The sequence below is a fragment of the Coptis chinensis genome, chromosome 8 (assembly GCF_015680905.1).
Source record: "Coptis chinensis isolate HL-2020 chromosome 8, ASM1568090v1, whole genome shotgun sequence".
In the NCBI taxonomy this organism is placed as follows: Eukaryota; Viridiplantae; Streptophyta; class Magnoliopsida; order Ranunculales; family Ranunculaceae; genus Coptis; species Coptis chinensis.
Genome location: NC_141463.1, coordinates 19,600,340 through 19,672,428, shown reverse-complemented (window position 1 = coordinate 19,672,428; position 72,089 = coordinate 19,600,340). Strand labels below are relative to the sequence as shown.

General features: G+C 36.2%; 5 protein-coding genes across 7 annotated transcripts in view; 3 read left to right on the top strand and 2 right to left on the bottom strand.

Moving 5' to 3' along the window:
• Window positions 1-4,775: 4,775 nt before the first annotated feature.
• On the top strand, window positions 4,776-10,637 carry LOC147480396 (uncharacterized). Its single transcript, XM_086580484.1, has 5 exons — window positions 4,776-5,068; window positions 5,229-5,259; window positions 9,376-9,746; window positions 9,823-9,958; window positions 10,045-10,637. The coding sequence occupies exons 3-5, from the start codon at window positions 9,378-9,380 to the stop codon at window positions 10,473-10,475; spliced, it is 936 nt and encodes a 311-aa protein (XP_086436610.1). The 5' UTR covers window positions 4,776-5,068; window positions 5,229-5,259; window positions 9,376-9,377; the 3' UTR covers window positions 10,476-10,637.
• Window positions 7,876-9,126, top strand: LOC147480397 (uncharacterized). Its single transcript, XM_086578643.1, has 3 exons — window positions 7,876-8,355; window positions 8,593-8,620; window positions 8,711-9,126. The coding sequence occupies exons 1-3, from the start codon at window positions 7,876-7,878 to the stop codon at window positions 9,124-9,126; spliced, it is 924 nt and encodes a 307-aa protein (XP_086434769.1).
• A 17,334-nt stretch (window positions 10,638-27,971) lies between the features above and the next one.
• LOC147480395 (thyroid adenoma-associated-like protein) lies at window positions 27,972-36,644 on the bottom strand. Its single transcript, XM_086577148.1, has 4 exons — window positions 33,128-36,644; window positions 32,519-32,790; window positions 31,701-32,297; window positions 27,972-30,518 (listed from the first exon to the last, which is right to left on the bottom strand). Exons 1-4 carry the CDS (start codon window positions 36,494-36,496, stop codon window positions 28,076-28,078), a joined length of 6,681 nt encoding a protein of 2,226 aa, XP_086433274.1. The 5' UTR covers window positions 36,497-36,644; the 3' UTR covers window positions 27,972-28,075.
• A 10,225-nt stretch (window positions 36,645-46,869) lies between these two features.
• LOC147480394 (uncharacterized) lies at window positions 46,870-48,408 on the top strand. Its single transcript, XM_086581168.1, has 4 exons — window positions 46,870-47,003; window positions 47,480-47,516; window positions 47,700-48,116; window positions 48,326-48,408. Exons 3-4 carry the CDS (start codon window positions 47,711-47,713, stop codon window positions 48,355-48,357), a joined length of 438 nt encoding a protein of 145 aa, XP_086437294.1. The 5' UTR covers window positions 46,870-47,003; window positions 47,480-47,516; window positions 47,700-47,710; the 3' UTR covers window positions 48,358-48,408.
• An 18,734-nt stretch (window positions 48,409-67,142) lies between these two features.
• LOC147480393 (DExH-box ATP-dependent RNA helicase DExH18, mitochondrial-like) overlaps window positions 67,143-72,089 on the bottom strand; it is a 5,419-nt gene continuing 472 nt past the window's right edge. The window contains exons 1-3 of one of the 3 annotated variants that reach the window (XM_086578147.1): window positions 69,954-72,089; window positions 67,996-69,408; window positions 67,143-67,520 (exon numbers count right to left, since the gene is read on the bottom strand). The exon at window positions 69,954-72,089 is cut by the window's right edge and continues 472 nt beyond it. In XM_086578147.1, coding sequence (XP_086434273.1) covers window positions 69,987-72,089 — 2,103 coding nt within the window. In that variant the 3' untranslated portion in view covers window positions 67,143-67,520; window positions 67,996-69,408; window positions 69,954-69,986. The remainder of the gene's footprint in view (window positions 67,521-67,995; window positions 69,409-69,953) is intronic. The other 2 variants (XM_086578148.1, XM_086578150.1) reach the window with 2 other exon arrangements.

The following is a 72,089-nucleotide window of genomic DNA, read 5'->3' as shown; positions in this document are numbered from 1 at the left end:
ACAATATTATCTAGTGTTCAAATTGAATGCAAGCTATGGTTATAAACTTATAACGGTGCTTAAATCAGTTTCTTGACCAATTCCCTTTCATTCAATCTCAAATTTATTGATCAAAGTTTACGGTTTCGTTTTTTATCAAAATTCACGTTTTGTTTCCTGTATAGACTCAAAGATTCGACAACAACAAATATAGAGTGCTATAATAGACTCAAAAACAAAACTTTGATCAGATTAATTTTCAATAGCATCCAAAACATAGACAATTAAATAAAAACGAAAAAATAATATTACCTTTATTTTCTTGCTCGCGAGAGAGAGAGAGCTGGAAAGTTTAACCGGAGAGAACACACGGGCGAGAGAGATGGGTGAAGTGTGGTGCAATAAAACGCCGGTGAGAAGTTGGGAGGAAGAACGCGCGGTTACGAGACAGAGTTTTTCTTTTCTGTTTTTTTTCTTCTGGTTTTTTTCTTTTTTAACCTAAGTGATGAGTACGAAGGATTTAAACGACTTTCAGTTTCTATTTCTACTCTCTTTCTATTCCTGTTCATTCTAGGTTTAGTAAGTTAGTTGTTTTTGGGAGAGGGAACTTAAAAATACAGCTGCACGCCCAAAATCATGACTTTGAGATTCATTGCATACGAAGTAATTATTCGTACTCGTACTCGTGTGATCGTGTCGCTTATTTATTTCGATATTTTTACACCCAGAAGTGACACATCAAGGCAAACCGCTAGTGTCACTTCCAAATAATGGGACACAAAAAATAAAATTACTTGTGTCACTTTTCCTAGAAGTAGCACATCAGCCCTCGTTCTATAAAAAAGTGACACATCAAAACTCTATGTGTCACTTTTTTCTAGTAAGTGACACAAGACAAAAAAAATAAGTGACACAAAAAGCCCTTATTTTAGTAGTGAGAAATATGTCACCTTGTTTGGAATGTTGCATCATACTTGATTGTAGATTGATCGATTGATTGATTATCTGGATTGATTGTTTGATGAATAATGATGATAAACTTGATCTTGAATTAACAACTGTGATTTTTGGATTGAAACAGGTGATTTGAGAAAAAAACAACTTTTGGTGAAAAAAAACTTCTACTCAAGATCGAAAGAGGGGAAAAATAGACTAAAGACGAAGAACACGAAGAACTTCATTAAAAAAACCTTGAAGTCGAAATTTTACCTTCAACTCAAGATTAAACTAAAGAAATTCTACCCTAAAATGATGAACTAGAAAAGAAAAAAGAATAACACTCAAGAAAAGAATACTACTAGGCTATTAGCTCTGAATAACTAGTTCTAGATTATTAACTCCAAATCACTAGCTCCAGATCCTTTTTGTGGGTGAAAGAGACCCATATTTATAGCTTTTTGGGATGGATTTCAATATGGTAATAAGTTTGATCCAATGGCTGAGTATTGATTAAGAAAAATCCAATGGCTTGATATCTTTTTGGTTACACTTCCTAAATCTGGCCCTTGATTCAAGAGGTGGGATAAGGGGTGCAATTTTGGCCCTTGATTTAAGGATCTTTTAGATGGATTAGGGCAAAAAAAGCAAACCCTATACGTCGTCAATGAGCCCACAATCTAGAGTTTCCAAACTTGGCTCCAAAATGGCATATTCTCTAGAATATTCTTGATTTTAGGGATCAAATCAAATCAAACAATTAAGGAAGGTTCTCTAGGTTTTTGGAGGCTTGAAAATGGTCTAGAAAACCTAATGAAAAGGTCCAACTCGAGCTGGATCCACAGCCCACGAGCATGGGTCCAAAATCTACAAAAAAACCCATTTTGACCATTTTCTTAACACTGCAAATTCCCTTTGACTGGGTCAAAATTAGGCAAGCTCTTCTTCACAAAAATTGTTAATTAATCCATTAGTAAGGTCCATGAACTCTTAAAAATACCCTTGGGTCGAAATCTTACTCCAATTAAATATTGCACTGAACAGCGCACACAATGGGTTGGAATGGGATAGGGTAAGATTAGGATTTCTGAAATCCAAAAGGAACCTAGGCAAGTTTTTACTCATTTCGAAGGATTTTTCAAGGGAAATTCAAATATGAAATAATATCATCCAAAGAAAGAGTGGAAAAAACGAGATTTGGGCTCCAAAGGGTTATAGGGGCATTTTGGTCATTTTTCAGCTCAAAACTCAGAAAGCAACGAAACTTCAACCATAGCTAGAACATGATGAGGAGTGTCTAAAGACGCTAAAAGAAGATAAAAAGAAAAAAATTTGATGTAGAAATGAAGACTCTAAAAAACAAATCACCTTATATGATCAAATTTAATTCAAGGCAAAATCGTGAATGAATTATGCCTGGGGTGCAAAAATGGGGTGTCTACAGATGGCGTCACAGTAGCGTCCATGGGTTTCGAATTAGTCGCCTAAAGTTGAGATGATGTCTCAGGCACTGATGTCTCAACTGATATCTTGGAGAGAAAAGTATCATCGCAAACCATATCTTCCATGTCCTCAGGCAAATACAATGCATCTGCAGAAACCACCCAAAGTGCTAAAGAGGTTATCCGTTTAACCAGCTCTAGGAGCTTCTCTAAAGCATTCCTCATCTCAAACTGCTCGAAAAGATTATATCAGAGTTCCACTCCAACTCCTCAAATGTGCATTCCTCAAACTCTTTTTTTTCAAGGATATGAGGAAAGTGATGTTATTGGATGTTATATTAGTTTGCCTGATGAGAATTTGTATGTGTCGAGCCAGATATGGTGATGTATAAGGGGCAGAGGTTCGAGTTTGCTGCTGAGCAAAAGGAAGAATCAAGCAAAGTTGTACCAAGTATGTCATTATTTAACATAATAATTTTAATTTGAAGAATGTAGGTAGACTAAGCTACTACATTATTGCTTAACATGCTTAAGTGTATTATTTATCGCTCAATGTTCCTTGAGCTATTATGCTCCAATAGACTTATGTTTGTTGTGTTTGAGTTGTAATGGTAAATGCAGTAGCCAAGTAGGCACACATTGGGTGAGATGGTTCGTTGGTGGATCCCTCAAACAAAGGATATAAATTATTTTAACAACTTTCGTTCACACAAATAACTCAAAATTTTAATTTATATTAAGGATTTATTCAGATATAAGTATATTAGGAACAGCCAACAGGATACAACTGTATGTGAGATTAACAAATAACAAAATCATTTTAATATGTGATCATATGTGGGTCAAACAGTTCTTTCGGTGGAAGGAGACAAAATCATAAGTTGGGGAAGACAGTAAGGATGGAGATGATGGACAGGAGTCAAGATTGCAATGAAGAAACTCAAATGTGTACTAATAGACCATACCTTCAAGAGGGGGACATGTGGAAGTGGTGACATGGTGACCCATCTAAAGCTAAACTTGGATCTTAAGTTTTAGTGGCGAAAAGATGAAAACTAAAAAAGTATGCATAGATTGCTCAAAAGATCAGATGTCCTCATTTAAACCATTTGGCAGTTGTTTTTGACACGGTATAAGTGATTAATAAATTTCAGTTCCCATCTAGACACCTATATACATAATATAGCTCAAAGAGTTGGAGCTCTCTGAGGGTGTCTACATCATAGGACGAGAAATCAAGGGCAATCTCCAACTTATAATGGGAAGCTAAACTGCTAAACCCACCGAAAACCCACTACTATTCACCAAAAAAAGAAAAAACAAAAACAAAATCCCACGAAAAATTAAAAACCCTAGATATTCACGTTAATCTATTGTCTCTCTTCTCTATAATCTTTTCAATTCTTACATTTACTTGCCTTTGAAAATATAGTTTTAGCTACATGTCCCTACTACAAGAATGCAACTTTAACTCATTATATATAATGGTTTGAGTTGTTATTTCTTCCAATTCTAAAAGTGTGTGTGTGTGCAATAATTCTACACTGACACAGAGAATTTGACACAATTGACCGACACAGTGACGTAGCACTACAACATCAATGTTGCAATATGAAAAACCACCACTGCAACATCAATGTTGCATCGAGAAGTACCACTGTAACATTAATGTTGCCCCATGAAAACTACTGCAACGTCAATGTTACACAAAGAAATATCACTACAACATCAATGTTGCACCATGAAAACCACTGCAACATTAATGTTGCACCGAAAAATAACACTTCAACATCAATGTTGCATCATGCAAACCACTGCAACATCAATGTTGCACTATTAAAAATCAATGTAATGGATGGTTTGCTATGAAGAAAAGATGAGAATGGAAAAATAAAAATGGAAAGAGAAGAAGTGTTTGAGTGAGAGAAAAGAGATTTTTGGCTCTTATTTTCACCACTGCAACATTGATGTTACAACATATATGCCACGTCATTGTGTCTTGACTGTGTCATTTTTCCTGTATCAGTGTAGTATTACTCGTGTGTGTATGTTTGTGTGTGTTTTGTTAATAGATATCTATGTTGGGTAAATGGGTCTTACTGAAGGCTACAATAATCAATGAATGCTTTGAAAGAAAAGCCATCTCCTTTTGATACAGCCAATAATTATGAGACAACGCCAATGAAGTCATGGTTGGAAAGGTATGCTTCTGCTCATAATCCATACTTCATGTTATTCTCATGTTATTAACGTTGAACTATTTTGAATTCTTCCCATTACTTTTATGTTCTTTCAATAACTACAATTTTAACATTCCAAAGCTCTTATAGGCGAGCTAAACATGTTTGCAATACTTTAGCTATTTAATGTTTGTTATTAGATTCATCAATTCATCACTTTGGGCTAAATGTGGCTGTCACTTAGGGTGTGTTTGTTTAGTGGCAAATGGGGGTGGCAAATAAAATTTTCCCACTAGATGCACCATTTGCCAGTGTTTGGCTGCATTTAAGGGTAGTGGCAAACACTATTTGTTATTTGCCGGCAAATGAAATTTTCCCACTAGAAGTGGGAAAATAGAATCCAGCTCCCCCCCTAAACTCTTTTGCCACCCCTTATTTTCCCACTAGGGCTTTAAAAATTTGCCACCATCTCTTCTCTCTCTCTTTCACAGCCGCACTTCGCTCTCCATCTCTCAAGCTCGAACTCAAAAGGTAATTTGTCGCTCTCCTCTCATCTCTCTCTCTTCTCTCTTCATCTCACTTCTCTCTTCATCTCACTGCTCTCCTCTCTCACTTCTCTCTTCATCTCTCTATCTCTCCTTCATTAAAATTTTCTGTCCTCTCACGTTTTTTTTTTATTGGTAACTTTCAGAAATTGAAGAAGATTGAAGAAATTGCGTCAGGTACAAATTTGATGCTTTAGAATTTGATTTCTACAAATTTGATTGCTAGGAATCTGGTAGTTTTATGATTGCTACAAATTTAATTTGATTTCTAAATGTGTGGAGTTCAGTGTACTATGTTTTTAGTTTTATGAAAAGTGGAGTTCAGTGTACTATGTTTTTAGTTTTATGAAAAGTGGAGTTCAGTGTACTATGTTACACCGAAAGGTTTCTTGAACAGAAACTTGAAAGTTTCTTGATCCATTCATACACAAAGCAAGCCTGTGTGTGTCAGACTTAGTAATCTACAAAACTATTACAGAAGGCGAATTATCATTAGGTTCCCGAGAGATATATCAGCTAGCTTTTGGGGCTAATAGGGTGTCTTTAAAAGATAAATCAATGATCTAAAGTCTAAACATGCTTGATCATTGGAGTAGTTGGTTTTAGGTTTTGCTAATAATTTGTTATGGAGATACCCTTGAGAGTAGTTTGGATAAAAACAATATGGCTTTTAGGTGTCTTTGGTAATTTGTTAAAAACAATCGCATATGTGAGTTACAAGAGATAAGAAAATTCGAAAGTGTACCAACTACCAAGGCTCGTGTGTGGGGGAAGAGATAAAAAAAAGTGCACCAACGCTTTCAGGGGTATGGTCATTATGAATGCCCATTCCACATACTTCTAGACATGGTGCACTAACCGACTAACTCAGAACTATTCATTCCAACGCCTAACCCTTCATTTTGAGAGTGTGTGTCGACTATTTAATCAATACATCCGGTTTTCAATTTGCCTCCCTTACCTGACTTATGATAACTACCAGAGTGTACTTATTACAATAGTTAGTTTTAACTCTTTACAAATATGACTAACCCGCAACATATATTCTAAGAAAATATTCTACTCTGTCAGAGTATATATTATACACATTCAAGATGTAATCAGTAATTCAGTATAACGTGCTCTGAAACTTAACTGTTATTTATGGCTCTGTTATCATTGTTGTTAGTAATGGCTCATTTGAGTCATTTCCCAAACTAGCTATAACTAGAATCATTAAGCTTGAAAGTATATTGTCATTGGTCCAAATTATATTCTCAATCATCTCAACATCAACAGTGAAAATAAATTCTGAATTAGAAACACTATCACATCAGCAGTGAAGTATGTAAACTTTGAACACAACATCTTCCTTCTCAATCATCTCAAACACACTTTTATAGTTGATCATTGCATTTAATAAAACTAAATATAAAAAACCTAGTTGATCATTGCGTTATATTTTAGTTTATTTATTTCCTAACGGATATTTTAGTTTGACTTTACTGATTGGATGATGATTGAGTATGCTTTAGTTGATCATCATATGGTATGTTTACTTTTTTTTATTGTTATTATAATTTTGAGTACCGTTCAGTTATTGTTAGTAGATAAGAATGCTTATGATTCAAAGTTTCTGATGTCGCGTGGAGGGTTTAACTTATAGGGCCTATGTTTATAAATCTTGCAATTAATTATGTTGCTTTAGATATGTTGGTTTTATTGATTTAAATTATGAACTTCGATAGTTGAAATTATGAACTTGGGTATTTGTATTTACCCATTGATGGCCTATCAACACCATAATCCGCCAAACACTTTTCAGCCGCTTCAACAAACTTCTTTAGCGACCCCGAGTTTATACCTTCATATCTGATGAGGGTCCATTACCTTTTCAAGCATGCCTTTCCTATGCCACTGTAATGCATGAAAATTAGATTTTTAGTTCAATTATGCATGAAAATTACCAAATATTAAGAACACAAATGCTTCGAATACTAGATTTGTTTTAGAGGGTTTTATGTGTCATTCACCGCATAAATGCCTCGAATATTATTTGTTTTAAACTAGGTATGGCAAGTGGTGGTGTTAATTCAATGCGTGGTAATTCCCGAGTTACATGGAATGCCAATATGGAAGCGATCTTGATTGAGGTGTTGTTGGAGGAGGCTTCTAGTGGGAGAAGGAACAGTTATATTGCCATTAATGGGTGGACGACAGCAATGCAAGTTTGAATCGAATTGCTAATGAAATAAATCGACGACTAAATATGACTCTTGTATCTGCCAATGTCCGATCAAAGTTAAAAATAATGAAGAAAGATGGGACACTTGACCAAGCAGGGTTGTGAGGCTTTGGTCTATTTTGGGGTGGTCATGTTTTGAAAATAAAACTTATTTGTGCTAATTTATTTTAGATATTACTATCTTGGGTGCAGTTGATGGTACTGTGTTATGAACTTATGAACTTATGAACTTATGAACTCTGTCTCTTGTGTTTTGGGACTGTGTTCATTATGAACTCGTTACTTCTATCTCTTTTGAAATTATTTTGAATTTGTTTGTGTGTGCTAGTGGAGGTGCTGAGTGTGCTGAAATTAATATGTCTTTAATTGTTAATAATCATGCCAAATATTTTTATAGATCATCTTGTGAAATCTATATAACTTTAAGAACATTGATATATGATTTTGTATATGTGGATATTGGACACACAATTAATAATTTGTATACCTTATTAATTTTTTATTTTTTGAGGTATTGTAGAATGATGACCGAACGTGAGCGTAGGTTAGTGGCATTTCTAATTATAATTATGGGTGCCCATATGATGATGACATGGTGGTATAGGAGAAGGTATATGGGGCGGTATAGGCCTAGGCGTAGGGCTCCACCAACTCTTACAAGAGCTCCTCGTACGAATTATGATCAAGTGCGGAGAATTGTTTTGCGTAGGATGTATACAACCACTGACCGATTCTGCCATGAGCAGTTGAGGATGAGACGGTCAGTGTTTTGTCGATTGTGCAATCGTTTGCGTGGTCATGGCCTAGCCAATAGCAGACATGTTACGGTGGAAGAGCAAGTGGCCCTATTTCTTAACACAGTTGGGCATGATATGCGCAATCGGAATGAAACATTTCAATTCTTCCGTTCGGGAGAAACAGTACACCGCTATTTCCATGTTGTGTTGGCTGCAATCCTTCGTCTATTCAGAGAGTTAGTAACAAATGCTACCGCTGAGAACTCTCCTCGCGAGTGTTCCAACACGCATCATTGGCATTGCTATTTTAAGGTGAGTCAACTTTTGGAAAATTTGTTAGGATCATTTTGATTACAAGGTTTCGTAGTTTAGTCAATATTAATCAAGTTTTTTTATGTTAGGATGCGGTGGGTGCGGTTGATGGTACACACTTTCAAATTAATTTGCCATTGGCGCAACAGGCTAGGTATCGTAATAGGAAAGGTCAAGTCACCCAAAATGTGTTGGTAGCTTGCACATTTGACATGAGATTCACATACGTGCTTGCAGGGTGGGAGGGATCCTGCCACGATGGAAGGTTATTAAAGGAGTGCAAATGTCTCGTCGGGGCATAAACTTACTATTCCAAATGGTAAGTACTATCTTGCGGATGCTGGGTTCGCTTTAGTGCCAGGGTTTCTCACGCCTTACCGTGGTGTGCGGTATCATCTTAGAGAGATAGGTGAAGTTCAACCTGAAAATCATAAAGAACAATATAACTTTCGTCATTCGTCCTTGCGAACTGTTGTTGAAAGGACAATCGGTATCTTGAAGAAGCGATTTGCTTATCTAAGGCATCCAGCTTTCCACGACCCCACGACACACACAAAGGTAATCCTTTCATGTTGTGCATTGCACAATTTTTTGCGAGAAGAAGATCCTAGCAGTACTTTGAGTGATGAGGAGCTCAGTGATGAGGAGGAAGAGGATGACAACACTCTTAATGATCCAAATATGAATATTGATATGCAACCAACCACTGGGTGGACTAATTTTAGGGATGAGTTGTCAATTGCAATGTGGGAAGATAACGATGTGGAGTAATCGTAGTTAAGATTGTGTAATAAACATTATGATTTTAGTAGGGTGTTTTTGTAATAGACATTATGACTTTATTATGGTGTTCTTGTTTTGTTGGATAATGGTTTAACTACTTATAATATTTTATTGTCTCGGCCTTCTTCTACGGCTTTGTACTTTGATTGATATGTAATATTGTTTATTGGTTATGTTTATTTGCTATTTGATATGTTTGTTTGCTATGTTCATCGTTGGTTCATTGCTTCAAACTAGGTATGGTAGGTGGTGTGAGTACTTCTTTGAATGGTGTTGACAATAGAAAACGGAAGAGATCATCCCAAATTAGATGGTTTCCCAACATGGAAACCATTTTGGTAGAGGTATTGTTAGAGGAGTTAGCTAATGGGGGCAGGAGGGCTGATAATGGGTGGAGGAAAGAAAGCTTGAAGCGTACTGCTGATGAAATCAATTCACGACTTGGCATGAATCTTGTATCTGACAATGTAAGATCAAGGTTGAAAACAATGAAGGCTGCTTGGTTAGTTGCCAAACATGCAGTCGATGCTAGTGGGTTTGGTTTAGCTTTCAACAAAGAGACCAAGAGAATTGATGCGGATGATAATGCATGGGAGAGTTACATAAAGGTAAAAAAATATTCTATATATATTTTCTTTGTAAATTTTTGGGGTGTCATATTGATTGATATATTGTGGGATATAGGCTCATCCTGGGGCAAGTAGTCTTAAGCAGAAGATGTTTCCTTTCTATGATGAATGTTGTATTCTTTTTGGGAATGACCATGCAACTGGAGAAGGGGGTAATACTGGGTTCGATGATATGGAAACAGATTCGGGAGGTTAGCTGATTTTGAAGTAAATAGAGTTGATTTTTGTGCATCTAACTTGTTATGAAATTAACTTTATGTTTCTATAACTTGTTTAGATAATATTGAGGAAACCCAAGGAGGTGGGGGTGATGCACCCGAAGTTGCTGAGAGCGAAGCTGATGGTGCTGCTACTTCTCAAACTGAGAGTGCTCAGAATACCACTACACCTACTGCCAAGAAATATAGGAAGTCTCGGTTCTTTGAGGATATACCCGAACCCCCTTCGTTTAAGGTGTTCACTGATGCGGTAGTTGAATTAGCCAAGGCCTTGAAACCACCAGAACCTGTACCAATAGTAGTTGCCCCAAAGCCAATAGAATTGTTGAAGGATGCTTTGCATTCTCTTCCGGATATGAATCCGGAACTTTACCTAAGGTCACTTGACTTGCTGGCAGTTGATTTGCCACTAATGGAGGTATTCTTGGGCCTTGAAGAGGATATCAAGGCTGCTTGGTTGTTTAGGAAGCTACACCAAGCAGGTCTTTGAGCAGAAGATGTTTCTAAGGTTTTATGTTGGCAAGTTGCAACTTTAATAAGTTTTTATTTATGTCCTACATGCATCTATTTGATTTGTAAGGCCAAGTGTGAGTTTAGCTGGATATTTTGTATTGAGGTACAAGTGTTGGATTATTGGATTTAATTCTCCTTACTGTTAGTGGTATGATTATATATGACATCTATTTTGGCACTTTCTCTTATTTTGCGGCTTTACATTTCTGGATTTTGTTTCTAGTTCTTGTTTTCGACAACTACTTTATTTCACTTGAATTTAGCGTGTCAGTTTAGTAGTTGTCAATTGATGCTGGTCTGGTGCTGGCGGTGGTGGCTGAGTGTTGAGTGTTAAGTGTTGAGTGTTGAGTGTTGAGTGTGATGTGTGCAGAGTGCTGAGTGCATAGTGTTGAGTGCAGAGTGTGCTGTGGTGGCAGTGGTGGTGGCTGTGTGCAGAGTGTGCTGTGTGTTGAGTGCAGAGTGTGTTGTGTGCTGTGGGGGTGGCTGTGTGCAGAGTGTGCTGTGTGTTGAGTGCAGAGTGTGTTGTGTGCTGTGGGGGCTGTGGTGGTGGCTGTGTGCAGAGTGTGCTGTGTGTTGAGTGCAGAGTGTGTTGTGTGCTGTGGGGGCTGTGGTGGTGGCTGTGTGCAGAGTGTGCTGTGTGTTGAGTGCAGAGTGTGTTGTGTGCTGTGGGGGCTGTGGTGGTGGCTGTGTGCAGAGTGTGCTGTGTGTTGAGTGCAGAGTGTGTTGTGTGCTGTGGGGGCTGTGGTGGTGGCTGTGTGCAGAGTGCTGATTGTTGAGACTGCAGAGTGCTGTGTGCAGAGTGTGTTTCCTTGACATTGTAGTTTGTTTAGATGTTTGACTTCTTTTGGTTGGTAAATTTTTTAGCCCCCAAGTGCCTGCGGCTATATCGACAAAGAGTGCTTCAGCACTTGGTATAATTGAAGGTAACTTTGATGCTAATGGTTAGTTTTTAAGGGAGTAAATCTTGATAGGATTCCAGTTGAAACATTAATACTAGCAATGAACACATAGAAGGGTTCATTTCGTATGAACTCCGATGTCAATTCAAGGTAATATTGATGTCATTGATTCTTGTCAAGTGGTCTCACTTGGATTTCTTCATGTATTTTGTTGAAAGCTTCCTTTGCTTGCTTGGTTCTATAACTGGTATTTAAGAATCATGGGGATGCAAGGGACAATAGTTCTCCATACTTCTTTAACCATGATGAACGTTTTGAGTCCATTTCCTATAATTACCCTCATAATGAGTTTGAGCCTGTTTGCTAGTACTCCATAATTCTTATCAATCTAAGTACCCTCTTAATGAGCTTGAGTTTGTTTTTTTTAATGTTGTAACTATTGTTATTGTCGATTTTGAGTTTAATGTCCCTGCACGCACTCTCGCCACTGTGCCTGATGCCATATTGGAAGCTGATCAAATTTAGTATTGATGATGGGGGTGGCAGATTAAATAGCAATTCATAAGAAGTTTTCTATGAGGCTCGATTATTGGAAGCAAAAGGAAAGACTGACTTGGTGGGTTGGGAAAGGTGTACTCGTCTCCAAAATAAGATGCTAGGCTGCTTAGGATTAGAAGACTTGTAGACATGAATAAAGCGCTACTTGGTGAATCACGTTGCTGGTATGGCAAGGAATCATGCAGCTTCTTGTGCATAGCACAAAATTGAAAACATCAAATTTAACCAATGTTCAGAATCAGATTTAAACCCGTCTTAAGGTTCCATCGATGTGTTGCCTCCTACCTTTTACAACCCATGCTAATAACGTTATGAATTAGCATTCATTTCCTTATTTAGATGTCACAAAGAAGGGCCTCATGAGTAGCAAGTTGTAAAATGTTAGCTCATCGGGAAATGTAGGAACAATTTAGATATGTAGTAAAAGTGTGATCTATTACTTAAAAAGATTTCCAAGTCGAGTTAATTGATTACGCTAATAAAAAATGGATATGTATGTGTTTTTTTTTTTTTTTTTTTTTTTTGCTAAGTGAGCTGCTGTGTGCGTGTGTGTGTGTGTGTTGCAGTGTGTGTGTGGTGTGTGTTGCAGTGTGTGTGGTGTTCAATGGACAAAAGTTGAAGGAAAACATTGGCTGATAGATAGAGCACAAATAAAAGTCATTAATGCAACTTAGAAATAAATAAACTTGAACTTAAGTGTGTAGATATATAATTGTTGCTGCCTATGCATGTGGCCTGCATTATTATATATATATAATTGTTTTCTATGGCCATTTTGTATGTTGTAAAATTAATTGTATGTTTTATGGCCATTTTGTATGTCGTAAAAATAATTGTATGTTCTATGGCCATTTTCTAATATGATGACAGGAATGGGAAAACCTGTGTGTTACGTAGTACTCGAGGGAAAGAATCGCGGAGTGTACACAAATTGGGATGACTGTAAAGCCCAGGTGAATGGTCATAGTAACGCAGATTACTATGGATGTAAGTCCATAGAAGAAGCTGAACATAGATTGGTCACTCACCTTCAGCGTAAGAGGTCTTCGGAATCCATTATTCGTAGGTGCACACGACCTCCCCAAGTGCTAGCTTCTCACGTTCCACATGCACCTCACATAGAAGTTCCATATGCACCCATCGAAGAGACCAATTTGACAAATTCACTACCTCCCCAAGTGCTAGCTTCTCACGTTCCGCATGCACCTCACATAGAAGTTCCATATGCACCTCACATAGAAAATATGAGAGGTCATGTAGCTGAGCAACGCGACGATTGGGTCTACATCCGCTACTTGGTCATGGTGTTTTTAGTTATTTTAATTGCTGTAATGATCAAATTACTATTCGTCTTGTAGTTGTACTAATCTGATATGTCTGTGGAATCTTCTAATTAAATTTATGTTTATGTGGTTGTAACGACATTTGGACCAACTTTGTTTTATTAATTATCCAAATGCACTTTCTTAACTTGTCATTGTTTTAAGTATATTAACTAAATTTGTATCCTTATTAATTAGATATGGCAATGCGATGGACAACTGAGATGGACAATGTTCTTATCGGTATATTCCATAACGAGCTACTTCTAGGTCATAAGAATGAGAACGGATTTCTTCCAATATCAAAAGAGCGTGCAAGAGAAACACTCCAAAACACATTTACATTTGGTATCGACTTGACTATTAGTCATGTAACTCAGCGAGTGAAGACCTTACGATGGATAGCACGCGATATTGCTAGTGTAACAATGCAACAGGGGTTTGAATGGAGTTATGAAGAACAGAAGATCATAGCTAGCAACGAGGTTTGGGATCAAGCCATAGCACGTGATCCGAGTATGAGAAAGTATAGAAATAAAATTTATCCAAGGCACAATGACATTTTATATGTGTTTGGATAACAATGGTTGTTAAAGGGTATTGCACTTTGACTTTATTTTATGGTTGTTTCAAAGACACTATTACTATTAATGTTGAGTTGTATTGTTTTTAATTATCTTTATTTTGTATTTTATTTTTAGTTTTTTTTTAGACTATTGAGTTTGAAAACAAAAAAATATATATTTCCAAAAAGTTGAAAAATTATTTGCCATAAGAAAAAAACCATGTAAACAAACACTGGCAAAACTGGCAAATCCCATATTTTCCCACTAGAAATTTTTTAGCAAACTGAAATTTTCCCACTACAAATTAGCCTGGCAAAACTCTAGTGGGAAAATGCTGGCAAATCTAATATTTTCCCACTACAGATTTGCCACTAAACAAACACACCCTTATTTCTTATGTGTGTATATACTTTAATTTTTATTTATTTTTTATTTTTAACAAAACAAAATATACTCCTCCACGTTACAAAGCTGTAATGTATATACTTTAATGGTTTGTTTGTTTCCTTCCTGGTGAATTTTCTTTTCCCATTGACATCATATCCCTTAAGCCTACATAGTGATCGACCAACCCAAGTATACCCTCTACGAACAATCCCACCTTTACCATGGTTTACAGAGCCTTTGTTGCCGAGTACTGCTTTTCCATATTCACTTACGTTGACATTACCTCTGATCCTTCGCATGTTTATATGCATTTTTTTAGCAAATAAATTACCTATTTCCCACAACAAATATGTAGACCCACTTAAATGCTGGTCAACATATCTATAAATAGGGCATTTATTTTTTCATATGGGTTTGTCCTATTAGTTTTCTTCCAATTTTGAGCATAATAGATTTTGTTTGCTATTTAGTTGTTAGAAATATTGTAAGTGATAATTAGTAGATATCTAGGCTTTAAATATTTTTCAGGAAGCATCCAAAATCCTTCTTCAAACGTGGGCAAAAGTTTGAGGCCAAAGTGGCGTGTAGTTCTCCTTTGAGGTTTTTGGAAAAGCGCCCAAGTGCCTTAGCTAATCATCACCAAGAGTAGAAATCTCACACCAGGTCTGTCCTACCATGATTCCATGAATATTACATTTTTTATTTTTTTTGTTTTATATTTTTTTTATAACAAAGAATGGGGTTTCCTACAATTTAAATTTGGGGTCTGGATTGGACCCCACTCAGTTGAAAAAAGTGATCCAAAACCATAGTTATAATGAAAATTCATCTAAACACATAGACCAAGCCATGTTATAATTAATTATGGTCAAACATAAATTCCACCATGTACTTTCTATTCTACTTTAATTTCCAAAACAAGAATTGACACATTGGTCTAGGATGTAGTTTTCTCCTTTAGGTAGACCTAAGGAAAAAACTCCAATGTTTTGACTTACTTTTTCTTCATTTTCATTTTTTTTAAAGTTAAAGTTACATTTTCCCTACATTTTCTTCTCCTACAACATTGGTACTTAGGGATGTCTGCATAAAACGACAAAAAACAGTTAACCAATAGTTGAGAACTATGTTACATGGATACGCCATATTTGAAATATTATCCGTACGTCGGAATCGTATTCATGTCGTACTCGACCATGCACATATTGTACATGATACACTTTATTTTTGGTATTTTGCCATGTCGGACACTTCATATCTGTGTCGGATGTGGACACACGTATCCGTATCAATGTAACTTAGGTTCAGAGTGTTACATCTTTAGTTTTTGGCTAAGATGTTCTTCAATTCATCATTTTTCTACATATTTAATTAGATGGAATTTTTATCATGCTTTGTCGTGTCGTCAAGTGAAATGGTACCGTATGCTAGCTAGAGAAGTTGGCAAACATGTTTGGGGAAGATCGAAGCACGTACCGGTATGTACACCTCTCTCTTTTTTGTGTTTATATTTATTAGTGCTCATTTTGGCACCAGCATTGTTAAGTTGTTAAGAGGTAATGCAAGTAACATCAGCCATCTCCCATACATAGTCACTAGATATATCATTTATTTTATATATATATATATATATATATATATATATATATATATATATATATATATATATATATATATATATATATATATATATATATATATATATAATATTTGAACATACAAATGTTTTGCTATAAACCTTATTTCTTTATGGTTAATTAATGACGAATAAAAAGATGGGTTAAATTATTGCATGTGGGGTTAATCTTGATCAGGGTGCTAACGACTATAAGGTGATAGTAAGAATGATATTAGATCTTATGCAGGAGGATCTGAGTCAGATGATGCTGAGTTGCCAGATTGCACATTGATAGTACTAAAGTATCATGAGTTGGCGGATCAACGCAAAGATGGCAAGTAATCGTGATATTTTCCTAATTGGGGTAAGTTGGGATGTGTTTTGGTATTTTGGCCATAACTTTGGCTATGGTTGTCCGAATCATGCATGTGACCCCAATTCGAAAAGCTCTCGGCGGCACGCACACTGTCACATTTGAGCAAAACTCTGTGGTATACGTTTTCCAGGTCAAAATCCACTATTTTCCCTTCCAAATTCATCATTTTAGATTTTCTTTACTTTTTACTGTTTTGGAAGTAAATCTGAGTCCTATTTGGGGTAGAATTTTGGTAGATTATACTTCTGTTATTATCTAGTTAATTTAGTAGGATTAATATTCAAATTTATAATGTTTTACAGCTATAAAGTCCGGCTTGTGGGCTAATATTGGATTATTCTTGATTTTATTAAACTTTACAGACATTAGAGACGTTTTTCTCTGTGTTTAGTGCAAATCTCTTGTGCTCTTCTCTGTTTATTATTATCTGTTATTACTAGTCTATAGGATAATCGCTATTATGTTTAGCTTCAGGATCCCATGGGTTATCCCCAATTAGAGGCTCAAGTATATATATACAATTAGTTTAGGAAATTGGAGGAGCTAGCCTTGGAAAGTTTCCTTACCCATGTCCTAGGATATCAACTCGGGTCTTTGCCGAAGGAACTCTTCATTGGATTGCAACTGAATACGATGAGCCAAACATGTTATTGTTTTTTATGTGGGAAAAGAGGAGTTCCAAATCATCCAACTCCCTCCTGATTACAACCCATATAGCTAGTTAGAGTTGTGAGGAATGTGAGCTGCATTTAGGGGGATTGCAAGGATATTTGTGTTTGTTTTCTCATTTGTCTGATAATCACTGCGAAGTTTGGGTGACGAAGCGATATGTGGTAAAGGACCTTTAGACGAAAGAAAATGTCATTTCATGGAAAGTGTCAGTTAAGTGAAGTGTGAAGTTCAAGCTTTAGTAGTGGTGACCGAAAGTATACTTCAAAATAGTTTAGATAGAAGTTGAGGTTCATCCTAAATTGTTTAGAGTTTGAGTGAGGGAGATAGAAGAAGAAAGTTAGACTCTTGAATATTAGAATAGTTCTAAGCTAATTAACTTGAAAGCTTTGATTGTTGATTAAAATGACTTGAAAACATGAAAGGAAGATTGATTAAAATATTGAAATGAAATAAGCAAACAAGATGAAGATTGAAACAATGAACAACAATAAGTTGATTGAAATAAATAAAATGAAATGACAAGAAATTAAATAAAGGAAATGAAATAACAAGAAATTAAAAATAGAAATTGAAAAGCAAGACAAGAAAATAAACAAACCAAATGGTTTGGATCCTAAGACAATGGATGAGTTCTCTCTCCTTTGCTTTTTGATTATATACCCCTACTTTTGTCATTTATAGATTTGCCCTCATCCATTCTAAACTAGACACCTCACCCCTTTCACTTTTGCTTTTGCTTTTTGGTGCCTTCTTGACCAAGGTAGGTTTAGAGATAAGTCTTTATAATTTGAAATGAGGGCCTCCATCTTTAGTCTTCTAAATTGAGTATTTTGCCTGTTGACTTTGACTGTTGATTTGACTTTTTCAGCACTTTTCTATAGCAGCTACTGGTCTTCATAATATACTTGATTAATGCTCTTTTGGTGCTAAGACACAGCTTTTATGATAAGTGGTCTGAAATACTCCTTAACCTAAAAAAGGCAGTAAAAGTTATGAGTTATCTTTTCGTTAAGCGTAAGAGAGACTATAATGTAGCAATATACGGGTAATAAAAAGTACATTTGGGAGGTGATCACCACCCCCAAATAGCATCTTGCTTGTCCTCAAGCAAGAATGAGAGAAAAACTAAGATCACAAATGAGTGATTTATTATACGTTATACTAATCTCGTTTCACAGAGTGTGATTGCATTGACCATATGCAACAAGGCCTTAAACCACTAGAAATTCCCTAATGGACGAACTTTAAGCCTCGTGAGAGTTTTCCAGTGAAGGTACTCACAAACTTCTTCTATTTAGTACAAAGGGTCTTATTTCCTTATTTATTCTCAGAAGTTCATACATCTCATTAGCGGTAAATAAGGGCAAGCTCCTTTGAACTCAGAATAACATATGTACAGTAATTTATGCATCTAAAGATAATTGTACAAAACATGAGTAATGAAATGCAAAAGCAGAGTTGTTTCTGAGGCTTTTGGAAAGCTTCTTTAAGGTGGGTTCTCACAGGGGTGTATTGCAATCACAACTCTCTGATAGATTCACTCAAGGTTCGTTCTCTCAAGTGCAGCGGGCACTTAAATTCCTTGCATACTCAAATGACGTCCAAAGGAACTGGGGTATTGATCACGCTTGCCACTTACTATCACACCATCATATTCCTAATCGAGCTAGAGGTTTTTTATTAGGAGTTACGGGGCTAGGGTGATAGTTTAGAAAGAAAAAGGAAGGAAAAAACAAAATCTGATAAGATGAGAAACTGGGTCTTCATGATACTTGTAACCAGAGAAGAACCTTGTTTTGTTCTTTTACTTTTGAATTGTGATACATTCTTTTAACCTTTTTGGCTTTGTGACTCTATATGATTTTGAATTTTGGGAGTTCTAACTTTGCTTTTGATTTTTTTTGTTTTTGATATCGTCTCCTTCTGATTTTGAACTTTTGGGAGATTCGATTTTTTACTCTTTTGGATTTTTAGAATTTTGGTTTTGGATGGGTCTTTCTTTTCTTTTCTTTCTAAAGCAAATAACTCTTCTAGTTTTGTACAAGGTCTTCTCTTCTCTTTTTCTGATAACCATCCAGTTCTCAACTTATTAGCTGGGTAAGCTTTTTATTGTGTGTTGTAACGGGTTAGGAATTATTGGTGAAGAATAAAAATGGCTTTTAGAAAGGGTGAAGGCTCAAGCGGGGTAACTAGAGGAAGACTATCTTTTTTTGGTTTTTAACATTTATTTGGGTATATCAATCCAAAAAGGGCCTAAATTCCCTCATAGGATGTGGCGTTGTGATCAAGCAAGTGGACGTGTGGTCTTTCTATCCGGACATCTTTTGTGTCATCACTCAATAATCATTCAAATGAGGCTTTTGGCTAGATTCTCACAAGATATGAAACTTAATTGTTCTAACCTTGGCTTCGGAAACTCACTGCTACATACACACAAATGCTGATGCATGCCTTTCATGAAAAGATGTAGAAACTATTGTACGAATATTAGTCTAAGTACGAAGAACAAGTCTTTACTCTATTGCTATAATAAGACTTCTAAACTTTTTATTCATCATAGAAAAAGGAAACAAGACTTTTAAATACTAAATGGAAAAATATTTTTGGTCTTTTTCGAAAAATATTTAGAAAGGAAGAAATATACAATTATATATACTATATAGAAAATGTCTAGTTTTTGCAAAATGTTATTATACCAACTCTATGATAGAACTATGTTTGTCCTCAAAGTATAAAGATATAAAGAAAGAGATTACCATAGAAACATAAGCAAAAACGGCAATACACCTGTATTCTGTTCTTCATGATGAAAATACGCCACCCCCAAATAAGTTTATTATCTTTATTATACTAGTTTGATATAGAACGAGAAATACTAGTTTATTATACTAGGGATATTTATTCTACTATAAAATCTTTTTGGGTTTTTGTATTTTTGAAAACATATATGAAATGCAGAAGATCTAACATGTATGAATGATTATGATTAGACTACGATTTAAGAAGTATGTAAACAATTACCTATATAGACACATATGAAAAGTGTGTGTGTGTGTTTTTTTTTAATAATTGTTTTTCTCAATCTAAAAGTATCTCTAACCATATAGAGATTTTGACAAGAAGATAAAATTATACGTTGATCCGATATCATTTTGGTTACTCCGGGGCGTATAATTTTCATGTTTATATCCTCAGGTTTTGAAAATTATGGAGAGATGTTTTAAGACACTCATACTCAAAAGTCGTGATTCTTAACGCTAATTTTTTGAAAACAAACCATAACTGGTGATCTCAGGCAACTTTCGTGTCGGCTCTTTATTGAACCCAATACAGTCAAACTGTGGCTTTAGTTATGTGAGTTGGGGGATTTACTGAGCAAGACATGGAATGTCCTGACTCGGGCGAATAGCTCGGTGATATAAACAACCCTTAGTAACACATAACTGATCCTCAAACCACCCTTAGAAGAATGGAGATTGCGTACTTCTAAGGGTTTGGTCTATGTAGAATCCATTGCCCGTTTTGAAAAATCACTTGACTATTGATGTATCGAGAATCATTTATTACAAGCGCGGTGAAAACAACAATTTTATTAAAGAAATAAAGAAACATTTGTTTTTGGCTTTTTGGTTTTTATGTTCCTAATTACAATGACAGAAAAATAAATAAACTATAAAACTACTAAGAAAAATCACTATGACGAAAGTGATCCTCCCAATAGAAGGTGCTTAAAATTAAGTGATTCTAATTGCGAACCATCCCATGGTTTGGCCACTCTAGATCTTCCACCTCTTGTTTTGCAAGTAGGCAAATCTAGTGAAGTGGACTAGCTCTATTTCTAAATAATCTAGTCTCTCCTCTCTTACTCTCTAGTTAGCCCTAGTTAAATCCATTCCAACCAGAGAAACAGACGAAGCTCGAAAGAATTAGAAATCACCCATAGAAGGAAAAAGTTTTCGAAATCAAGGGCTCCAGCTGCTAACCATCCCACGGTATTGCATGCCTATGGAATATGAGACATGCTAAACAACCATGAGAGACAATCGTAAGACACCTTCACTTAATCCCCATCGCCCTCTACTTTATTTCACATCTCTTCTTTATGGAGGAAAGACTACTCAGCGTCAAAGGTGAGATTGAAAGAAAAATGCTTATGTAACACAGAAAACGTAAAAACAGAAAGCAGGGAAATGAAAATAAAGACAGGAATTGTAAAGTTATTCTAAAAAGAAGTGTAAAATAAAGAAAAGAAAATTTGTATACTCGCTCTACAGGTTCACACTTACTCCAACGATGAGTAAACAATGTTTTACAAAGAATATGCGAGATATACTGTGGACTAAGGCTCCGGCACTTACAACCACACCCTCCAAGTGGAGAGGTGCGGTTATCTTAAAGATGCACTCTCATGGAATGCATCGAGAAAACACGAAGTGTCTTTTATAGTCAAGATTATATGTGGGGTCGTTTTAAGTCAGATTCTCCAAGACTATATGCATATGATGAATGATATGTTATTAGCTATATACTAATAATCTAAACAGTTGGGGATCTTTATAGAAAAACATGTAAAAGCATACACCCCCAAATAGAATGAAATGATGCATTTGGAGTGTAAAATGCAGAATGATAAGAGAAAGTTTATGCAACCCATCATGGAACTTATGCAATAACCCGTCATGTTTGAATTGCCTAAAAGAGTGTGAGGTTGGTAGTGGATGTTCCTCAGGAAGCTCAGAAGATGCGGAATATGATATATTAGGCTTTCGAACCACTTGAATGATGGGTTCATCATCGCATGCTTTCAAGAACTCCAAGAACTCTTCATCTAGATTGGGTGTATCTACAAAATCAGGGTCAGTGTCGGCATCTTTAAGAAAATCATCAATTTTGTCCATCGTTAAGTCCACAACGACCACGCTAGATTGGGATCCACATTCCACCATAGATTTTGTTTCCTCTTTTTTCTGGCACTTCAATCAAAGCGGGGTTCTCATCAACGGGAATGATAAGCTCGTGAGTATGTATGTTGGGCAAAGTCTCTTTATTTGGAAGGTTTAGAAAATTATGAAGGATCTCAAAGGTACGGTAATTGGCTTAAGTGTGAATTTGAGGTTTCTTTGAAATGGTTTAGTGGTGCAATCCTCATAAATGGGTGGACTTTTGATGAATGGAGGTTGGATTTCAAGAGGTGTTAAATTGGGATGGTGATGGTTAGATGGTAGTTCTTCACATGATCTCGAGGACTCAGAAAATTCTTCATCTAGTTTTGGCGTTTCCACAAGATTGTGGTTCATATCTGCAATAGTAAGGATGTCACAAATTTGTTCCATCGATAAGTCTTTAACGGCCAAACTAAATTGAAATCCACTTTCCACCATAGTATTTACTACCTCTTTTCCAAGCACTTCATTTTCTTTATCCTCTCTGCCTAGATCTTCATAAATTTTCTCAATGTCATTTTCCAAATGTGTCGAGTCAAATAAATGCTCTTGAATTTCTTCTGCTGGAGTTTTCTCATTTGTGGGTGATGATGCGTTAAGGCATATGAGGGAAACTGTGACTTTAGGCAGATAGTCATCGTCATAAGATCTGGAATTCACACGATAGTCAAGTGGATGGTGATGAGATTTTAATTGGTAATTAATATCAGGATGGGCTTTAGCAATGGGCGTTGCTATAGTAATACCTTGTTTATCTTGTTGGATGGGTTCTGGCCTGGGTGGAAGGATATTAGTCTTAGATGTGGACTCTTTTGAATTAGATTAGAGAAAACATAAGGTAGTTGCTATTTGCTGAGTTAGTATTGTTTGCTTGGCCATTTCCTGGTAGAGTTGGTCTGTGATGGATAGTGGAGTGGAATATGACTTTAATATGGATGGTGATGTGAATGGTAATATGGGTTTTGGGTGAAACCACACTTTGACTGACCATATGGATATATGAATGGTGGTTGACTATTTGTGGTGGAACTCCATGAATTGTCGGCATGGCTAGAAAACTCTTGAGTGTATGGGGTACTAGGAAAGTTTGAAAATTGAGGTTCGTAAACGTAAGGATTTCTTGTTGTAGACTCGAATTCGGTATATGATGGGCAATGGGATAACCAGTGATAAAGACTACTGCAAAAAGAACAAGGTTTTTCTGGGTTTTTTCCTCGCCATTTGGAAGTTTGGAGTTATTTCCAAGAACAAGAGGTGCAAGAAGGTTCATCATAACCTTTATCCTTGCATAACCAATGCAAGCTTGGTAGGTTTCATGGAGGATTTGTCCAGCTTTGGCAGCGATTGCAGTGACCATTTTTTTACTCCTAACAAGAGTTGGGGGAAGTTTATGGAGTTGGACCCAAACTGTCGCAGTATCGAATTTGATCTTCTCTACATCAGTGAGATGATCAAAATTCTTTAATAGAAGGAGTTGACCCATAACCGTCCAAGTTTGTTTTTTGACGACTCAGAGAGTGTTGCTTCATCTTGGAATTGTGCGAGAAAGAGAAGATCTTTTTTGTCATAATGACCTAAAAACCGCAACCTCAAACCTTTTGGGATTTCACAGAAATTTCTTATGAGCTCCATAACCTTCTTTGGTTGTGCCTTGCTATTTCCTAGTAGTCTAACAGCCATGGTGTTTCTCCCATGCTCTACTAGCTCTTCCCAAACATCTTTTGGGAACTCAATTTCGGCAACTTTTGCTCCTGGAAGAGAGAGCACTCTCTTAAAATATTCTTCAAGATTGACAAGTTGATCATGGTGTTGTGCCATGGCTTGAGTTGGAGGGATTTTTAGAAAGAAGAAAAGATGGAGAAGACTAGGAAGAAGATGGTAGCAAGAAGAAAATAAAATATAAAAACTTGTAGAAAAGAACTTGGAGGGACGGTGAGTTTTGAGATAAAAGGGACAAGTATGTCTCCTGTTTAGGTGATGTTTAGAAAATAGATGAGTTTTACTCTAATTTTGTAACATTTTAGTTGAGATTCCACAATATGAAATGAGTTGTTGGTTTGATTACATAATCTGACGTGGCAGAGAAGAGACTTTGTCATTTCAATGAGATTTTCTCTTTTATCATTTCAATTAATGTGTTCCTTCCTTTAACCACTAATGAAGAAATTCATGTAAGCGACGGCAGTGATGGATTTGATTATAAAGCTAATAGGGCAGACAAGGAAGACGACAAGCATCCCTTGGTGGTCGGTGGCCGGGGTTCCTTCCCTTGCAAAATTTTCATTTTTTGGGTCATTAATCAAGTCTCCTAGTGGCCAACCTAGCTCTTTTGCTCCATGGAGAAGAAGAGGGATGAAGGAAAGAGTTGGAAAGAAGTGGGAGAGAGAATACCCAAGAGAAAATCATTGAGTAAATTTTTATTTCCTTATTGGTTTTATTTAATTAATTAGGAAAATGAAATTAAAAAGTTTTGTTAGCACACGTGGGGCACTAGGAGCGCTGGCGGATTTTACCAGCAAACCAGCAAATATGTTGGTGCATAGTACAAAATATTAGGATATGAGTATTTATCAATACTCAATTTCTCAATATGTATCGTAGATATATCCTCCTCTTTGAGAATATTTGACATTGTTTCACATGCAAATATCGTAGATATATCCAAAATATCGACAAATATCATGGATATTGTTGATATTTATTGATATATAATGATATGTCATTTATATTTATTTGAAATATAATAGTAAATATTAAATAAATTTGTTACCTATACAAAATATCGTCAAATATCTCCAAATATCACTAAATATCCTCAAATATTACAAATATCGTCAAAATATCATCGATATTTGCGGTCTTATATATTTCTAAACATATCGCAATATTTATGTATCTTTTCTTTGAAATCTCGCGATATTTTGTACTAGGTAGTAGGTACTAGTGAACAAATTCGGACTCATTACATTGGTGTGAGTGTGTGACTAGAAAGACGTAAACAAATTCGGACTCCTTACATTGGTGTGACTGGAAAGATAGACGTCTCCAAATCTTATAAAGTAGTTACGTACAAAGAGAGTTGAATCTTAGTTACGTACTCCATTTCTGAGTGATTTTTTGCTCCCAGCGGGATTTGCTCCAAGAGCTCCAAGGGAAACAAAAACCAACCAAGTGTCTACTGAAAAGGGGTCAACAGTTATCAAATTTCCACTTTAATATATGCTTCCTGATTTATCCCCAACCTTAAAAAAATAAAAGAAAAAAACTTAACCAGTTACAAAATCTAGTTTTTGGTCTTAATTGTTGAAAAAAAAAAAAGGAATAAAAAACTTGAAGTGCTGAACTAGTGACACTTCTTTCAAACTAAAAAAGATAAAAAAAAAAAAATCTTTAGCTAAGGATGGGAAGAACTCCTATATATTTTACAATGACATTTTTTTAATTCTTTTTCTTTTTATTTATTTTTATTTTTAGTGGGGGCAAATCAGGAAGTTTGTTCTAAGGAAGGAATTTGATAACTGTCAATCTCTTTTTAGTGGACATGTGGTTGGTTCCTGTTTCGCTTGGAGCTCTTGGAGCAAATCCTGTTGGGAGCAAAATATCACTCTCCATATCTTAACAGCCCAGTACAAATAGAGGTGAATTATTCTGAAACGGTCACAGATGGATTAGGACTCTTTCTATGTAAACCCAAAAATTGAAACAAAATCTCCAGTTTATTGAACTCCATCATTTTCCCAATGCTTGTCTCTTGTTCTCTTTAGTGATGAGTGGCATTATTAATGAAACAGTCGAAGAAAGTAGCGCTACTTTCTTTAAGACTTGTTTTAATGGGCTCAATGCTTTATCGAACAACATTTTTTGTTCTTATAATCTAAGCCTACTCCTCGTTTCTATTATATTGTCATCATTTTGCTTTACATGCTAATCTATTCAGAAATGAAAACAATGTTCTTTTTCCAATTGTAACTGGAGTAACTTTGTTTCCGCAGTACTTGGAATAATATCACTTCCATATGCATGCAGGCTGATAATCCATGGTCTGCTTTCAGTTCACCAAAACAATGTACTTTATGCTTCCATGGACCATGTTTGAGCTTTAAGCTTCAATTTTTTTTTTATGTTCGGCCACAACTTTGCACTTTGCGGTTGTATTCCTATTCTTTAAATTTGAAACTCTGTTTCAACTAACAGATCGGATTGTAGAGCTTTGAACTGAAATTAGTAAAAAAAATGACTTCATTTTTGTGTATGGTGCTTACTACTTGTGCTGGACCTAGTCTCCCCCTCCCCCTTTAACAGACACATCTTTATGATTCATTTAGACTGTATGTAAATTATTTTTACTACTTTGTTATTGTTAGATTGATGGTAAGACTCCCTGCCCACTAAAACTCTGATGCTGGCTCCCTCCCTGCTAGAATCTATAGTAGAATTTGCAGAAGTTCGGATATTTTTTGTTACAAACACACCTTTATATAAATTCATCTAACAAAGTGGAGATTTCTTATACCCGAATATATGTTCCTGACAATGTGATGGAAGGACACCTTGCCACGGGGTGAAGATTTCGCAGAGAGTTTAAGTTGTGCATCTGTTAGGATGCATGCAGAGGATATATTATGGGGATCTCGAGGCTAACATGTTTCATTGCACTTAACGAGTGTAGTAATACAGGTTCGCGGCTGAAGGTGGTGTTTCCCCGGGGCTTCTTAGATAGTAATATTCAGGTTAGAGTTTGATGTTTAATGCAGCACGCGAGTTGGTTCATCTACTTTCATTTTCAAAGTTTTGGAACCGATTGACACCCCTTGGTTGGACATTGCCTATGCTCTAAACTCAAAACGTAGAGTTATTAAAGTATTACTTGTTTAATCAATAATGGAAAAACATTGCAAACATGCAAACTAGAAAAAGTGTAAAGGGAAGAAATTTGAGAAAGGAATACGATCTATTTCGCGTTCATTCATAATAGAGATGAAATAAACATGAGAAACATACTACTAGAACTATGAAGAAACGAGCACGATGGCATCTAGCTCTTGTTTCCAACTAACAAAAAGTTTAGCTTCATGATTTATGATGTGAATGTTAAATGGTAGTGATGACTTAGAGAAATTGACTGGTCTAGGATTTGATATCAGTTGGTGCAGATGCAACAGTTAAAGGCTTGACACTTGATTCACCTGCTTTGGTAGTTGTACCTTTGGGTATAGGTGTAGTGGAAGGTGCAGCTCCTAGAACCTTAGCACAATTGCCCATGAGCAAAGGTGGAAAGAAAGGGTTAAAGGGGAATAGTTTTGGCCAACAACTGGTATTGATATCTGTGATGGCTTTGCAACAAGCGGGACCAAGTTGGCCAGCTCTGCCACTAGTAAAAGATGCAAAGATTTCTGCCAAACATCCATTTACGTTTTGAAGAGATGACAAACATTGTTGGATATCTTGTCCTGGAAGTGGTGGAAATGGCAAACCCCCAAAGAAAGGGGGTAAAGGTAGTTGGGCTACTGTAGGGGAAATCATCGAGACTGCCAAACATGCCGCGACAAATAAAACCTTCGACAACATCTTTCAATATGCTTACTTTGCTTTGGAGACCTGAAAGAAATAGTTGATGGGGTGTTGAATTTATACTAATTTGAGAGTAACATAATTTACTTATTATTTCAAAACGGTTGTTTTTATACTCTTCCACATATTGACCCCCGTCCTATTTATTTTCTTTCAACATGAAGTATGTATTCAGTGCAAAGAAATATAAATGGCAACTGCATCTACTGACTACTGTAACAGTAGACAGTCTTTAAGACTTTAACATTTACTAGAGGGAAAATTTAGTTTTTGCGTTGTGTTATGCTGAGTCTTTGGTGCACTAGAAAGTCAAATTGTTTTATATGTGGTACACTTGGGGGTTATATCCAGCTCTTGATGTAAAGCAGTTAAGCAGTGAGGGTAAAGCCTCTCGAAACTTCAGCCTATTGACAGTGTAGCTGCTGGTCTTCCCATTGCTCTTTAAATCATTGGTGCGGCTTATGATGAGGTATTGTGGCTGTTTTACCTTCGTAATCTGATATGAGAGTTGCTTAGAGAGGCATTGCTGGAAGAAAAATGTAAGAGACACATCTGAATATCTGATACTGAAACGACCATTGTATTACCAAGGGATAAAATCATTTAATAACTACAGCTCATACAAACATCCTGTATGGCACAACATACCAAAAATACAATACATCCTACCTGAGAAGAAAATAAGGATCAAAACCCTCCCAAATACAGGAACCTTCACTGGTTTTGGGGACTAAAGGATCTAGAGCAACACCATGTTTTTTCTCATGGGATTGGATTACCAACAGATACAGGTTAGAAATTAAGGGATTCCTAAGAAATGGTCTAATAATCCCTTCAAGTTCAACAAGGTCTAATAAATTAGGGTTACAAATCACAGTTTCTCTGTCAAAGAGGCACACTGAAAGCGCATACAAACCAAGAAGATTGGCATATAACGATATGAAAACGTCCTTGTGGTTACCTGGACCACCGATCCAATCAACTCCGACCTCAGCCCTTAGATAATCAGTGGCAAATGATATTAACTGGTCGTAAAATCTTGTTCTCCATTTCTGTAAGAAGATAGAGACTTCTTGCCCATCGCAAAGGCCGATTCCCCAGGACACTGATATTGACAGCCTTTCCATATAAAAGCAACATATTTGACAAATCAACAATTTTTCTTCATGGAAATTATCAATCTCCTTGTCAAAAACTCGTCGAACAAGGTCACCTTGAACTACATTATATGTTGCAGTATTCAGTACACATTGTGCAAGGTAATCAAAATACATTAGCCAATGACCAAAGACCGAGGATAAGAACTCGAAGCTCAACTCTATTACTTTCTCCACTTGGGTAGGAACCACACCCAGATGATGACTTCTACTGGATCGATCGGAAGTAAAACACCTCTGAACATCCTCAGCAAGGCTTTCTCTGAGTCCAACATCTTCATCCTCCAACAACGATATACATGTAAACCACAGATCTAGTATTTTACATGCATACAGGTTTGCAGCTTCAGATGGCAAAAAAGAATTCTGGTCACCAGAGGGAACTTGGGAATTAGATACAAATGAACAAACTTGCCCAGCTTCTTCAAGTAATCCTGAGGCTACCATGGAATCGGCAGCCGCCTTGCGCATGTTCACAAGCTCGGATGAGTTGCTATATCGTTTAATTAAATTAATAAAAGAGCATATGCATTCATAGATGTGGCTCCATATTTCTGATTGGTCAAGTTCACTAGAATTAATGGTTTTCTTTCCCTCTCCGTCAAGAAGACGAGAATTTTTAAACAACCTTGCAAACCTCTTAATGCATACACCCATGCAGCATATTAGTGTTTCTCTAATCTTTGTATGTCTGACAACCTTGTTGAGGGACATCAACTGATCCCAAAACAGCAATAAGGAATCACAATCCATAGAACCAATATAGACCGTCTCCAGGGACAGTTGAATGTTTGGCTTATGGAACTGCAGCAAGTTCCAAGTGAATAGATTCCGCAAGATGTAACAAGTACATCTAGGATTGTTCTCCTTACTTAAGAGCTGAATTAGCGTTGGCTGCAAATTAGTAATAGCCCACTGGTGAATACTGCCAATGTCACTGCTGGATTGGACATAGGCTCCACCAACACTCCATTTAAGAAACCGAAGAAGCCACTTTAGAGTTGCAAGTCGAACTTCATAGGATGCATCAGATATGGAGAGAATTAGCCTTTTCTGAAGTCCAGTAACTTCATTCTCAATTTCAGATACCTCTGAAGAATTCAAAACAGGCAAACACATTCGCCGCAGCATCTGATAGCCTTCTTCGGCTCCTTCAGTATTTGCTTGAAAAACACAATTAAAATAGGAAACAGCTGCCACCCTGCGCAGTTCCACTTTAGTTGGATCATGAACTGTAGACTCACTAGAAGCATCAATGTCTAAACATTCTGAAGATAATTCCAAAAGAAGGCTTCTGATGGTGTTAACATGTCTGCTTATCTTACACGTTCTAGCAATACCAAGAATGTAATCCAACATTTGTAAGTATGAAGTACTGAGGATAGAGCAAGCGCACGTGTTGGGGCAGCCAATCCATGAAGACATCCTAAGCACCTGAATCAAGTCACCAATGATCTGATCTTTCTTAGATACATCAGCCAAGTTCCTGCAGTTAACATCCAGAAGAGAGCATAACTGCAACAGCATCCCATGAATAGAATTAAAGGACAACAGCGTCCCATTGTTTGCGTTGATTGATCCCGATGATAAATAATTAATTGTTTGATTCCTCACATGAGGCAACCCAGACGCAATATCGAGCAGAACGATCGGCAGTTTCTCATTGGATACCAAGCCCAGCAAAGCTCTTGATGCAAGAACACGGACACGGAGATTGCTTTGAGTTGAACATTTCCTGATAAATGGCATAAACAGAAAGGGATCCAAAGGGTCATCAGTCTCGCAACTGATCATAGAAGGCTTAAGTCGGGATAATATAATAAGAACAGGACACAAGCTCGGGTGTACAACTTTTGACATATTAGATTCCAGATTCCTTGAGGATCCATCACTGAGTAACTTGGTCGCAACTTTTAATTCATTGAATAGGAAGGGATGCAATGTAGGGTACCTTCATGCAAGAAAAATTCAATTAGAAACAAACTACACCAATCACCAACAAATACTCAGCCGGATAAAACATAGAAGTAGAAACACATAATTATAAAACATCGATTAAATAACATTCCATCAACCATCAGGGAGCACAAGGGTATATTAATTTGAAATGCAGACAATTACAGCATACTATGGACAAGTCGTGCTGTGATTGGTCCAGACCATAATGGGCATTGAAGTTTTGTTTCTTATAAAACAATTTTGTTTCGTACTTTCAAAGCATCTACTTATGATTATCGTTGCATGGAATATTGGAACTTCTAAAGAACCCCACCTAAAGAGAAGAGGTGGCGTGGTGATTTGGTAACTTCATGGAAGGAAAAAGTCGAACCATTCACTGACAAACAGTAATGCTACGATGTTTACAAAAAAAGCAGAGTATAACATCTCTTTAGCTTAAAATTTGGATTAACATGCTGACTGGACTGCACAGAAATTCCCACTTCTACTTTCAACTATTTGTAGTTCCACAGACACCTCCCTTCTTTCTTTCTTTCTTTCTTTTCTTTTTTTTCTCACTCTGGTTTCCAGTTGAGAAATTATTATGTGAAGAGGAGGTGCTACAATAGGCAATAGCATATAAGAATCTCAACCAATATAACCAAGATAGAATATGATATATTTAGTACATACCAATACCCTACAACAAAAGAAGAACTTCAGTGCTTAGATTTTAAATAAAACAACAGATTAAGGAGGTCAATTGACTAGGACAAGTAGACAACTGCAAAAGGAAAAAACTAAATTATCAAAAATAGAATAACAGAACATTGGTACTTTCAAACAAAACAAAACAAATGTGACATTAACTATTTATGTTCTTGAATAGATTAGGTTATGGGACCTGTACCTGCAATAGGCATTAATGTAATTATACAAGTTTCACTCAGAAAACTCTATTTTCACGTGATTTCCAGTTTCTCAAACAATGCGATGATTTAAAGAAGGATACACATAGAAAAGGTACATGGCATGTAAGGAAGCATAGATTACTCTCATGATATAAAAATGAAGGCAAGCAATATTTCACAAAAAAGCTCTTCATCTTCCTCTTATTGAAGTATTACTATTACAAATTCCAGATCAAAAAAAAGATAATGAACCATATCAACAGAGAATTGGACAAATAGCATACCTATGGAAAAACTCTACCGCAGTTAATGCCCGGCGAGAAGATTCACGTTTCTGCACATTAAGAAATCCGATCATACGACGGACCAAGGCTGTGTAAGCTAGACAAGCACTGTTTCGAACCTCCCAATACGGTGATGAGAACGAACAAATTGATATGATCAAAGCCTCGGCACAGAAACCTGATGTATCTGTTGCTAAATTGGTATCATTGAAAGTAGCTCTGAGGACATTAAATGCGTGTACTGTGGGTATAACACCTTCATGCCGTAGTTTAGAGGTCTTTTCACTTATAGTCATCTCTACTGGATTGACACAAAAACCTGTATTATTTGCATTTATTGATAAATTTTCACCGGAACTACCATTCTGACAAGGAGCTTCCATTAGTTTAGGCATAGACGTGTTAGCAACATCTATAAGCCACCGTAGAGCCCTTGGGAGAAGCTTTTTTGGTGTTCCCTCTGGCTCTGAAAGAAAGAGAGCAATAAATCCTGCAGGTATCCCAGCACTTCTTCGTAACAAGTCATCTACCGTCTGTCCCTTGGCAACTGTTCTTTCCATAAGTTGTTCCATCCAAGACTCGGTCATCTCACAGAGTCTAACAAGTGAGAAGTGACAGATAGTTTAGAAAGTGATTACATAATGTGGCTAGATTTTTTTGAAAATCATGCTGGAAACCCCCAATATTTGGGTATAGAGCAAGTAATAATGGAAGCATTGACGATTAAACAAACAATTAGTGATGACTATTATATTCATCTCAAATTAAGCATGCCAAAAACAGAGAGAGAATTAAAAAAAAATGAAGCAAGAAAGTACCTCGGATCATTTGAACATAGAAGGCGATTGCAAAGAGCTGTAAATCCAGCCCTAGTCTTATCAATGGCTCCATTATGTTTCATTTTCAAAAGGACTTCAAGGAAATGCTCCCCAATCAACTCAAGTTGTTTAAGGACAAGTATTTCATTAGATCCCATCACCGGAAAATTATCAGAAGTTTCAGATACGTGATGTCCAGTCTTAAAGGAGCCTGAATTAGTGCAAGTTGGAAGAGGTATTTTCCTTGTAATGGTTCCAAGAAGAAGACTCACCTGAACGAGAAAAGGTTCCACTATAGTTAAGATAAATATGGAAATCCATCTTCTCATGCTTTACACATTCAACATACTAAATATCTATGTTACATTTCTTCTTATTTTAACTTCAGAATCTTGATGTACAATTACAACTAATATTTGGCTGAGCACTACATAACTAACAATGTTCCTTAGCAACATGTAAATATAACTGTCAGTGCATGGACACAACAATAACGAAAGAAAGTAAAATAAATGTCAACATTCCATAATAACATATGGAGTTATGACGCTGTCAAATGCATTAAGAAAGAACAAAAGAGCTAGTGCACGTGGAAAATCAGCTTGATACCTCTTTCATAGCAAGCCAGCAACCAACCATTACTACTTGTTCTGATGGCGTCACAGTAGCGTCCACGGGTTTCAAATTAGTCACCTGAAGTTGAGATGAAGTCTCAAGCACCGATGTCTCAACTGGTATCTCGGAGAGAAAAGTATCATCGCAAACCATATCATCCATGTCCTCAGGCAGATACAATGCATCTGCAGAAACCACCCAAAGTGCTAAAGAGGTTATCCGTTTAACCAGCTCTAGGAGCTTCTCTAAAGCATTCCTCATCTCAGAACTGCTCGAAAAGATTACATCAGAGTTCCACTCCAACTCCTCAAATGTGTATCTTAGTGTAAGCAATACACCATGAACAAAACTATTCTTGCATGCTTCAGAAAGATCCTTTTCTCCTTCACGCACAACAACATGCAACCAATCAATCAGGGAGAGTATATAATCTATTACAGGAAACCTAGATTTTTGAATTAAAGAAGAACCATTAGGCAACTCAGACTGTGATTGACAACAAACAGCATTGACTGAAGCTCCTACAAACCATCCAAAATCCAAGACGTACTTCCTGAAGATGAGCCTTAAACTCATGGCTCCAGCGTCACTTTCCCTAACACGTGGACTGCATACCAACTTTTTAGCCCAGACTATTACTTCTCTGACCCCATTTTCACTGGCAATGCCAGGAAGTGGGGTAGGAAAATGTAGAAGTATGCGAAATGAACTCTGCCTCAGCCTGTCCCAACTATCGACAATTGACCCAACCAGTAACAGCGTCGAATCAGGTAATGTGAATCCTTCATTGTAAGGATAGAGGCAGCTTGCAGGAGTGGAAATACCGTTACTTTGTGATGGTTGAATGACGGGCCAGACATTGATCAATATTAGAATGAGTTCCATGGCCATGATTTTCCTCTCATATGGAGCAGAGGGATAACATGAGAAGAAAAGAAAGGAGCTAAACCACCTCATAAATTGAAAAAGATCTTCTGCTCTGAGGGCAACAGTTCCCTTGGTTTTCTTATCAAAATCCACTTCATCATTTTTGGAACTTATCAACGGTTTCCAAGAGCCTTGCTTAAACTGCCGCTCCAATGCCGTGCGAACACGAGAAAAGAATTTTCTAAACAAGCTGGTCCACTTCATTTGGAAAGCTGTTGAGCAACACCGCATGTTCAATGGAACTGCCTCTTTAAGCAAACTGAGTTCCAAATGTGAAGGCATACTAGATGTCTTTGGGTTCAAAAACAGTGACTCCGCAGCATCTACTCGAAGTGTCTCATCAACATGTGTAAGTGCAAGTACAAGCCACTTCACAAGCACTTTAACCTTTATCCCCTTCACGCATAGAAGAGCAAAACGATCCAAAGATTCTATTCTCAGATCAATCTCATGAAGACTTAAGGATTCATCGTACTCAATGTCACCTTCAATTAAAGCAAGGGAGCGAGACACCTTGAGCAATGAAACCAGAGCTGCCACCTGCTGATCGACTGATAAAGCCATCCTGGCACCAGCAAGCTCAGGACAACTGAGCTCAGTATTTTCTCCGTATTTTCCAACTGAGATAAAATCAAGCATGGGAAATACACTGTCAACATCCACCTCAAGCACAACAGATAGAGCATATGTGTTCAAATTGGAGCGGAGCTTCGGAACTCCTGAAACAAGCCCATACATAATAGGAGGCAAACAAAGCCCTCTAAAATTCATATACCCTCTCTCAACACCATCACTGCTCCAACAATCATCACGCAAGCACTCAAGGAAACACTTCAAGAAGGTTGTAGCAGCACAGCAAACATCATCATCAATGAAGGCATATATTGTTTGGAAGAGTAGATCTGGACTCATTTTCAGTACAGTCTTTGCCCCCAACCTCTTTGTAAGAGAGGCTAGAGGAACATATCTTCCCTTGCAGCGTGGTCCTAAGCACAGAAGATCTGACGTGGTCTTCTTCAAGAAAGACTCCATCCTTTCATTATACTCTGCTGAATTAAGGGTGAACTGGATGTCTACGAAGAGATCAAATATCAGATGGACTTGCTTGACTGTTTGATTAAGAGGGTCTTCCAAGTTATTCCATATTATTCTCAATATTCGGGACCCCATCTCTTCAGATAGGGGATTGTAATTGTTTGATAGATTCGCAAGGTTAGCTGATACTAAGGTTTTTATCTGTTGGAAACAGATCTGCATCACAGTTAATACATGGAAGTTGAAATGACTATCAACAGGATTTTCACAGTAGTTACACAGTTCAGGCAGAATCCCATCAAAGAGTATAGTCCAAACTGTGTTGCTACAAGACCCATCAACTCCCAAACGGTTTGACCCATCCCCAGATAACTCAAAATGGTTATTGAGTACTGTTCTTGGAACTGTTGTAAGAATCCCTCTCATCAAGCAGAGCCTGCTCAATACTGAAAACTTTCCAATATCCATATACAAGTCCCCCTTATATGGCACTTTCACTACAATGTCCCCAGACTCACTCTTGGCGCATGTGATAGAATTGACGCTTGTATGACAAAACAAGCTTCTAACAATCAAGTAACCAAGTTCTTCAGGAGTCAAACACAGCTGCAGTGCAGCACAAAAGGCAACACCAGCAGCGACCAAGCTATCCCTTGAAAAGGAAGCCGACTTCAAAATGCTTATAATCGCCTCTATAATTATTTCAGTAATAGTTGAGTCTTTGGGAATCAGACTGCCATGGATATCCTTCGAATCGGTAAACTTGGAAGGAAAACGCTGAAGCAAATAATATAAACAGGACAACGCCTCTTGGCACTGTTCCATTGCTACCGGTGATGGCCGAGACCCATTGTTTACCTCCAGAGCAACAACATTCAAACCAGAAGCTACATCCAGAGCAACTGAAATCAAACACTCCTCCACAATTTCCACCAGAAACCCCAACTTAGGATAACTCATCATCGACAATGCCACACGACATAATGAAAATCTCCTCCCTTTCACACCCAATACACCATAATCATTACACAGTGACCGAAAACAACTAGCAACTACAGATTGGAACTTACGGCTTTTAGCAAGAACAGAAATTAATGTCCTATGCAATGTAAGAGAATTTTCAATAAACAGAATCTCTAAATAAAACCAAGAAGCCTCGGAAACCACAGTGTCTCCACTCTTATCAAGTAACTCCCCAAAAGCCGTGGCAACTTTCTTAACCTGATTAACTTGAGCATATATTGAATTCAAAGATATCAACGCCTTCAATTCAGTGAAGAACCTCAGAGAAACAACATCTAAAGGCAAATTATTCAACTTTTCAATGTAATATTGTGGAAAAATAATTGCAGTGTACGTATACTGATGCCGGTGTTGTAAAGCTCGCCATTTAGCAGACATTATTTTTCCACTTCTCTGATCTTCAAGAACTGAAATATCTAAATTGTATACCTTTTCTTCTTTGATTTCTACCTCATACTTTTGTGTAAACTTAAGCTAGAATTACAGCAGTAAATATATAAATAAAATGTGTTTTTTTCTCGAAAACTAGTAAAAAACTAATAATTAGGGTTTTAGGAAATGTTTGAAAGATTAATATGGTGAGTTATGTCAAGTAATGAGATTGAAATGATCACCTGAAGAAAAAGCTCAAAACTTCATCCAAAAGAGAGGCTGGAAAAGTTTAAGTAGAGAAGACGAGGGCAGTTTAGTATATTCGCTAACATGATGAAATGGGTTTTTTGTTATGGGTCAGACCTATCCAGAAAAGGCCCAAACATCTTCCATCCATAAAACCCATGTTCCATGGTACAAAAATATAACAAAATGTTAATGAGCTCGCTATTGTAAGAGCCAAGAGGACATAAAATTAGGTGTGAAAACGGCAAGAGCCATTCCCAATGCAAAAATGCGAAATACATTATCATCTTCGGAAAGATCTCGGCGGCAGAGAGTGACTATCCGAACGGACCGCATAGAGAAGTCAAAAGTGATACTTTTGCTAAGAATCAGATGCACCTAAAAATACTGAGCCCTCGCTTTGCTTTGGAATAGTATTGAAAGACGAATTTTCATTTCTAAATGTTACTAAGTATCAATTGATACTAATAGCCACGGTCATTAACCGTTTTAGACACATATTTTAGATCTTCTGATGTGTAATATTTTTGAAGTAGTGCACAATGGTTTGGAATCAGCGGCATGTGACGTGCAAAAAAATCACTTTGAAGGGAAATAACAACTTGTCACCCTTTTTATGAACCAAAAACAATGACCCAATGTAAAGGTGATAATGAGAGGGTAGTTTTTCACAAAGTAACAATGAGAGTAGCACTTACTACAGAGATAGCAGCTGAGTTATGAACTTCGGACGGAACCTTTTATTCCGTCTCGTATGTTTTTTTGTTTTTTTTTTGTTATTTTTAAACAGAATATTTTATTCCGTTTCATGAGTTTTGTTTTTTTATATATTTTTACATTCAGAGATTGATATTTTTATATTGATACTGGATGTGATGATTGATATTTTTATATTGATACTGGATGAGCAAATGACTATGTGACAGTTACTATACTTATGTAGAATGGGAGGAACTATATTCTTCTATGAATTCTCTTTATTTACTTATTATCTAATATAAAATTGTATTTTATTCTTTAAACTAGAAACTGTAAAGATTTATGAATGCTAGAAAATTGAATATTTTTCTTCATTTTTTTTTAAAAGATGGGTGCATTAATGGTGATTTCTATTCTTAATTTCAAAGTAATGTGATTTTATTTTCTTTCTTTCTCGGCAGCACTACAATAATTCGAACAAGTTGGCAATCATCCACATAATTAATTAGTAATGTCACATTTAATTGGAAACTCTTCTTTTTTTATATGAGAGAGGAACAGAACTTGAAATACATAACATAAATAGACTCTTAAAAAAACAAGCTCTTAGGCCAAGTCCAATAGTTTTGTGTGTTATCCCACTATAGCACAATAGCACAGGGATAGTGTTAGTGAGATGGTGTAAGTCGCACCCAATAGTTTCTAAACCATCTGCTAGTGCCAATCAAAGGCGTGAAGAAAATATTCGAATTTCTAGCTGCCTCAACTCTCCTAATGGCTTGTAGCCAAAATTAAGCAAGTATTGCTAAACACCACTCCTAGTGACGCAAACACTTTCTACCCGCCATTTATAGTGGCATGCCAGCAAAATATATTCTACCTACCTTTCAAAGTGGCGTGTAGACCATACGCCATTCGACTAAAACTCGCACTATGTATAGGTAAATTAATAGTGATAGTGTTAACGGGTTGGTGTTTTGACGCACCATTGGATCACGATTTTCTCCATATTTGGTGGGATGGCGCACCATTAGACTTAACCTTAAAGTACCAAGAAAAACAGACTCTTTAATATTAGGACTATACAACAACTAACTAAACTTGCTCCTCCTCCACCTCATCTTCATCATCGTTTCTTTCCACCTCAGCGTCACTTTCCTCCTCATCATCAGTATCACTTCCTTGCATCACTTTCCTCATCATTAGCATCATCACTTACTTCCATCTTTTTCTCCAGCTCTTTATGAAGGTTTTTAATCTCCAAATCTTTTTCAGCCGAATCTTCTTGTACCTTAGTCCAATATTTCAGCCTATTCATGAGCATATCGATTCTGTCCTCAATTTCAACATTCCCTATCGGTTAGAATTACTAGTACTTGTTGCTAGATTTATATCAATTGAGATTTAGTACTTGTTGCTAGGTCTCAAATTTATTAAGGGAAGGTGTTGGAATTAGTAATTTTAGATATAGATATTTTGGTTAAATTAGAGTTGCAGGTTAATTAATTAAAAAGTAGTGTGATTAGCCAAAAAAATAAAAAATGAGAGAATAATAAGAGAGATGCATGCATTGTTGAAAATAGATGTATCATTATGAAGTGGTAAGTTATTTTGTTCATGAAGTTTAATATAAGTGGTCGAATTGATATAATAAAGTTTATTTAGTTCAAGTTTGTCTTCTATGTGTATTATTCGATTTTGTATATTTGAATCAAAGTTTAGATTCTATATATGGTATCGGATTTTTACGGTTAAATATCCAAAATTAATCAATGGAAGATGGTATGTGGATTGTTCCAAAGTGGGAAGAGATCATGAATTTTGGGCATTGGAGTTTTCAGATGGAGATTGTGTTTAAGTATCTAAATATATGGAAAGTCTGATCAAGGAATTGAAGAACTTGAAAATGAAGCATTATTGAGCAAAGAAGAAAAAGATACAATAGAAGAAAACAAAATAAGAGATGGTCTAGCATTATGTTGTATTCGTAGAGGACTAGGTATTTCAAATTATATATAAGAAAATTCTTGCTTCCGCTCAAACTTCAAAAGATGCATGAGAGATTTTACATGATTGTTTTGATAGTGATATTGGTGAAAATTAAAGGATTGACAAATCTAAAGTTCGGTGTTACAAGTGTGAAGAAGAAGAGTTGGTTTCAGAAAAAGAAATTGAAAAAAACACAGAAGTATTAGACTCAAAAGAAGTGATTGTTAGTCTTGATTTTGATGTTGAAGAGCCTGAAGTACGTGATAAGGTTTATTGGGAATGTGATATAAAAAATTTACTTGTTAATGATTTAGAGTTTTTGTTGCAACTAAAAAGGAAAAATTTGTGTATGCACCAATATTATCAGGAGAAAAAGAAAAAGTGCCAACGACGGAAGAAAAAGAAGAAAGTATTGAAATAGTACATGAAGAAGAAAATATGATCATAGATATGATGGAGAAATCCATGGAGATGAGAAAATTAAGACAATAAAATTTACTGAGTTTCTTTGTGACAAAACGATATTTGATGTCAAACAAGTGCAAAAAGAAAAATACAAGCAAAAGAGGATGGTGAATGATTTGAAATCAAGAGTGGTAGAAGAACTACATAAACAACATTATTACAAGCCAGAAAAGGGGGATAGCTGTTTAAGAGGTAAATTGGTACAAAAGACATATAAACAAAATAGAAAAAAATACGTATAGGATCAAAGAGGGGGAAAGTTTTGTGAAAATTTTAATGGTACCAAGAGTATGCAAACAAGATATATAGTAAAAGATCCAAGCGAAACTTGAGAATATACAAAAAAGGTTCGGTATTTCGTGGGAAGAGTAAGAGTGTAGAAGGGGAGAACTCATCAAGATCTAGATTGGTTCCAAGTGTTTGCAAGAAAAATAAAAAACGGTACAAGCCAATATTAAAGCGGTACAAGTCTAAACCAGGATAAGGTTTTGATATTTCATGGGAGGAGTAAACACACGGAAGTCAAGTGTAAGTACAACATTAACATTAATGTAATGTTAATGTTAATGTTGTAATGAAATTTCATCAACTAGGATGTCAAGTAGCAAATATCATCATGGAGCCGTTGAAAGTTGAAGAATTTATCAAGCTGAAGACATTCTTGGGAATGACCGTGTTCCAAAATCCCAATTTAAGGGAGATTGTTAGAATTACTAAATTGAGATTTAGTACTTGTTGCTAGATCTCAAATTAAGGGAAGCTGTTGAAATTAGTAATTTTAGATTTAGCTATTTTGGTTAAATTACAGTTGCATGTTAATTAATTAAAAAGTGATGTGATTAGCAATATATATGAACATATATTGTTCATATTAGCAATTTTATATATACGGGTTGGCTATGTCGACATACAGAAATGACATACGGAATTGACATACGCAATCCTACCTACTTATATAATGAACTAAAAGTTTATTTTATAGAGATGTGATCTCCACAACATGGAGATCATCTCCACAAAAAATCAGCTCCTTTGAACATGTCTAATCCTACCAAAAATTGAGTTCAAATTAGAAATTTATCTGACGGTCCATAATTTTAACACTCTTTTGACACTCTTTTGACAAAACTAGACACATCCGATTGAGCTAATTTTTTGTGGAGATACTATCCATGGTAGAGAGATAATATCTACCAAAAATCAGCCCTTAGAACAATGTACAAGTCCGCTTTTGGATTGTGTATGTCAATTCCGTATGTCATATCGGGCTGGCAATATATATATATATATGAGAGAATAATGAGAGAGATATATATGCATTGTTGAAAAGAGATGTATTAGTGTGAAGTCGTAAGTTCTTTTGTTAATGAAGTTTAATATATATAAGTGGTTGAATTAATATAATAAAATTTATTTAGTTCAAGTTTGTTTTCTACACGTATTATTCGATTTTGTGTGTTTGAATCAAAATTTAGATTCTACACTATCTTGTAAGCTCTGCATGCATCTCGAAGGTTCTCTACTTCATCGATAAGATTGATCATCTCCGAGTCCCCAGTATCAGCATCATGGAGAATTCTAACGCCCGTATTTAAAATACGTATTTTTCTATTTATTAATTAATTAAATTATTTATTTAAAAATCGGCTGGATTGGATTTGGGATATATATGTGGGCCTGGTTTCTGGGCCCGAGTCTGTGTTGGGCTTAGGTTTCAAACCCAAGTATATAATCACATTGTTCTAGAGAATAGGGTTCTTAGAGAATAAAAAATAATAAAAATGGAGGCAGAGCTAGAAACTCGTGCATTTATGGAATTTTCTTTGGAGGGTGGAGCAAAATGACGATTCGAACGAAGAGGGATTCGTCGAGTTGAGTTTTAATACAGGTGAGTAGATATTTTATGGATTTTACTTTTATAAAATCCTCGTTACTGTCGATTTCTTTTCGGTTGAAATTTGTTGTGTTGTTAAAACTTAAAACTCTAAAATTTGATTTGAACCGCCGGCTCGGAGAAGCCGTTAACGGGCGGCGAAGCCAAAACAAACCGTTGGTCTGTATACGGGTTGGAACTGTTGTAGATTAGTGAACACTGTTTACATATTAAATCTCGTTGGTTGATGTCGGGTTTAGAATCGGTTGTGAGGAGTCGTTTCAAGCTCGACGGCAAGGCCAATGGCGTCGTCCATTTTTATGTTGAACTATAGTTTATTAGTATTTGATGTTCAATTGGTTGTAGTGATGGGTTGGAAATGGGAGTTTGGGTATTGACAAAATGGGGATTTGGAGGTTGGAATGAAGTTTTCGAATGGGTCTTTGGAAAGGGCGGTTGAAGCTCGAAGCTCCATTAATGGCTGCCAAAAGATACGCGCCTAGACGTCCTTTAAAGAAATTAATTCTAACTGTTTTGGTTGATTTTGGTTGGTGGATTGATAATGGGTTGAAAGGGGTGTGTTTGAAAGTGGGTGTGTTGTCGATCGGCAATATAGGTTAAGGACGAATTGGAGGGAGGAATCGAAAAATTATTTGCAGGCCCACCTGTTTTTTTGGAGTAAGGGTTTTCAATTAGGTTTAATGGCGGTGGGAATTTATCTAGATCTAGTTTGGAGGTAGGAGATGGAGTTAATAAATCGAGTTGGGGCTTTAATTAAAGTTTAAGGGGTTTTATAGGGATTAAAACCGATTGGGTTAAGGGGAAAACGTTAAAAGTGGTGGCGGACTTGGCGGTGGTGGTGGTGGTGGTGGTAAAGTTAAAGGGGGTGATAGGGAAGAAGACCGATGGTCGGTTTGGGCTTTGGGCCTAATTCCTTAGTTGGTTTTGGTTGGGCCGACCTTGTTTTGTTTTGGTTGGGCCGATTGTAGTTTGTATTGCTTGGGCCAGTCCATGTTAGGTTAAACTGTTTTGGGCCAGTTCTATTTGTTTTGTTTGGGCCAGTTTGGTTTAAAGTTTTTGGGCCGGTTTCAGTTCAAAGTTTTTGGGCCGGTTTAGTTTAAGTTGTTTGGGCCAAAACTAATTAGTTTTCTTTGGGCCGGTTTCTAATTTTATGTGGGTTGGTCCTTATGACCCCAATTGGGTCAGGTTGAATAATAAGTTGGTTTAGACTTTTGGGGTCGGGTTTTAAAGTTTGGGCTTGGCCAGTTGGGTCCGAACCATTACCTTAGCCATGACATGAACTTTGACCTTAGCCATGAACCATGGCTATGACCATGAACCTGTTGAACATAGAAATGATAGTTTGACTTTGACCATGACGTGTCGACTTTGACTTTGATCGTTGACCGTTGACTGTGGAATGTTGACTTTTTCCAGTTTTTCTCATATTTAAGAATATGGACAAATATAGTAATAAAATATTGTCGAAAATTATATAACGTTGTTTGTCATTATCTAATTAAGATTTGACGTGAGTAGTGTGTAAAGCATATATATATTGGGCTTTGATTGTGGACTGTGGACTGTTTAATTGTGTTGCATTTTATGTTGTAAATTGTATGGACAAATCAAATGCTAAAATGCTGTGGAAGCTTGTATAAATTTGGCTGTCATTATCTAATTAAAATTTGACGTTGATATTGTGACATTATATAATATGTTGGGATATATATATTAAATGCAATAGTTTTGGAGAAATAAATGTATAAACGCTCCATTATTTTATCTGTGAGATGCTACTAGGAGGTAGTAAAGTATTTGTGGATATTTCCCACGGGAGTGTGGCGTAGTGCAATAATATATTGGCATGTGAAAGAATAAAAGTTGTTATGAGATGTATTGAGATAATTCTAAATATATTTGGCTTAGTGCAATAATGTATTTGACATGCACGTGATATAGTGAAATGATTATGAGATAGTTATGTATGACACCTGAATAAATTACGTAAAGAAAATCCTAGAACCTGACTACCACAACTCATGTGATTTGCCCTATGTGGGCGTATGTGATATGATTGGCCCTTGTGTAGGGTGTATATATAAGATGTTGATTGACCCATGTGTTGGGCAATTGTAGCCGAATGGTGGCTTGATTATTCCGTTCGCAATATTAGAACGAGACGCGCGATATTTTATGCCGAATAGTGGCAGTACTTACATAATGGCTTCCGTGTGAGGGTTACCTGGTGTGCGGCATCCCGCTCAGGGTAGTTACGCACGGAGTGGTTCATTATGTAAGGGGAGGCATGTGGATGTACATGTTCGGCGTTGGGAAGCAATTGTGGTAGCCAGGGAAACTGGGTAAGACATAAATACGACGTGATTTTAGGGACACGCAAAGAAAGCCTTAATTAATATAATTATGGTAATATGTTGGTTAATGATGTATCTTTAGATAGATGATTATATATGGTTTTGCAGAAGACTGGGTCAAACTAATTACTTGGGCAGAGACGACCCACTCAGTAATTGAGCATGAAATGCGGTACATATATAATATGCTAATTGGTTGGTTTTTGTTTAGTTAGAACCTAAGGCGCCTCGATGGAGGAACTACCTGCCTTATTTATTATGCGTATAGTTTGTTGTGTGGTTATTGGAAGCTAAGGCGCCTTAATGGAGGAACTACCTGCCTTAATTATGATACTTAAGGATGTTATATTAGTCGTTGGAAGTTAAGGCGCCTCGGTGGAGGAAATAACTGCCTTATTTATTGGGTACATATATGTATTAGTATGATTTGTATTGTAGGGCTACTCACACCAACATTTTTATAATGCTGACCCGATTTGCATGTTTGCTTATCGGGTGTGTTCATTAAATGAACATAGTTGATAAGTCTTGATAGGTTTAGTGTTGAAGAAGATTGGTTGCTGCTTGTGGTTTGCGTTAGCGTCGCATTTTAAGATAGGTTTTGTTTTCCTTTGAGGTGATATAGATTTTCAGTTGAGATAAGGTTATTTGCATTTTCATTTGTTAATTTTTGTAATGAAGAGGACTTTGGTTTAAGTTTAAAATTTTTATTGGTTTAAGTTTAAAAATTTTATTGGTTTTTAAATTATCCGCATATTTAAACTGTTTATGGGTTTTTTTGGGAGTTGAGAGTGCGTCACACCTCGAATATCAAAGAGTCGGGAACAAATAATGTTTTTCCGAATTCTGTCGAAATTCGGGGTGTGACAAGAATGGTCACCATTTCTTCAAGTTCATAAATCAGCCAACTATTTTGGTTTAGAACATTTTTCAACAATGTTCTTGCTACCGCGAGTTTCACACAGAGACTGTGATTAAAACAAAGAGGGATGTCATCTATGATTTCAGCGTCTATGTCCATTTCTTTCTAAAAAGATCGAAGTTGAGAAATTGGGTACGACAAAAACTATCAACAGTAAGCTTATATAGTGGGATTGGGAGGGGAAGAATCATCATAACTGATCTCTAAAGATTTACAGAAAGAGACGGTGACGATGACTATTAGGCGAAGTGCAGTGAATAATGATCGTATGCGCAGTAAAATTATTATTCGCTTTTAAAATTTGATGGGGATTTCGACGCTACCCATGAGGCATCTTTTTGTCAACATCTCTCCATAGTCTGCAATCCTAGTTTCCATGCCTCGTTGCATAACCTATATATATTTCAATAAAAAGGAGATCTTGTTATGGTCCTCACCATATCTAGAACGGTATGGTGGCATTGAAATGGTGTAGTGTTGGACGACCCTATGGAATCGTTTGTGAGGAGCTTGACCGACCTCATGACATCGTTTGAAGCTAATACTTCTGGAATTGAGTTTTGAATGATTTGATCACATCGAACTGAAAGGAAGCAGCTCGACGCCATCGCGTGGAAAATGATAACCCAAACAGTTATTAGTGAAAAAACGTTTTTTGAAAAAATAAACATATTTGGTCTCTATTTTTGTAGAAAATAGTTTTTCATCTAAAAAACATTTATTGGTCCAAAAAACATATTTTATGATAAATAACAAAAACTTGTTTTTCAAGTTAAAAAATAGTTTTTTCTTCTCACTTTATCATCAAGCTCCAAAGGCATATGGATTGCCCATTAATGAAAAATTCCAAGATATGCAAAGATATTTTGAAAAATATCACAAAATTTACTAGTTTGATAAAATCGTTTTTAAGAAAAAATTCTCAACCAAACATGTTTATTCAAAAATTGTTTTTAGAATAAATATTTTTTCAGAAAAATACTTTTTGAGAAAAACTGATTTTGAAAAAAAAAAATGATATCCAAACACCCACTAAGTCTTTGAGATAAACCAATTTTGAGAGCAGCCAAAATTGAGAGAAAACATTTGCAAAGAGATCAAATTTGTAAGGAGATATTACTGGAGAGAGATCTAGTAAGTTTGGAAAGACTTGAGATGAGTAATTGTAATATTCATTCCCACACTCGTGGAAGTAGACATCATTAGCCGAACCACATTACATTTTGTGTCTAATTGTGATAAGTTATTTAACATTGTTATTGCTTGTTTGTGATAGTTAATTTTATAACTTAAGTTTGTGGTTGTTAGTTATAATAAAAGTTTAGATTTTTCGATTGGAATTTAGAGTGTTCATATTCAAACTATTTTAGTGGGGATCAATTAGTATAGTTTTCCCAACAAATCTCTCAATAAAGAGTACTCATCCTTCAGTAAATCATTATGGATTACTTGTGTCCTACACTTACAGTTTTCTTGGTTCAATTTAATTTCGTTATCAACTGAATTAATTAGTTGCCTTTCCAGTCTGGCAGCGAATTGTATAAAAGCTAGCACATTTTATTTATTTTTTAACTAAGATAATACTATTATTAAAGGTAGTCCCTGCCCAAATGCCTTAAGGTAGCCCTGTCCAACAGCCAATCGCATTATTCACATCCGCAAATAAAATTCTTCTTCTTTTTTCTAGGAGGGCTAATAAACCATCTAATTTTTTTCTAATTTAAAAAGGGTCCTGTTAAATACACGCCCCGGTCCTAAGAGGGCACTCTCCAACTCGAAACCGGTTCCTGTTACCAGAAAATATATCCGATTCACTAAAAAATTAGAGGGCACGCTCCTTGTAACTGGGCGACTTCTTTCCTCGGTTACCAACAGTTGTAACTCATCTAGAGCAACGCGAAGAAAAAAAAAACAGTCGTAACTCGCAAACAAACTCGCAAACAGGTAATCTCTCTCTCTCAAAAAAAGGCGCTACTTTCTTCTCTTTCACATCACCAATCACCAAACCCGTCTTCTCAAGTAATTTGTTTGCTAATGGTTCGAACTTCATTCCCATTAAAATTTCGAACTTGATATAAAAAAAACCAGTTAATTAACTTGATTAATGGTTTGGAATTTAGGGTTTCAGTTGTTTAACTTGTTTCCGCGTGAATCCTAACTTTGCACAATTAATTGCTTGTGCATTCTCATATGTTTTTCATTTCTATATGCTGGATACATTTTGACTTGGCTAATTATAGACAAAAGAAAAGGAGGGATGGATACATTTCTATATGTTAGTCTCGTACATTTCAAATTTTGAGTTGGTGCTCACTATTTTAACTTGTTGTAAGAAGTACTGAAACAAGAGTACTTTGTTTTTTTTTGCAATTCTTGTTTTTTTGGGTGTTTGATCACTCACTTGTTTCATTTCGTTTCAGGGAAGTTATTTGTCGAGGAAAAAGGAACTCTGTCAAGGTATGTACATTTCTTCTTAGTCCACTAATAGTGTGAGCTAAATTTTGTATTTGGTCCTGCTAAATTACGATTTTGCATAAGAGCGCTTATGTTAATCTCAATGTGTGGAAATGTGGTTCTGACTTTTGAAGTCATATGAATAGTTTTTTTACCATGCTGCTAATTTTTAGTGCTATTTTATAGAATTGGTAGCAATGGCAAGGACAAAGATAACCAGCAGACAGGATAATGATCAGATGAAATTAAAATTGGTTAGTAATGATGAGCTTTTAAAAAATAAAAGAAAGCCCCCGACTGCTTCAAACCGAAGGAAGAACAAAAAAGTAGCAATGGATTTTGAAAAAACCCATTGTGACGAGGTCGAAGCGGAAAATAGTGAAATTCGTATGGATGTCAATGAGACTGAAAATGTAGATGGTGGTAATAGTTCTCATCTTGTGGCTAGGGATGGTAGTGGTGACAATAATTATGGTGAAGGTATGGAAGAAGCTGTCGATGGTGAGGGTATAGAAGAAGATGTCGACAATGATGGTGAAAATGAAAGTGATGGTGATCAGTCTAAGGAAATGGAGGAGGTCGAAGCGAATAAAAAAAGAAAAGGTAAAGCCCAAACTAAAGACTTGGAGGCTAATGAAGGCAAGTTTTGAAGTCTATTTGCAACTATTAGTTCATTTATCTGTGATCAGATTCAATTATATGATTTATTATTAAATATTATATGATTTTGTGTTTTAGACTCAAAAGCAAACTACCCGGTGCTGTTTTTTTGTATGGCAACTTGCTTGTACCTATGTTTTTTTTTTTTTCAGGTAATCACCAGAGAATCTCTTATTGCTTTTGAGTTGTCATACTAATGCTGAGACTATGTATTTTATTGCTGATTCTGAGAAGGAGAAAGAATAATGGATTAATTCTATTGGTAGATCAATTGTTCAGCATTCTAGATCTGTTACGTATTTAGAAGTTGTTGATTATGATAATTTTAAATGGTAGAAAAAAAACAAAGATTCTTGAGTATGGAATATGGATCTAGTTTTGGGTTTTTGGATGGTGGGATTGTTTACTGGTAATTTAATTTTATATTGTTGTGTTTGGAGGTTTTAAACTTGAGATCTATGTATATAACTCTGTTTATTTATGCGCCAAAATGCTACTCTGAGTTTTGCACTATCTGTAAGATTGCAACTATGACTTGCAAAGGCACCACCGCACCATATGGGATTATAAATTGAAGACATTGTATTTACTGTTCAAAGCTTAGTAAAGTGGTATTTAGTTGCTGACAATTACTCAAAATGTTGGTATTTAGTTGCTGAAAATTGTTGGTATCTAGTTGCTGAAACTTGTAAGTAAAGTGGTAACTAGTTACCGAAATTAAAACTCAATTTCGGTATCCAGTTGCTAATTTGATAAATGGTATCTAGTTGTTAAAAATTTCTCAAAATTTTGGTGTTCAGTTGCTGAAAATTATATTTGTAGAACGGTAACCAATTACTAAAACTCAATTTCAGTCTCCCTAATTTGAGAAAATTGCTCAAAAGTTTGGTGTTCAATTGCTGAAAATTGTAATAGTAAAATGGTAACCAGTTACCGAAATTAAAACTCAATTTCGGTATCCAGTTGCTAATTTGACAAATGGTATCTAGTTGCTGAAAATTGCTCAAAAGTTTGGTGTTCAATTGCTGAAAAATGTAATAGTAAAATGGTAACCAGTTACCGAAATTAAAACTCAATTTCGGTATCCAGTTGCTAATTTGACAAATGGTATCTAGTTGCTGAAAATTGCTCAAAATTTTGGTGTTCAGTTGCTGAAAATTGTATTTGTAAAACGGTAACCAGTTACTAAAACTCAATTTTGGTATCCCTAATTTGAAAAAATTGCTCAAAATTTTAGTGTTCAATTGTTGAAACTTGTAATAGTGAAGTGGTAACCAGTTACCGAAATTAAAACTCAATTTCGGTATCGAGTTGGTAATTTGATAAATGGTATCTAGTTGCTGAAAATTACTCAAACTTTTGGTGTTCAGTTGCTGAAAATTATATTTATAAAGTAGTAACCAGTTACCGAAATTAACATAAGATTGAGAAGATTACAACATTCTACATTCTACAATTCTTCTTTTTTTCCCTTCCCTTTCACAATAACTTTTGTCCCAAACCCATGACATATGTTGTCAACTTCCACTTCCACTTCCAATTCCAATGTAAGCTTTCAATGTGCTTAAATTAGACTTAAATTCAACAAAAAGGAAATAGTTAGACATATACCTAACTTAAAGAAAATAATTGAAGTGGAGAAGAGAAGTCCTTGTAAGTGTGTGGATTGGGTGAGTTTTCTCCTATAGTTTTGAATTTTTGTAAGTTTCTATATTAGGAATGGAGAAGAAGTGTTTAAAGAGAAATAGATTTGAGGGTGGGGAAAGAAATAGAGTAGAAAAAAGGCTAAAATTTGGGTTTGAATTTCAGTTTGAATTTGAGGGGGGAGCAAAAAAGTTGAAAATGAATTTTGAGTTTGATTTTGAGAGGGAAATTCAAATCAACCTAAAAAGAGAATAAATTGATTTCGAAATTTCATAAAAATAATTGGGCAAAATATTGAAATAGTATTGAATTATTGAATAATTGGTCGAAATATCAAAATTGTTTTGAAATATTGAAATAATTGGTCGAAATGAAAACTCAATTTCAGATGTTGAGATATCGAAATAATTGAAATATTAAAATATCGAAATGTCTAACCTTAAACCCTAAACCCTAAACTCTAAATTGGGAATATCGAGGAATCTCAAATTTTGATACCATTACAAATTGAAAAAATAATAATAAAATAGGTGTTAGATTAGATAATGAATATTAACTTCCAAATGTATTAGATGTTAGATACTAGATTCAAAATATAGTTAGAACTGTATTGATTTTTTTTTTTTTCGAAATATAGTTCTATTATTGTTAGAACTGTATTGGCTAAACCACAAACATATGTACAGTTGCTACATATCAATTCTGAAATCATAAATAATAACCAAAATGTTTTATTATGGAATGGAAAATGGGTTTAAATTATATCATTTAATCAAACTTTAATTTGTTGGTAAAAATTTAGATGTTAAATCGATTCAAATAAAGTCTAGTTAGAACTAGGGGTGATAGTTTTGTACACGACCTGCTAACCCGACACGAATCTGACACGAAATTAGTGGGTTTCGATTAGGAAAAAAGGCTTTTGGGTCATTTAAGGGTTGAACCGCCTAACCCGTCAAATAAATGGGTTGGGGGGTCACATATGTTAACCCGAGTTACCCGTTGGTAGACCCGATTAGTTCTCGGGTCTAATGGGTGGGGTCATCAACCCGTGATATGTATAACCTGTTTTAAGATAAGTGAATTATTTTTTAAAATCTCACTATCCCAACAACTTAAAATAAACGACTAAAATGATAAGGATTAGCTGTCATATTGATTCATTCGATAAATACATATTTCATTATTCAATTTTCATTGATATGTAATTGAATTATGAATGATTCTTGATATATATATATATATATATTATATATATATATATATATATATATATATATATATATATATATATATATATATATATATATATATATATAAATATATATAAAAAAACTGAAATACTAAATATTTTGCATATAGGTTGTCTGTGAATCCGATCCGAAAATGATTTGAAATTGACCCGTTGGCTTAGCGGGTCACCTGTTGAGTAACCCATTATATAGGCGGGTTGGGTTTGGATTTAACAAACTCGACACGATTAATAATTGGGTGATTTGGGTTTGCTCTTCTAACACGTGACCCAAATATGACACAATACGAACCCGACCCAACACGTACGACCCATTGCCACCCCTAGTTAGAACTGTACTGTTTCAAACCTTAAATCCTAAACATAAGTAAAGTTGCTACTAATTCTGAAATAAAAAATTACAACCCAAACGTTTTATTATAGATTGGATAACGGGTTAATTTAAATAATTATATCGTCTAATCCAATTTTAATATGTAGGTAAAGTTTTAAAGTGTAGTTAGAACTGTACTAATTCAAACCTTTTCCAAAATAAAAAAAAATTATAATCTAAACGTTTTATTATAGATTGGAGAATGGGTTTAAATTATATTATATAATTCAATTTTAATTTGTTGATAAAAATTTAGATGTTAGATTCAAAGTCTAGTTAGAACTATATTTATTCAAACCCTAGAGACATGTACAATTGCTACCAATTCGAAAATAAAAAATTATAACATAAATGTTTTCTACTAAGTTATCACCTAAAACAACTACAAATAAGTTAAAATATGCTAATTATTAATCAAATTATTATCAAATAGATGATGAAATATTTAAACATTAGAATTTGACAACACAACAACAAGATACCGAATGGTTTAAGAATTTTCGGTGTCTTTGTTGTATCTTTACTTGGTAAATGGTAACCCGACACTGTAATTTATGGTTATGTTTCAGCAACCTGTTACCGTGGTTTATAGTATTTTACGACAATGTGTTACCGTTCATCAAAATAGCACATACATCAAGATTACACAAAATTTATTTTGAAATCTAAAATTCAAACTATCATAATTCATTTAGTTTCAATTTCATTAGGCAATTTCAATTACATTAATCTCCAATTTATTTATTTTTCATGTTTAATTGATTCTTCTAACATCATATAATCTTCAATTTATTCGACATTGAGATGTGGGTATTTGTAGTGCAATAAATCGTTCATTTGAGAGTTTGATAATGATACATACTTCATTTTAGAGTTAAAATATAGAAGTATTGAGAGTTGAGAAGTAGAGGGAAATTGAGTTGAGTTGAGTCAAGGAAAATTGAGTTTAGTTGAGTAAAGGAAAATTGAATTGGATGTAGATAATTGGAGAAAGAGAGTGTATTTTGATAGTGTATAGAGTTGCACAGTGCAAATTAGTTAGTTAAGGGCAATAGGAGGTTACCACTATTTTTGATGGAGAGTGCCCTCTTAGAAAATATGGGTTTTAAGTTGGGACACAAATGTAATAACAAATTCCGGGTTGGAGAGTGCCCTATTAGAAATGGAGAGTGTATTTAAGATTACCCTTTAAAAATCCTGACCCTGAGCAATAGTCCCGCAACAATACTATAATATTTGACTAGTTTGTTATTTGTGAGTCTTGGTCACACTTTTTAGGATTGTTTTGTTCATGCTATTTTCCTATATTTACAATATTACTTTTATTGTCTTAATCATTTGATTTGTGGATAAAAACATGTACGTGGGTACATGCATATGAAATTTATTGGAATTGGTAGTAAGTTTTGTCTTTTTTGCCCTACACGGCTACACCTATTCACTTGTTATCTAAGAACAAATAAAGAGAACTAGACTGAACCCATACTAAAACAGATAAGACATCGACCAATGTAAATTGTAAAAAACAATGTGGCGCTACTGTACGTCTCAAGGGTTTTGCCTTCAATTCATTCTTACATTCATTAATTCATAAGAGAATGGATAAACAGAGTAACCCAACTACCCAAGGAGTTCATATCAAGCAAACAGTAAAAGGGATCATCAATTGCCACATTATACCATCACTACATTAATGATAAGTTGATAACAGTAAAAGTTATATCACCAGAAGTGAGATGGAATCCATGTCCATTTGCGATAGGGGAAAAAAACATAATCCATATTCCAAACTCGCTCTATCAGTCCCTGGGTCCAGAATCATAAAGGTTTCCGAAAAAAAAATAACCATAAAAGAAATGCAAATGTACGTATAGCTAGCATCAAGTTGAGCATACATAAAGTTGGTGAGTGCTAAAATTTTCACTTGGAGCCTGTTAGACTTCGATCCAATCCAGCTTTGTCCTTATTCTTTTGTTGTTAGGGTCTAGCAGACAGTCAAGAGCCCAAGAGGCCAAGAGTCTCAAGGTGACTTAAAATCCAGTATTTAACATTCCTAGCCTGCAGAACCAATGTTCAAGTTTTCAAGAAGAGCTTGGTGTCGACGTTTGTATGTGAGAGTTGTAGGAAACTGAACTAGAAATTGTTGGAATCTCTTAAGTATTTCTAAATATTAGTGTGTATGTGTAAAGTGGAAGAGATGAACAAAGTATGTTCTCTCCACTTTAGTGCATAAAAGATAGTCCCACATTGGTTATCCACTACTAGCAAGTGAAGTATAAGAGGCATTCCTCTACCATAAGGGCGTGCCCTTAGAGTTCAAATGTTTTTGTGTTAGGAGGGAGAACTCACCCAAAGTCACACACACACGCACCCGCCCGCACCGAGGCGGCTCGGGCTCGGGCTTACTGTTGTCTAGTGGGTAGTGGATTAACCAAAAGCCTAAACTTGTTTTTGCTTTTGCTGCAAGTTTTGGTTTCAGTGTCCTAGTATGAGTTGGTCTCTTGACCAACCATGTCCTTGTTGTCGTTGGACTGCTGTGACCGACCTACCTCTATAAATACAAGGGTTGTGCGTCCATAGAAGGTACACTTCATCAGAAATCCATATCAGAGAAACAGAAACCATAAACTGCCCTATTCTTCTTCTCTTCTCTCTATAGCAGCCAGAGAGAGTTATATTGCTATTTTAGAGGGTAGTATGTTATAGTGCAAAGTCAGACTGCTATTAACCATTGAATCATGTGAGGAAGACGCCACTGCTGCCTTTTTACACCATTGGAAGGGGCGAAATCTTTTCTTAAGGACAGCCTAATCCGCACCTTGGTTATTACCTGTTAATTTTGTCATTCTCTCTTTATTGTTTTCTTTATTCACATCCAACAATCTTAAGAAAAAAATCAAGATGTCTACACCAGCAAACACGCCGAACAAAGAAACCAATTCTAGAGTCTTGGAAGTTACTTTGACTATGAGAGATGTTGCACCTCTACTGAGTGCTCGCAACTTACCCAATGTGTCAAAGATTGAATCCTTCAATGGTTCACACTTCAAGAGATGGAGAGAAAGGGTGTTCACAGCCCTAGATGTACTCAACTATGCAAAGTATCTCACTGATACAGCACTAATGATTTAGAAAGAAATCAATGGGAATAAGGTACGTCGTCATGCTATTTTAAGTACCTTGTCCAATGAAATTTTTTATATTTATTGTTCAAATAAGAATGCACATGATATATGGGAAAGTTTGAACAAAAAAAATACATAATAGAGGATGCTGGTACTCAGAAATATGTTATTGGGACTTTTCTAAAGTTTCAGATGAGAGAGGATAGAGTTATAACGTCTCAAATTCATGATTTTCATGTGCTGATTAATGATTTGAAAATTGAAGGTATTAATTTACCCGAAACCTTTGTTGTTGGATATTTGATTGAGAAACTCCCCGAGTCTTGGAAACACTATAAAAATAGTATGAAGCATAAGTGCAAGCAGATCGATGACTCTTGAGGATGTAATCATTCACATTCACATTTACATAGAGGAAAAGAACAAGACTCGGGATGATGTGTTGTCTAAGGAATTCTATTCTAAAACCAATATCATTGAAGGTAATCCAGCAAATCTAACAAAACCTCTAAAAAATAGAAATACAACAAAAATAAGAATTTCAAGGTCAAAGGCACTTCTTTTAAAATGAGTGGTATTGGCAATGGAAATTGTTATGTTTGTGGTGACCCTAGACATAGGGCTTTTCAATGCAGGCACAAGAAAGACACTGATGATCCTCCCAATGCTAATATAGTTGAGGGAGATGATATTATTGTTGTTGTGGTGTCACAAGTGTAACGCTCGTATTTAAAATACGTATTTATTTATTAATTAATTAATTTAATTATTTATTTAAAATTGGTTGGATTGGATTTGGGATATGTGGGCCTGATTTCTGGGCCCGAGTCTGTATTGGGCTTAGGTTTCAAACCCAAGTATATATTCATATTTTTCTATAGAATAGGGTTTTTAAAATTAAAAAAATAATAAAAATGGAGGCAGAGATAAAAGCTCGTTGGCTAGAGCGTTGGAGCGCGAGGATTCGGATTAGGAGGGATTCGTCGTCGAGCTGTTAATAAAGGTGAGTAGAGTTAACTCTCACCACTACTAAAACTATAATTTTCGTTTGTTTAGAATTTACGAATTTACTGTCCAAAATATATAAGTTTTGTTCATTCTTCCGGTTCATTCAATATTCTACCGGCTGTCCATATAAAATGTTATTGTGAGTATTATGTAGTTGATTGAAGTGGGGAGATAGTGTTGCTGGAGGCGCGATCCCCAAACATCCTCCTCTGTCCGGTATGCGTTACTGTGATACTGGAGGGGTATTGATATATTGATTATAACTGTTGAAGCTCGAAAGAGCGTCAATGGCGGCGTGAGCCAAACCAACGTTTGTCCTATATGTGGTTTGAAACTGCTATACTATTGTTGTGTGGGTTGATTTTATTTCAATTTGGTTGATGTCGGGGGACGTCAGGATTGAGATTTGGGTATTGTTGGAAGCTTGAAGCTTCGATAGGCGTTAATGGCATCGCCCAAGAACCAACGTTAATGGCGTTTGATTTGTTTGAACTTTTTGTGGTGAGGTTAGATTTATTGGTTTGAGGTTGGTTAGGGATGTTTGTATGGGTGCTGGAGAGTGGGGAAGAGCTGTTGAAGCTTTATGTTCATTAATGGTGGCACTAAGAAAAATCACCAGTAATATGTATTATACTGTTAGTGCTGTTTTTGGTGTTGATTGAAGATTGGTGGTAGTAAGGGGTTGATGTTTGGTTATTAATGGTTGAATGGGTACTGGTAAGGGGTAAGATTGAATCTTGAAGAAGCTTTAATGGCAGCGGGAATTTGTCTCAGATCTAGTTTTGGTTGAAGATGTTGAATTCAAGAATTGAGGATTTCGCATTTATTAAAGTGGTAGGGGTTTTTACCCTCTTCATTTTCGAGTATGTTGGGAGTGGTGGCGATCGGAACTGGTGGTGGCCGATTTGGTGGCTGCTGGAGCTGAGGAAGATGACCGGCTGGGCCTTGGGCCGGTTTCAGTTTTTGGACTTTAGTTTTTAGTTGTTTGGGCCCGGTTTTGTTTTAGTTGTTTTGGCCAACATTAGATTGTTTTGTTTGGGCCGGTCCACATTAGTTTAAGTTGTTGGGCCAGTTAGTTTAAGTGTTTGGGGCCAATTTCTAATATTGTTTGGGGCCAATCCATAGGACTTAATAGATATCCAAATGGGTCTTTCCATATTTAGATTTTTGGGTTCTAAGGTTTGGGGTTTGGGCTCGGCTAGTTGGGTCCGAACCGCTTCCTTAGTCATGAGCCCATGAGCCATGCACCTTTGACCTTAGCCATTAACCATGGCTGTGACCCTGAACCTGTTGAACATGGAAATGACAGGTTGACTTTGATATTGATCGTTGACCATTGACAGTTGACTATTGACTGGGGAATGTTGACTTTTTCCAGATTTTCACATATTTAAGAATATGGACAAATGTAGTAATAAAATGTTGTCGAAATTATATGGACAAATCAAATGATAGAATGTTGTGGAAGCCTGTATAAACTTGGTTGTCATTATCTAAGACAGATGTGACGTGGATAGTTTGTATTTTTGACCTGTGACAAGAGTGAAATTTTAGGAGATATAATATTCCTAAAACGATATAAAAATGTTATGCGGTATGTTTGGAGCTATTATGACGTTAGGGGGTATGTTGAAATTGTTGTTCTGTTAAAGGATATCATATGATAGGATATCGATTAAATGCAATATCTTTGAGAAATTTATATAAACGCTCCATTATTATATATGTGAGATGCTACTATGAAGTAGTATAGTATTGGTGAATATTTTTCCACGGGATTGTGGCTTAGTACAATAATATATTGGCACGTGAAAGAATGAAAGGTGTTATGAGATGTATTTAGATATTTCTAAATAGTGTGGCTTAGTGCAATAATTAATTGGCATGCACGTGATATAGTGAAATGATTATAAGATATAAATGTATGACACTTGAATAAATTACATAACGAAAATCCTAGAACCTAGCTACCATAACTCATGTGATTTGCCTTTGTGATGGGCGTAAGTGATATGATTGGCCCTTCGGGCGTTTCAGTGAATCTGAATGGCCCTTCTGGCGTTTCAGTGAAGCTGAATGGCCCATCTGGCGTAGCCGAATGGTGCCTTGATTATTCCGTTCGCAAAATTTGAACGAGATGCGCAATATTTTATGCCGTATAATGGCAGTACTCACATAATGGCTTTCGGGTGAGGGTTACCTGGTGTGCGGCATCCCGCTCAGGATACTTACGCACGGAGTGGTTCATTATGTGAGGGGAGGCATGTGGATGTACATGTTCGGCGTTGGGAAGCGATTGTGGTAGCCAGGAAAACTAGGTAAGACATAGATACGACGTGATTTTAGGGACACGCAAAGAAAGCCTTAAATAATATAATTATGGTAATATATTGGTTAATGATATATCTTTAGACAGATGATTGTATATGGTTTTGCATAAGGGTGAGTCAAACTAATTATTTGTGCAGAGACGACCCACTTTGTAATTGAGCATGAAATGCGGTAAGTATAGAATATGCTTGGCTGGTTATTAGTTTAGTTAGAACCTAAGGCGCCTCGTGGAGGAACTAAATGCCTTTTATTATGCGTATGGTTTGTTGTGTGGTTAGTGGGAAGTTAAGGCGCCTCAGTAGAGGAACTACCTGCCTTACTTATTGTAGTTAAGAATGTCGTATTAGTTGTTGGAAGTTAAGGCGCCTCGGTGGAGGAACTAACTACCTAATGGATTGTGTATGTATAGGTATAAGTATATATTGTATTTTAGAGCTACTCACACCAGCATTTTTATAATGCTGACCCGATTTGCATGTTTGCTTATCGGGTGTGTTCATTAAATGAACATAGTTGATAAGTCTTGACAGGTTTAGTGTTGAAGAAGGTTGGTTGCTGCTTGTGGTTTGCGTTAGCGTTGCATTTCCGGATATGTTTTGTTTTCCCTTAAGGTGATATAGATTTTCATTCTAAACAATGTTTTTGTATTTTCATTTGTAATTTTAATTAAATAGTTATTGAAAGGGGAGTTGTAACCTAATCTTATTTGTAAATTTTTGTAATGAAGAGGACTTTTGGTTAAGTTAAAAAATTTATTGGTTTTTAATTATCCGCATATTTAAACTGTTTATGGGTTTTTGGGAGTTGAGAATGCATCACACCTCGAAGATCGAAAAGTTGGGAACAAATATTGTTTTTCCGAATTCTGTCGAAATTCGGGGTGTGACAACAAGTGTTCATGGCCACTGGGAAGAAGAACTGGGTACCAGATTCTGGTGCCACCCACCACATCTATGGTGATGTTGAAGCTTTCTCAGACTACATACTAGTGAAAGATGAAAATGTCTATATGGGTGACTCAATGTCTGTTCCTGTTGAGGGAACATGCAAGATTCTTCTGAAGTTAACTTCAGGGAAAACCCTTTCACTTAGTAATGTTCTTCATGTTCCTGAGATTCGTCAGAATCTGATTTCTGTGTCCTTACTGGGAAAAGCTGGCGTCAAGGTGACTTTTGAGAGTGACAAGTTCGTTCTGACAAAGAATGAGGGTTTTGTTAGGAAAGGTTATTGTAATAACAATGATTTTTTCATGTTGAATGTACTTGACAACATTATTATTAGTAAGAATGAATCTGCTTCTGCTTACTTGCTTGACTCTTTTAATATATGGCATGGTAAACTAGGACATGTGAATGTTCAGTACATGAAAAGAATGAAAGCATGTGGTTTATTGTCTGATATTTATGATTTTTCTAATGATAAATGTGAGATATGTGCTGAGACTAAAGCCACAAAGAAACCCTGCAGAACTGTTTCTACAGATAAAACTGGATTACTAACTCTTATTCATATGGATTTGGGTGAATTCAGAAGTATCATGTCTAGAGGGGGGAAGTTTTATTATATTACATTCATAGATGACTTCTCTAGGTACACCATGGTATATTTACTTAGAAACAAACATGAGGCAGGTGAGATGTTTCTCTAGTACAAAGTTGAAGTTGAAAACCAGCTTAACTGTAAGATTAAAAGATTTCGGTCTGACAAGGGTGGAGAATATGCGTCTAACCCATTCCAGGACTTTTGTGACAAGAATGACATTATTCATGAGACTACTCCACCATACTCTCCTGAGTCTAATGGAGTAGTTGAACGGAAAAACATAACACTAAAAGAGATGATGAATGCTATGCTTGTAAGTTCTGGAGTTTCCCTGAACTTGTAGGGGGAAGCAATCCTATCTGCTTGCCATATACAGAATAGGATACCCAACAAGAAAACAGGGAATAAGACACAATATGAATTATGGAAAGGTCATGCACCTAACCTGAAATACTTCAAAATGTGGGGGTGTCTTGCAAAGGTTCTTGTGAACGAACCTAAAAAGAGAAAATTGGAACCTAGAACAGTTGATTGTATGTTCATTGGTTATGCTCATAATAGTGCTGCATATAAATTTTTAGTAGTCAAATATGATATTAAACTTGTCGATGCTAACACTATTATAGAGAGTAAAAATGCTGATTTCTTTGAGAATTTGTTTCCTTTGAAAATTGGCATTGAGAGGTTGGTTGCTCCTAGTGAACAACAATTAACAGATCCTGAAATTTCTGAATAAGAAATTCGGAAAAGCAAAAGAGACAGAAAATCCACCAATTTTGGTGATGACGCTTTTTTTGACTGTGACATATAATGAGGCAATCAGTTCGGTTTGCACCTTCTTGATGATGATCCCGTGACATATCTCAAAATGAGGCCCGAGGATGATGAGGTAGTTTTTCTCCTCCTCTAGATGAAAATGCACCTTATAGAGGAAAAGAATGCTATAAACTCATAACTAGATTCGATTATATCTAATTAAAAAAAAAAAAAATTCGATTATATCTAATCACACGTGGGAGATAGTTGATCTACCTCCTGGGGCGAAACCTATACGTTACAAGTGGATCTTCAAAAAGAAATTGAAGCTAGATGGTTCCATTGAGAAATACAAGGCTAGACTAGTAGTCAAGGGATTCTCCTAGAAAAAAGGCATTGACTATTTTGATACTTATGCTCCTGTAACTAGGATTTCTTCTATAAGAGTTCTACTGGCTCTCGCGGCTATTCATAATTTATTTATTCATCAAATGGATGTAAAAACTGCATTTTTGAATGGTGATCTTGATGAAGAAATATATATGATGCAGCCTAAGGGTACTATAGTACCAGGGAATGAGCAAAAAATATGCAAATTAGTTAAGTCTTTATATGGGTTGAAACAAGCGCCAAAACAATGGCATGAAAAGTTTAATAGTGTCATGATGTCCAATGGATATCACATAAATGATGCTAATAAATATATTTACTTTAAATCTTTTGATGTAAATACATATGTGATTATCTGTCTATATGTGGATGACATGTTAATCATGAGTCCTAGCCTTGATGTTGTGAGAAATACCAAGATGTTCTTATCCTCCCAATTTTAAATGAAGGATTTGGGAGAAGCTGATGTGATTCTTGGAATCAAAATTATCAGAAACAGTGATGGCTATCCGCTTTCACAAGAGCATTATGTTGAGAAGTTTTTGAAGAAGTTTAACTTTTATGATAGTAATCCTGTGTCGACACCTTATGAGGCAACTAGTGAACTTCAGAAAAATGTTCAACATATAGTGTCCTTCAGTCTAGATATGCCCAAATTATTGGTAGTCTCATGTACTTGATGAATTGCACTAGACCTGACATTGCTTATGCAGTTAGCAGGTTAAGCAGATACACTCATTGTCCTAGCAAGGAATATTGGAGTGCGTTAGAGAGACTAGCCAAGTACTTGAGAGGAACAATGAATTACAGATTACGTTTTAGACAAACTCCACCTGTGATAGAGGGTTCTTATGATGCAAACTGGATATCTGATTCTCATGATATCAAGTCCACTAGTGGTTATATTTTCACCCTTAGTGGAGGTGCAGTCGCTTGGAAATCTTCTAAGCAGACCTTAATAGCTCGTTCAACCATGGAGTCCGAGCTTATTGCTTTAGATAAAGCAAGTGCTGAGGCTGAGTGACTTAGAAACCTCTTGGCAGATCTTCCTATTGGTACAAAACCACCTCCAGCTGTACCTATGTATTGTGACTGTCAGGTCACAATAGCAAAGGCAAAGAGCAAATTGTATAATAGGAAAAGCAGGCATATCCGTCTGAGACTACAGTCTATCAAGCAGCTGCTGGAATCTGGAGTTTTGGCTCTAGATTATGTGAGGTCAGAGTTAAATTTGGCCGATCCTCTGATAAAACCGCTTCACATGAGATAAGTGGTTGAAACGTCAAGGGGGATGGGACTTTTGCCTTAGATAGAGGGCTTATTAATCGACACTGACAGCAACCCCACCTATGTGATTGGAGATCCCATGAAGTAGGTTCAAAGGGAAAAACAAGTCACCTCGTCGCTCTGGTATGCTATTGTCTTTCTTTGAGACGTCCCACCCTATGACTAGATAGCATTTTTTTGTATACTTTGTATAACTTGAATTGCAATGAGAAAGAATGAGTTATTTTACTCTTATTGGAATCCATAGTCCATTTTTTTTTTTTTATGAGATAGTGTATTTTAACTGCAATGTACTCTTGATGGATATCCACCTACGTGAATGTAGAACTGGGTCGGTTCTTATGAGTATTTGGGCAAGTACTCTAGAGCATTCATGGAACACAGGCAGCGCAGGGCCAAAAAGCGCAACACCGCAGAACAAGCATATAATGAAATAGCAGTGTGAGTGCATGTGATCTATTTTACTACAAGGGAATGTTGGTTCAAAGATTTTTTAATCCACCACTTTCACGTATTATAAGACATGTTACCCTATGACTGGTTCAAGCCCGTAAAGCACCAATATCTTATGCATTGTTTTTTCGATTCTCTCTGACATTTCGTTAACCCATTTCTTTTGTATGTAATATCCTATTTCAAAATAGTGGGGGGCTATTAGTATTTTGAAATAGTGGAGGATTGTTGGAATCTCTTAAGTATTTCTAAATATTAGTGTGTGTGCAAAGTGGAAGAGATGAACAAAGTGTGTTCTCTCCACTTTAGTCCATAGAAGATAGTCCCACATTGGTTATCCACCACTAGCAAGTGAAGTATAATAGACATTCCTCTACCATAAGGGTGTGCCCTTAGAGTACAAATGTTTTTGTGTTAGGAGGGAGGACTCACCCAAAGCCACACGCGCGCGCGCCCGCACCGCACCGGGTCGGGATTACTATTGTCTCGTGGGTAGTGGATTAACTAAAAGCCTAAACTTGTTTTTGCTTTTGCTGCAAGTTTCGGTTTCAGTGTCCTAGTATGAGTTGGTCTCTTGACCGACCATGTCCTTGTTCTAGTTGGACTGCTCTGACCGACCTACCTCTATAAATACAGGGGTTGTGCGTCCATAGAAGGTACACTTCATCAGAAACCCATATCAGAGAAACAGAAACCATAAACTGCCCTATTCTTCTTCTCTTCTTCCTATAGCCGCCAGAGAGAGTTATATTGTTGTTCTAAAGGGTAGTCTGTTCTAGTGCAAAATCAGACTGCTGTTAACCATTGAATTATATGAGGAAGACGCCACTATTGCCTCTCTGCACCATTGGAAGGGGCGAAATCTTTCCTTAAGGACAGCCTAATCCGCGTCTTGGTTATTACCTGTTAATTATGTCCTTGTCTCTTTATTGTTTTCTTTATTCACATCCAACAGAAATTGTATCCTTTTAAGTTAGTTCAGTTTCCTCTAACATCTCATATCCAACCTTCACCCATATTACTCTACAGGTGACCAAAGTTCTGGTGTTCAAAGTCAAATATGAGAATTGGAGGAAATTGAATCTAGTAAGTATGCAAACCAGTGCATGGGTGCAATTTCCTCCAATTTCTCATGTTCTGGCTTCACCACATCCTATACGAAGCGTCCAATATCAAGGGATGCATAATGCATTCATAATTTTGTTTCACCCGATAGTACTACACGTACGACCTCTTTCAACTTCACTGTTTCACTTGCAGTCCATATAACGTAAGAATAAAAGAAAATAGTTTTTGGTTGACCATCTTATTGATAAGGTAAACATTAGAATTGCTGGGTGGAAAAGCAAGTTGCTATCACAAGCGGCTAGAACTGTTCTTATTAAATCTATATCATCTGCTATCCCTGTTTTTCATATGAGTACTTTTCTGCTACCAAAATCTGTAACATCCTCTTTGAATGCTATTCAGAGAGACTTTAGGTGGGGGGAAAATAAGGGCAAAAAACATCTTTTATATCTGAAGAGTTGGAGCTTTATTTTTCAATCAAAAAAATGTGGGGGCCTAGGTATTAGAGAAATGGAAACAAATAACCTTGCTCATCTTAGTAAAATCCTGTGGAATATCATTACAAAACCTGACTCTTTGCTTTCCACATAACTGAAAGGTAAATATCATCATAGTTCTAATAATTTATCTACTGTACACAATTCTGGTGCATCTTGGTTTTGGCAGGGAATGCAAACAGTCTACAAGACTATAGTCAAGGAAAATGCTATGTGGCAGGTGGGATCAGGTAAGGAAATAAATATCTGGACAGACTCATGGATTCCATAAGTCTTACATGGTAGAGTACCATTTCAAACAGTGCAAAATCCATTGTACAGTAAAGTTGCTGATCTTATAGATGTTAATACTAGATCTTGGAATATAGGTATCTTAAATTCTCTTTTTGATATTAATACTTCACAATGTATTCAGAACATATACATTCCTAGGAACCCTGTGGATAAACTACATTGGACCTTAACCAAAAATGGGAAACACTCTATAAAGTCTACATACCATCAGTTAAGCTTAAGATATGTCACCAATGTGAATCACAAAACTAGTATAGCTTTCTGGAGAAATGATCTCAGACCTAGAGAAACTTTGTTTGCTTGGAAGTGTTACCACTCTATTATCCCAACAAGAGACCATCTTAGTACTCTTTTCTATGTAGCTGATAAAACTTGTTTGTTATGTAAATTTTCTATAGAATCGGTACATCACTTACTCCTGGTTTGTCCTTTCACAAGATCTCTTTGGTTTTCAACTCCTTGGAATTTCATACTAATAGACTTTGAGAATTTGCAGGTGAAAGAATGGAAAGACATGTGGTACAAACCACCAGTGGATTGGCCGATTGAGGCGCATGATTGGACAAACTTTTGTTTATATATAAACTGGATTATATGGCTAGAGAGATGTAGAGTGTTGCATGATAATACTAAACCAAACTGGAGACATGTTTATAGTCTAGTACAGGGGTTTGTAAATAATTTGGTAGTTGGTTTAGACCATAATATTGGAATTTCATAGCCTGTTGCTTTAGAAATATGGAAACCTCCAAGATTAGGCTAGATAAAACTAAACATTGATGCCAGTTTTAAAAGTAATATATCATATCCAATTGGCATGGGTTATGTAATTAGAGATTCTAATGGATGTTTCATTGCAGCAGGAACAAATAGAGGCAGGGGCAGAACTGCAGAAGAGGCAGAATGTAGAGGGGCACTTAAAGCAATATAATGGTGTCGGACTTTCAGCTCATCAGTTGAAGTAGAACTGGATGCGAAAGATGTTTGCAACTTTTTGGGAAATAAACCAACAAGCATTTTATGGTCTTCAAAGACTATACTTGAAGATGTAATAGAAGAGTTTGTTACTTTTGATAATGTAAATATTAAGTGGATCAATAGATCTGCCAACTCTGTAGCCCACAAGTTAGCATCTGTTGGGCATAATTTACTTCCTAGTTCTGAGTGGTTGACAACCCCACCAAGTTGGTTGAAGCACTTTTTGGAAGATGATACACTGTCTGTAACCTCATCACTTTCATTATCTTAATATATATACATATATATGTTGATTATAAAAAAAAATAATAATAAATAAATAAATAAATAAATAAATAAAATAATAATAATAAATAAATAGTTATAGTTGTGTACGTTCTAAACTTCTAAAATTGGTCCACCATTCATTGCCAAACAATTGTTCATGGAGACACAGGGGGACATTAAAGCTAGCTTCTTTGTAAGTAGTAACAATAAGAAGAAAAGAAAACTTGCCAATAATATTAGTAAAGAAAAAAAATCGACCTGGGGTTTAAAACAATTACTCCAGATTTTTCCTTACAAGTCATGCAAAAATGGACCTCATTACACTGTAACTCAAGGATTGTTCTCTGCTTCATATCAAGTAAACAATAGGGTCTCAAAAGCCAAATCGTATTACAAATAAGACAAGTACAAACACAGTATAAGTTAACACCAAAACCATGTGCAGTTGAGATCAATGTATGTTTTAAGATTTGCATGCTGAAAAGAGCTAATTGTTCTTCCAGATTTCCACTACTCCCCCAATGCAGATATCTTTACAGAATAGAAATTAACCATTTTCTCTAGATTTAGATTGGCCTCAAAGCTATCGTTGAGTGTATAAGCAGCGTGAGTGCACCCTATAGATTTTCGTGAACATTAATTAAACTAGGTATTGAACTGTATTAAAGAGTGATATCTAAGTAGCCATCTAACTATATAAGCAAGTGTTTTCAAGAGGTAAATGTAACTTAGTAAATACTCTAATCCATTTGCAAAGTTGGTCCCATTTTAAAATAGTGCCAATGGTCTACTTAATTTGACAAAAAGTCATTTCATAAAAGTTGGGGTTAGAATGGCGAGTGCTTAACGTCTGGGTTGGTCGGTTGGAGGGTTAGACTTCAGTGCTATCCAGACTGCACGAGTTGTCACACTCTGAACCCATTGAGTAAAATTCCTAACTCCCTCTCAACACAATTCATGCCGATGCATGAAGACTAACCCACAACCAAAAACTCATGGAATATGTATGCACTAGCTAGTTTGTAAGTAAGACCTTGTAACTGGTGCAGCAAACGCTGAAGAGACTTAGTGCGACTTGTTGTCTGAACCCATTGAGTAAAATAACTCCCTCTCAACACAATTCATGCCGATGCATGAAGACTAACCCACAACCAAAAACTCATGGAATATGTATGCACTAGCTAGTTTGTAACAAAGCACTACGATTATAATATATATAAAGACTAGCCAGTAAGACCTTGTAACTGGTGCAGCAAACGCTGAAGAGGCTTAGTGCGACTTAATTCCAGTATGTAACATGAGCTTGGTGTCGAAGTTGTATGTGAGTTTGTAGAAAACTGAACCAGAAGTTTATCGTTTTAAGTTGTTCCAGTTTCTCCCAACATCTCATATCCAACCTTCATCCATATCAGAAGATCCGCAGGGAGCAAAAGCTTTGGTGTTCAAAGCCGAATGTGAGAATTGGAAGAAATTGAACCCATGCCCCAGTTTGCACATTGGGTTCAATTTCCTCCAATATCTCATCTTCTGCCTTCACCATATCAGCAATTGGGGAGCTGTCCTGACATTTCTGTTACAATCTTCATTACTCTAGTAAACCAGAGAAAAATGAAAATTATGTATTTCTATCTGAGAAATTCGAAGATAAAACCAAATAAGAATTGCAATAAACCAGAAAAACAGAAACAACTTGTTCCTATGCTCAGACGATTTAATGAAATTTATTGTATAGGAAATACTTGAAAAAAAGAATGGAAGAAAAGAAAAACGAAACAATGCTGGAAGTTTACTATGTTTCATTTATAAATATAAAACCAAAATCATGCAAATACATCAACTCATTCCCCACACTTCCCAGCACATAGTAACATCTAGCTCTCTTCGTCGAACAAAACTGGACTATCTTTAACAAAGTATCCTTCTAGAAAGACACGAACCTATACAGCAGCAGCAGCTAATAACTTTATCGTCTGTTCTACTAAGAAACCGAGGTGGTCCTTTCCTACCATAGACCACCTCTAAGGGTATTATGCAGGCACTCCCGTTAAGGAACTACTCTGAGAAGTTTCTTCACTTGTTTTCCTGTCAGAAGGTGAGGACATAGGGATGTCAGATCAAGAGACAAGGGGAACAGAGGAGATAACCTTAGTCTCCATATAAATGAAATAAGTTGGAAGCATGAAATACCAGTGGACATGTGCTCACAAACAACAGATAAGATTTTACAATTTCATATTTGTCAGTATATTCAGAAAGGAACCCTTTATTCCATGGAATGCATTTAACTAGAAGGCTTAACAAAGACAGCAACTTGAGCAAAATATAAAATCTGGAAATAGGGTCATCTTTATCATAGAAAAATATATGGAATGATGACAATATTAGCAGTCCTATTTAAACAAGGAGAGTGTAGGATGTCCTCCACCATCATTAATGATATCTAAAGAAGAACCATAGACAATCTAAAAACACACTCAACACCAATTTAAAAGCAGCCATTGAAAAGGATAACTCCAGCAAAAACTGGTAACACATCATCAACAAATAAAATTCTTACTTTTGAAATGCTGTCACAAGTGACAATGACCTCGCATATCCCTCGCCCTTCTTTTGATTTGTTGCCTGCCAGTTTCAGGTTTCCAGTTAGAATTCATAATAGACTTTCCCAGTAGTTCTGCAATATCTGTTGCCATTGATGCAGCTTTCGTTGCATACAGTAATGTCTCCCGATCTTGAAATGGAATGAGAGCCACAAGTACATCAGTACATGGACAAAATTTGATGCTTAGTTTCAAGATCCAAGAGCTCTGTATCATTACGAGCAGAACCTTTTGGCATTCCTTTACTGCTTTATTTGGAAGAAAATCTAATCAGTCACTCAAACTAAATTGAATGAGCTGGGATTTGGCCTATGATAGAAGATTCAATGACAGGCCTCTAACTGGGTTCCTGAAGTCCCACTAGGAAGATGCTTTGACCTTATTGGAGTTGCCAAGTTAAAGTATGGGTGCCTAGGTGGGGATCAGGAATGAACAGAACTATCAGTCTATCAACGTCTTCAATTTTCGTATATAAAGCTTCCACCAATATATCTATCACTACAGTACAGCTTGAGGCTACAAAGTTATGTCCATTGTCTTTTCGTAAATGTTTTGACAGCTGCAGAGCAAGCATTGCTCCACCTAAGGAGAAACTCCGACCTTTTTCACTTGAAGAAAAGGTTGGTCCAAGCATTCAATCAAGTAGCACAAATCTTCTGAACGCAAGGTTCTAGCAAGCCCATTGACAAAAAGTGTTTCCTAAACAACCAGCTCTTCTAGCAATTTGCTTCACCAAAGTCCATAGAACAGGAAGTTCCCTCTTAAAGTCTGAATAGAATCTCCCCTTGATGAGCAGTTCCCAATCAGAATCGATCTTGGAGAGTGTAAGAAACTACCATTTTTTGAGTCAATTTTAGACTTGTTCCCACGATTTCACTCGCAACTAGAAAATTGGGTCCGGTAAATACAGGCTTACACTTGTCTATTGAAAATGATCCACACTGAAGGCTCTCAGGATTCATCCGGGATACTCTGGCTGTCCTACACGCGATTCACCCTAGATAATTTAGCCTGCTCCCTACAAACCACCGGCTGCATTGTTTCATATATAACAACACCGCAACAATGTTCTCCTCTCAATCTCCGCCTTCACCTCGTATATTTCTGCTCTTGAAATATAACAACCACACAATCCTCGCTTTGAACATTTCGAAGATCTCCCAAAAGGGCATTGGTTTCTACAACAAGAGGCAAAAAAAACTTTTGTATATTTCCCTGGCTAGGTGTTGGTTTCTAGAACAAGTGGCAACGAAACCACCTTGCCACACACACCCTCTCACCACCACCACCACGTACCACAGACCCTTTAAAGGTGTTATGCTGTCGCTCCCGCCAAGGAATGCCTCTGAGAAGTTTCTTCAATTCTTTCCCTGTGAGAAAGAGAAAAAATAGGGATGTTAAAAGAAACTACCAACGGAAAGTTGGAAGCACTGTAACAAGTAAATAGGGAAAGTGGATTTGGATTACAAAAATAATCATGAACCTGTGCTCACAAATAACAAATAAAGATTGCATAATGTCACGATTTTTCCCAAATGCATGTTGTTTGAGAAAGGCTAATCCTTAATGAAGTCGGACAACTTAAGTTAAAGAAAATAAAATTCTATAAACAGGTAAGTGACAGAAAAATAAATGTGGAATGGGGATTATGTTAGCAGCCATCATCACACTAAAAATGTATAGAAGTCCTGATATATATAAGAATGGGGATTATGTTAGCAGCCATCATGATTCATGATTCATGATATATATATATATATATATATATATATATATATATATATATATATATATATATATATATATATATATATAAGAACAATAGACCATTCTTAATGTACACAACGCAAATTCAAAGCAGCCAAAAAATACAGACAGTTTAGCAAAAAACTTATAACAAATCATCAACACTTACTTTAAAAAAGTGTTTACAAGTGACAATGGCTTCTCATGTCCCTCGCCCTTCTTTGAAGTATCCGGCCTTGCTGTCTGCTTTGCTTCGGGGTTTCCAGTACGAATTCATAATAGACTTTCCTAGTAGGTCTGCAATATCTGTTGCCATTGATGCAGCTTTCTCTGCATATGGGAATGTCTCCCTCTTGAAATGGAATGAAAGCCACAAGTACATGGACAAGATTTGATGCTTCATTTCAAGATCCAAGAGCTCCGTATTGTTACGAGCAGAATATTTTGGCATTCCCATTTGTATACTGACGGGGAGGTTTTGGCTGTACGACTGAGCAAACTTCTGCAGATGGAACATCACTTTTGGGTCTCTAACATTGACTGGGGCAAAGCAAAAGTTGAATCTATCTTGCAGAGACAATCCCAGCACCTTCTCCAGCATTGCTGCTATTTTCTTTATATGATCATGACGGCACAAAAAGTAAGAGCCATCAAGACGACAATTTTTCCCAAATTTGTCCAGAAGCTGGCAAAATGTGACATCTGAGAACTGCCTAGCAAAAATCTCAACTTGCTCAAAGAAAGGAAAAAGACCCACTTTTTCAGCTTCATCAAAAGGTTGCTTCAAGCACTCAATCAAGTAGTTCAAATCATCTAAATTCAAGGTTGTTGTCAGTCCCTCGGGATAACAGCTTCCTCGGCGTCCAGCTCTTCCTGCAATCTGCTTCACCTGAGTCACTGGAACTGGAACTATTCTGTCCCCATTGTACTTGGAAAGTGTATAGAAAACAACCCTCCCTATATTCAAATTCAACCCCATTCCCACTGCATCACTTGCAACCAGAACATCAAATTCATTGTCTTGATCATTAAACAGATTAGCCTGCTGCCTCCGAGTCTCTGGCGGCAAGGCCCCATAAATAACACAACAACGATGATTGGTATATTTCTCAATCGCCAACTTCAACTCATATATTTCTCTCCTTGAAAATGCAACCACACAGTCTCCAGCTCGGACATTTCGTAGGTCACCAAGTAGAGTTTTGGCCTCTACAGCAAGAGGCTTAAACCTTTCGTAATGGTTTTCAACCAACTCATCCCCAGTTTCTGCACAAAGTTTTCGTACAATTTCTAAAACACTTGGGTCTCCACACAAATGTATCTCATCAGCCTTTAATCCTAGTAGAGCTCGTGTCCATGCATAACCTCTAAAAGAATCAGCCATCATCTGAATTTCATCAAGGATGGCGACTTCATATGCCTCGTAGGTAGACACCATTTCCACGGTACATGCAACATGGTTCGCAAAAGGGACTGTCTTCTTTTCTTGCCCAGTAAGTAGACTGCAAGAAACCCCCAGAGAATTCACCTTGTCAAATATTTCAACGGCTAAAAGCCTTAAAGGACCACAGTATATGCCCTTCTTCGCTTCCATAAAACGCTGCAATGCATTGTGTGTTTTACCGCTATTAGTTGGACCACAATGATATACGATCTTACGTTTCATTGCTCTCGCAAAAGGAAACCAAGTGTGAGGTTTTGTAAGATCAGCAGAATGGACATTATCTTGAAAACGTTGAATTTCATCAGGGAATCTTTCCAAACAAAACTCAGAAAATACAGGGAAAAGAAAGTGTTGAGACTCCACAGATGGCCCAAGCGATACCAAATACTTAGCAACCTCATCAGGGCATCTCTTTAAGAAAAATTTCTTGAACTTCTGAACAGCAGTAGGAAAAAACGAGGCGCCAATGTAAATGGCAAGGGACTGGTCTGACACCCACCCCGACCTCAGAAATGATTGAAAAATTTCAACTAGGGTACCAAAATCCTCTCGTCTATGTTTCACACGGGTTTCATTACTTTGAAGCTCTCTATACAATTCAACAGGATCACGAAACACCACACCTTCAAAACTAACCTTCTTCCCTTCTACCTCTTTCAAATCACAACCTTCAACTTCCTCATCAAAATCACTACTATATTCACTCGAACTCAAAAGATGTCTCAACTGAACTACATTAAAATCTTTCCTAATTTGTACACTATCTAAGTTAACTAATTTCATCGAAACTCGATACATTTGTGTGCTAATAATAAGTCCAATATCCATATTTTTGGAAAAATTTAAGTGGCCCCTAGTTCT

Bases quoted from the DNA above. Each gene is read 5' to 3' on its own strand.
- LOC147480395 (XM_086577148.1), bottom strand. From the start codon at position 36,496: ATGTCTGCTAAATGGCGAGCTTTACAACACCGGCATCAGTATACGTAC. The intron at 32,791-33,127 runs GTATCAAGCTGA...TTTCTCGTTCAG, and splicing joins GCTGGCTTGCTATGAAAGAG to GTGAGTCTTCTTCTTGGAAC. The intron at 30,519-31,700 runs GTATGCTATTTG...TCTTGCATGAAG, and splicing joins GCGGTAGAGTTTTTCCATAG to GTACCCTACATTGCATCCCT.
- LOC147480397 (XM_086578643.1), top strand. From the start codon at position 7,876: ATGGGTGCCCATATGATGATGACATGGTGGTATAGGAGAAGGTATATG. The intron at 8,356-8,592 runs GTGAGTCAACTT...ACGTGCTTGCAG, and splicing joins ATTGGCATTGCTATTTTAAG to GGTGGGAGGGATCCTGCCAC. The intron at 8,621-8,710 runs GTTATTAAAGGA...GGTTCGCTTTAG, and splicing joins GGATCCTGCCACGATGGAAG to TGCCAGGGTTTCTCACGCCT.
- LOC147480396 (XM_086580484.1), top strand. From the start codon at position 9,378: ATGGTAGGTGGTGTGAGTACTTCTTTGAATGGTGTTGACAATAGAAAA. The intron at 9,747-9,822 runs GTAAAAAAATAT...TGTGGGATATAG, and splicing joins CATGGGAGAGTTACATAAAG to GCTCATCCTGGGGCAAGTAG. The intron at 9,959-10,044 runs GTTAGCTGATTT...TAACTTGTTTAG, and splicing joins TATGGAAACAGATTCGGGAG to ATAATATTGAGGAAACCCAA.
- LOC147480394 (XM_086581168.1), top strand. From the start codon at position 47,711: ATGGCAAGGACAAAGATAACCAGCAGACAGGATAATGATCAGATGAAA. The intron at 48,117-48,325 runs GTAAAGCCCAAA...TTTTTTTTTCAG, and splicing joins AGCGAATAAAAAAAGAAAAG to GTAATCACCAGAGAATCTCT.